Source organism: Sus scrofa, chromosome 2 (assembly GCF_054392235.1).
Source record: "Sus scrofa isolate SSC_HxYL_T2T_F1_AM1 chromosome 2, Sscrofa_HxYL_maternal_Yorkshire_Landrace_v2.0, whole genome shotgun sequence".
Lineage (NCBI taxonomy): Eukaryota > Metazoa > Chordata > Mammalia > Artiodactyla > Suidae > Sus > Sus scrofa.
This window is the reverse complement of record NC_139384.1, coordinates 11737041-11806780: the sequence shown is the minus strand read 5'-3', so window position 1 is coordinate 11806780 and position 69740 is coordinate 11737041. Positions and strand designations below refer to the sequence as shown.

The window sequence follows — 69740 nt, the reverse complement described above, 5'->3', positions numbered from 1 at the left end:
ACACACCCAATGCCTAGGTGATCAGTAGATGCTCAATAAATTCTTTTTTTGGTTGTTGTTGTCCTATGTTTTTTTAAGGATGCACCTACGGCAAATGGAAGTTCCCAGGCTAGGGGTCAAATTGGAGCCGCAGCTGCTGGCCTACGCCACAGCCACGTGGGATTCTTAACCCACTTAGCTGGGCCAGGGATTGAACCTGCATTCTCATGGATACTAGTCAAGTTTGTTACTGCCGAGCCACAGCAGGAACTCTGATGCTCAATAAATTCTTGTCAAACAAGTGAATGCATTAATTATATTCTGTTAGGGGAGAAGGTAGAGGAGGGTGCAGTGGTCTCTATGGAAAGTAAAGGGCTCTCTATGTGAAGAATATCAGGTCTCTGATGTCAGTGCTGGTGCCACAAAAGAAACTCATCAAAGAGGATGCAGCATTACTGAGGGTTTATATTTCCTGGGTAAGAAGAGATCTGGCATTTCCTGATCTAGCCTTCGAGTAGCAAGGAACTGTGCAGAAGCAAAGGCAGAATAAAGCAGACAATGCAAGAGAATGTTTATCTACAACCAAAGCTCACAGTATTGTCATTTTTATCTCATCAAGATGACTCTGGAGGAGGAGCAAACTGCGGAGAGAAGAGTGGAGAGATTTCTCATTGGCTCATCCATGCCTTGGATGAAGACACAAAAGGCAAGAATAATTTTTTAATTTGAATGCTCCTAAAAAGAGAGTGCATTATAATACAACCCTAGCTATGTTGAGATCAAAATCAACTTGCCCAGTATAAAAGGCAAAAGGTAAATAGAAATGAAGACATTGGGGCTGAGAAATGCTGAGCAATCAAATATAAGACTTAATTTTGAGCTTCCTAGCAGCTAAGGCAAAAAGGGAAACATGAATTATGTTGCTGTCGTGGACAAGTAGGAGACATATATGTGTTCTTTAAGAGAGAAATGTACATGTCTGGGTGAGGGTGTGGAGCAAGCATTGAGAACTCGGGTGAGTCTTTGTCTAAGGTATGTTGAACAGCCATCATATAAACAACGGGATTGTTTATTGCACTGGAATTCACTGTAGAGTTTGTGTTCCAGATGTCTTCACCCTGAGAGCCTTGTATTTTTAAACTTATTTGAAAAGTTTGACTGAGATTCTGAAGGAAATTTTGAGGGATATTAAGGGCAGCGTGCTTGAGGGATGTGGTTTCCTTGAGTGATGGTCTAATGCACAATGATAACTTTGGGAAACATGTTTGTTAAATTTGTAGGTTTAACAATGGGGAGAAATTGATTATGGGTTGGAGTAAAAAACTGTAATTCTCCATAAGATCTCTGTGGGCTAGAATGATGAGTTAAATCTAAAAGGCTGACTTACTTTGGCTGCACCCAAGTCATATGGAAGTTCCTGGAACAGGGATCGAATCTGAGCTGCAGCTGCAACCGTAACCTATGCCAGGTCCTTAACCCACTGCACCAGGCCAGGGATTGAACCCAAGCCATTGCAGAGACAGTGTCAGATCATTAACCCGCTGTGCCACAGCGGGAACTCTCTCAAGTGACAGTTATTGATCAGAAGGAAATTATTGCTGTAATTGTGCAGATCTGGGTTTTGGTGTATGAAAAGATACCTTTAATGTTAAAATGACTTTGAGAAATTGCATTTATCTAGCCAAACGCTGTCTTGTTTAGTCTTCTCTGTAATATTTAAATACTTAAGTTTTCAGAAGAAAACCATTAAGGAAAACTCTTCGTGTTTGCATAAGGTGGGGGTGAGAAACCATTTACTTTTTGATGAAAGCCTCTGAACTGTGCAAAAAGTCATTGTAGGATATCTGAAATAAAAGATTTAATTGAGTAAAAAATATATATTTATCTCAAAAAAAAAAGGCTGACTTAAAAGAGATGAGGGTAAAGAAAAAAGAGAAGGGAAGGACAGTAGGAAGAAAGGGAAGGAGAAAGAAGGAAGGAAAGAAAGGTATATACATATCAGCAAGCTGAGCCCCAGTCAAGAGTGTGGCATGTTTGGAAATGAACAAGAACATACATAAATATCTAGATTTAGCACAATCTTGGACCACATCATTGACCAGTATGCAGATTTTGTGGCCCTCTTTAGTTTTCTTTAAAAATTTTATTTTTATTTTTAAACTTTTTATTATAGTTGATTTTCAGGATTGTGTCAGTTTCTGCTATACAGCAGCAACACATTCTTTTTCTCATGCTATCTTCAGTCATGGTCTATCCCAGGAGATTGGATGTAGTTCCCTATACTGTGCAGTAGGATCTCATCCATTCCAGATGCAATAGTCCCCCTCCCTCTTAGCATATTTAGATGTTAATCCTTGTTCTGACAATTATTGGTTGTATAACTAAGGAGGTGCTGTGTAACTTCAGTTTCCTTAAATTCCTCTCACATGGGAATTTAAAAAAACCAATAACATTTTTTAGAATTTAAAAATAAACACATATGCTTCATAAAAGCCTTGAAAAAGGGAGAAAAGCATTAGAAAATAGTAAGCTCCCAAATTTCTCTAAAACACCTTTGAGAATTTTTTTGCTTTTAGACTTGTAACACGACTGGTGTCGTGCTTTGCGTGCAGTATTGCCTCTTCATTTTCTTCATTTAATATTATTATGATAAGCACTCTCTCACTTTATTAAACCTTGTAGTTATAACAATTTTTTATTTATAACAATTTTAATAGCAATTTGAATATACCTCAAGTGACTGGAATGTCACTTTTTGTTAAGAATTTGTTTTACTTCCCTATAAAAATTGTTATCAGGGGTTCTTTTTGTGGCATAATGGGTTAAGGATCCCACATTGTCAGAGTTCCCTTCATGGCTCAGTGATTAATGAATCCGACTAGGAACCATGAGGTTATGGGTTCAATCCCTGGCCTTGCTCAGTGGATTAAGGATCGGGCGTTGCTGTGAACTGTGGTGTAGGTTGCAGATGCAGCTTGGATCCCGAGTTGCTGTGGCTCTGGCGTAGGCCGGTGGCTACAGCTCTGATTAGACCCCTAGCCTGGGAACCTCCATATGCTGCGGGAGCAGCCCAAGAAATGGCAAAAAGACAAAAAAAAAAAAAAAAAAAAAAAAAAAAGGATCCCACATTGTCACTGCAGTGGCTTGGGTTTGATTCCTGGCCCAGGAACTTCCCCAGATCGTGGGCTTGGCTAAAATAAATATTATCAAAGCATACTGCACATATCTTTATGTATCTGGCTCTAAACTCAAGATTATTCCCTCAGGACAGACCCTTCAATGTGAGAGTAGTGATTCAATGCATGTAACATTTTGAAACTTTCTTAAAAATTGCTGATTTTCTTTCTAGAAAGGATGCACTCTTTGAGCATTAGAAGTATTAAATGGAAGATTATTATTTCTACTTCAAAAGTACTGGGTAACAATTTTTGGCATTGATAGAACCTCAATAGCTCTCCAGTGTTCATGTCAACACAGAGTTACAGCGTACCTGGTATGAACTAGGTCCCGGGCATTAGTAAAGAATGGAACTGTATCAGTCCCTGCCCTCATGGAGCCTGAAGTCCGTGGAGGGGACAGAGATATACAAGGGAACTCAGAGGCAAACACTCATTAAAGGAGTCCTGAGATCCCTGGTTATAGATAATCATTCTCTTTTTTGTGCTTGACTTGTCCCCTTAGTGTTTAATTCATGAAGGTTAAATATTTGGGGTGGAGGGTGTGTTGAGCATCTTTACTTACTCTGAGCAGGGAGAGAGGCAGGTGTGGGCGCCAGTGCTGCTTCCAGATGAGGAATTATACAATACTCTTAGAAACTTCCAGATGAAAATTTTCCGACCGTGATTCTACTCATTTTCCAACCCTCACCCCACACAAAGGTGTGTCCAACAGAAGGCCACACAGAGGCAGAAGCATTTAGAAAAGGAAAGAAAAACTTGAGGCACAGCATGCTGGGAGCCAGACTTTGAAAGGGCTGGCTTGCTAGAATCAAAACCACAATAATTATCCAAAGGAAAACAATGGCAAATCAGCAAGAATACTAAGGGTGCATTATCCTGCTCATGGTGGAAAACAACAATGTCCTCACATGACTGTCATATTCATAAAAGTCATGATATAGCTTCAGACATCAGCACAGTACAAATACATTCTTTTGGAGGGAATGTAACGAGGTGATCCTGTTAGTTTTGGTTTAACTCAGGGTGCCCGTCGTCCCCACTCCCCACTGATCTGACCCTTACCGTGGCATGTGACACACCGAATCCTTGGCAGCAAGGCCAAGTGTCTGTTTTTGTTTCTACAGTAGATGTGATATGATGTGTGTATGTGGGGGAGTGGGGGTTGGGGAGTGTTGTTTAGGATACCATATAAACTTGCCCTGAAATTCTTTCCTATGATGATGGGCAGCAAAAAGGAAATTGGATAGAGAAATTCTAAAATAAATATAAAATACAGGATTCTTTTCCTTTATGCATCTAACAATCATCTATTAAAACCGTCTCCATGCTAGTCCTTGTGGACAGGACCTGGCATTTCATGTTGGGGCCATTTACAGAAGTGAGGGCAGAATTAAGGGCACCTTTATAAGAGAGGGTGGGACACTTAAGGGCTAGCAATGGTGGGGCATTGTTTACAGCCTTGGGCCTGAAGTGACAGGTGAGTGGAGCCCAGCAAAAACTGGAGCCATGGAAGATGGGCTCCCCACCAGAGCTGTGGTCATGGAACCACGACGGTGGGGGGAGAGGGTGTGTGTGTGTGGGGGGGGGGGGAATAAATACCTTACAGCCCTTTATGCTGCTCTTGATTCTCCTGCAAGTACCTTTCACTGGCCAAATCCAACCAGAAGCCACAGGGTAAGTGAGACTGCGTGATCCAGTCTTCAGTGATCACCTCCCATGGAGCAGAGCAGGGTGAAGAGTGAATGCTGGAGGAGGAACCTAGAATAACCAACAAAACCTTCCCTTTGCAAATCACTAAGAGGAAGAGCAGTCTTCAAAAGGGATGGAAACCCAATGTCCAGAAAACAGGAGGAGCATTTGGGTAGAAGAGCATCACAGAGGCCTTGGGTGAGGAAGGTCACAGAAAGGGGAGTACCTAACCGCCTCAAATGCAACACAGATCAAGTAAAAAAAAAAAAAAAAAAAGGCAGCTATTAGATTCAGCAATTTGGAAGCCGTTGGTGACCTTCCTTAGAGGGGTCTCTGGGCATAAGATGGAAACCAGATTGTGCTAAAGAAAGAATAGGAAATGGTTAAAATAGAAGGGAGACAGGGAGGCTTTAGAGGATGGTAAAAGATGGAGGAAAGTTGCCTTTTACTACAGGAGGTAAAGTTGCTGGAGATGGGGGAGCAGAGTCAGATACTGGAGGTGGAATTACTTCCAGGAGAATATAATACTCACTGCACTATGGAAACAAGAAATGACTTGTACATCAAGATCCCAGGCCTTGACATAGTATCCATGAGGATGCAGGTTCAATCTCTGGCCTCAATCAGTGGGTTAAGGATCTGGCATTGCTGCAAGCTGTGGCGTGGCTCACAGATGTGGCTCGAATCTGAAGTTGCTATGGCTGTGGCGTAGGCTGAAGCTGCAGCTCCAATTTGACCCCTGCCCAGGAACTTACATACGTCACAGGTGTGGCCATAAAAAGAAAAAAAAAGATTTCAGGAGTTCCTTGGGGGCTCAGTGGGTTAAGGATCTGGCATTGTCACTGCTATGGCTTGGGTCATTGCTATGGCACAGGTTCCATCCCTGGATCGGGGAACTTCCACCTGCTGTATGTGTGGCCAAAAAGAAAAATAATGTTCAGTGGGGAGTTACCACTGGGTGATTGCAACAAAGCTGTTGTAGAATCGAGTTGCTGAATTGGATTGGAAGTCATGATGGTTGGAGTTGAGGAAGGAAGGGAGAGGGCAGGAGTTAAGTGGGTCATCCAGCAGGAGCGCTGCATCCTGACGTTTATCTATCTTCAGGGTGAGCAGCGCCGATGCCATTAGCAGGTCTGATTCACCGAATAATGGAGGAGGCGAATCAGACTGAGATGATCCACTTCCACTTCCGCCCCTTCTCCAAACTCCCCGAGGTGCAGATGCTGATTTTCGTGACCTTCCTGATTATGTACCTGGTCAGCATCAGCGGCAACAGCTCCATTGCTCTCATCATCTGGATCTACCGTTCCCTCCACACCCCCATGTACTTCTTCCTGGCCAGCCTGGCCGTCCTGGAGATCTGCTACTCTTCTACCATTGCCCCTCTGACTCTGGCCAGCATCCTGTCCACGGAGAAAACCCTCATCTCCCTGCCTGGCTGTGGTGCCCAGATGTTCTTCTTCATATTCCTGGGCAGTGCGGACTGCGTGCTGCTGGCCATCATGGCCTATGACAGGTTTGTGGCCATCTGCCACCCTTTGCATTACACCCTCATGATGAGCTGGCGGTTGTGTGCCCGACTGGCCCTGGGCTCCCTGGCGCTGGGCTTCATCTTGGCCATGCAGCTGACTGTGCTCATCTTCCGACTCCCCTTCTGCAGCAGCAAGGAAGTCGGCATGTTCTATTGTGATGTCCTTCCCATCATGAGGTTGGCCTGTGCAGATACCCGGGTCCACGAGGCCACTTTGTTTGTGGTTGGTGTCACTGTCCTCACCATACCCTTCCTGCTCATCGCCCTCTCCTATGTCTTCATCGTGGCCGCCATCCTCAAGATCCGCTCTGCAGAGGGGAGGCACAAGGCCTTCTCCACCTGCTCCTCCCACCTGACCGTGGTCCTGCTCCAGTACGGAGGTGGGAGCCTCATCTACCTGTGCCCCAGCTCCAGCTACTCTCCAGAGAGGGGCCAGGTCGTGTCTGTGGTTTACACGTTCATCACCCCCATGCTGAACCCCTTGATCTACAGTCTGAGGAACAGAGAGCTTAAGGATGCTCTGAAAAGAGCAACGATGAGGTTCCTGCCGTCCTAAACACAGCAAATGCCCTGGATGTTCCTCTGCAACATTGCCGGCTGGAGACAAGTAGAGAGATATGCTCTCTGAAAGATGGGGAGAAAATGGGGCTAAAAGGTGATTTTTTTTTTTTTAAATGGGCCGTACCTGTGGCATATGGAGGTTCCCAGGCTAGGGGTTGAATCGGAGCTTCAGCTACTTGCCTACACCACAGCTACTGCAACATAGGATCCACATCACATCTGCCACCTATACCACAGCTCCTGGCAACACTGGATCCTTAACCCACTGAGCAGGTCCAGGGATCGAACCCCACGTCCTCATGGATACTAGTCGGTTTCGTTACTGCTGAGCCATGATGGGAACTCCAAGAGGTCATTGGTTCTACACTTTACTGCTTCCTAGTTGTGCTACTTTTAAGTCATTTTCCTTTTCTCAGTCTCAGATTCCTCATCTCTGAAATGGAGATTATGGAAGTTCCTGTGTGGTGCAGCAGGTTAAGAGGCACAAACTCAGCATAAATTATGGAAGTTCCTGTGGTGCAGCAGTTCTGCTGCCGCAGCTGTGGCACAGATCGTTACTGTGGTTTGGATTTGGTCCTTGGCCTGGGAATTTCCACAGGCTGCAGGCCAAGGATCGAACCAAAAATAAATAAATAAATAAAATGGGGATTAAAAGGCCCACTAGATGGGAGTTCCCTGATAACCTAGTGGTTAAGGACACAGCGCTGTCACTGCTATAGCTTGGGTTACTGATGTGGCTTAGGTGTGATTCCTGGCCTGGGAACTTCCACGTGCTGTGGGTGTGGCCAAAAAAAAAAATGCCCATAAGACCTAAATTCTGGGATACTTATGAGGATCAAAAGATACATTGAGTGAAAATACTTTGTGACTTTCAAAAGGAGATAGCGCAGTGCATGTCCCTATTACTATCCTCACTATAACATGGACGTTCCCAGGCCGGGGATTGGACCCGAGCCACCACAGTGATAATGCTGGATCCTTAACCTGCTCTGCCACCAGGGAACTCCCTCAGGTTCTTGGCAGACCCAGGCATTGCCCAAGAATAAGATAGAAACTGAACCAGGACCATCCCAACCATTCTCTCCTGGTTCCCATCACGTAAATGCTGAGTTTGTGTCTCTTTGAATTATTTATCTTTCATCCTAAATTCTCTTGTGGGGAAAAGTGATGGGAAAAGCACTAGAGTTTTAAAGGTTTGGTAGTTTCTCTTACCTTTATACCTGGAGCTAACCTGTCTCCATCTCAAGCTCTGACTCCATATTAATCTGCTTCCAAATCACTATCCCCTTATCTCCATTTTCTATCTTTTCTTCTCTCATTTCCTCTCTCTTGTACACGCATGTGCACATGTGCACACACACACACACACATGCATGCACATTCATTTATAGTCTCCCTTCCTGTATAGCCCTGGTTGATATGACCTGAATATTAGCTTTCCTTCCAAAATCATATGTTGAAATACTAATGCTCCATGTGATTGTATGAAAAGATGGGGTCTTTGGGAGTCGTTTAGGTCATGAGTGTAGAGTCCTCAGGTATGGGATTAGCGCTCTTATAAAAGAGACCCCATAGAACCCCCTAGCCCCTCCCGCCACGTGAGGGCACAACAAGAAGTTTGTGACCTGGAATAGGGCTTATACCCAACCATGCTGGTACCCTGGTCTCCGACTTCCAACACCCAGAATTAAGGGAAATAAATTTCTGCTGTTTCTAAGCCACCCAATCTGTGGTATTGTGTTACAGCCGGCACTGTACTCACTTAGACTAAAACTCAACTAAGCATGCGTATTATGGAAAAATTGCTTTGTCAGTTAAGACTCTTGCTATAGAAAAGAGGCAGTATGGGTTTAAATCTGGGCTCAGGTAAAGCAAAGGTAATTTTGTGAAGATGAACACTGACTGGATACAGTGAGGAGGGGAGAGGGCTCAGGCATACGGCTCTGAGCAGTCCAAGAAGGATGATCATTCTTAGATGATAGGGTGTCTCAAGGCAACGGTGGCAGAACATAGATGCCTTCCTATCTTTTGTGGGGTAGAGGAGGCTCATTCATTCTTATGCCCATTGATTATTGAGGGATGTTTAAAAAACATTTTTTAGCCACACCCACAGCATATGGAGGTTCCCAGGCTAGGGGTTGAATCAGAGCTGCAGTTGCCAGCCTGCACCACAGCCACAGCAACACAGGATCCTTAACCCATTAAGCAAGGCCAGGGATCAAACCTGCATCCTCGTGGATACCGGATGGGTTGGTTACTGCTGAGCCATGATGAAAACTCCTCTCTTTTCTTTCTTTCTGACATCAATCACAGGCCTAAAGGGCAGAAACCATAACCAGAATGCATGTTACATGAAACTGAAATGTCACCTTATTCTTTTGAAAGACAAGAATCCAAAAGGATGTTCTTTGGTTCACTTACAGAGGCTTGCTGCCTGAGACACAGGGAGACTAAGTAGCTTGTTCAAGGTCACACAGCCAGTAAACACAAAACTGAGATTTGACCTGGGCACAAAACCACTCTGTCTTCCAGCATGCTATCCCTGTCCTATAAAAGCTTGGGAAAATCACTTCATTTTTCTGTACTTAATTCAATTTCATAATAAAATGGAGACAATAACATCTACTCTGTCTCCTCGAGCTAGTGTGAGATCTCCAAGGGGAAAAAAAAACCCCACAAAACAAACTGTAAAAGGACATAAAAGATTCAGTACAGTCATTCAAGCATCCACACGGAGAAACACATTTGATGGCTTATTCTGGGGGGGGGGGAATGGGGGCACCTGTGGCATGCAGAAGTTCCTAGGTCAGGGATCGAACCTACACCACAGCAGTGACAACCCTAGATCCTTAACCTGTTTAGCCACCAGGGAACTCCTATGTCTATTTATTGTCTTTTTAGGGCCGCACCTGCAGCATATGGAGGATCCCAGGCTAGGGGTTGAATCAGAGCTACAGCTGCCGACCTATGCCACAGCCACAGCAATGCAGGATCTGAGCCGTGACTGTGACCTACACCACAGTTCATGGCAACACTGGATCCTCAACCCACTGAGCAAGGCCAGGGATTGAACATGTGGCCTCATGGATGCTAGTCAGATTCATTTCCTCTGAGCCATGCCAGAAATTCCAATGGCTTGTTTTTTTAATTGTAAAGAGTTTAAGGACATAAGTATGCAGTGGCCTTTCACCTAAGGTTTGCCTCTGTTGGTCCTGTTCCTCTTCACAGGTGTTAGAGGAAATAAGCAAGTCTTGTGCAGCTTGGGGGTAACAGCAGCCTTCCCACCATGAGGCTTCCACACTGAGTCTTCCCTATCCAGGCTCTTTAGAGGAGAACCACACGCTCAAGGGTTCCAGGGATTGAGGAGTTTGTATCAACATAAAAACAAATTAAGGGAGTTCCTGTCATGGCTCAGTGGAAATGAATCTGACTAGTATCCATGAGGGTGCAGGTTCAATCCCCGGCCTTGCTCAGTGGGTTAAGGATCCGGTGTTGCTGTGAGCTGCAGTGTAGGTGGCAGACACAGCTCAGATCCTGCATGCCTGTGGCTGTGGTGTAGGCTAGCAGCTATAGCTCCAATTTGACCTCTAGCCTGGAAACTTCCATATGCCATGGGTGTGGACCTAAAAAGCAGAAAAGAAATTAATACAGTGCAAATTGTTTATATTGTTAAACCATTGTCATAGATATGTGGTATAGGGAGATGCATGTTAGGAAAACATCTGAACAATATGATATAGCACATCTTTATAAATATAACACATTATTATTATTATCATTATTATATTATTTTGCTTTTTAGGGGCCCACTGAGTGAGGCCAGGTATGGAACCTACTTTCTCATGGATACTAGTTGGATTCATTTCTGCTGTGCCACAACAGGAACTCCTAAATACCTTATTTTCAAAAAATTTATTTTATTGAGGTATAGTTGACTTACAATCCTGTGTTAATTTCTGCTGTACAGCAAAGCGATTCATTTATACATATATAGATTCTTTTTCATATTCTTTTCCATTATAGTTTATCACAGGATATTGAATAGGGCTTCCTGTACTATACCTTGTTGGACCTTGTTGTTACCCATTCTATATATACTAGTTTGCATCTGCTAACGTCAAACTCCCATGCCATGCCCCCCACCCTGCCCTTTGGTAACCACAAGTCTGTTCTCTATGTCTGCAAAACACATTATTTTATTTTATTTTTGGCTGTGTCTATGGCATGCAGAAGTCCTGGGCCAGGGATCAAACCTGAGCCACTGCAGTGACAATGCTGAATCCTTAACCACTAGGCCACCAGGGAACTCCTATAACACATTGTTTTGAATAGAGTTCAGTGATACAGACTTCATCTTTCAAGACACATGGAGTTGCAATTGTATTTAGTTTTACAGTCCAGGAGGCATCTTCTTTCTTCCTTCAGGAGAGGAGAGGAAAATCCTTAGGGAGTGTGAGTGTTGTCAACTATTCTTTGATTTATTCAAATGTTTGCAGTGCCCAACCTCATGGCAGCCCTGGAGGGTAAATAATGTAATACCTTGCTGTTCTCGTAGGCAACAGGGTGTAAGACAACAGAGGGTTTGCTTTTAAAATAGATCTGAACAAACCCAGTTGGGGGTGGGTGGGCAGAGGACCAAGAAGAGCACCTGTGGCATCTGGAGGTTCCCAGACTAGGGGTCCAATCAGAGTGTAGCCGCTGGTTTATGCCAGAGCCACAGCAACGCAGGATCCAAGCTGAGTCTGCAACCCACATCATAGCTCGTGGAAATGCTGGATCCTTAACCCATGGAGCGAGCCCAGGGATTAAACTGGCCACCTCATGGTTCCTAGTCAGATTGGTTAACCGCTGAGCCATAACGGGAATGCCAAGGCCTCGCTCTTAAAGACAGAGTAGGGGTTTTCCAGATAGGAAATGGAAAAAAGGCAGATTGGGCAGAGCGAGGTGGGAAATCCTGGGCACATTAGGTTCAGAGAAGAGGTAGGTGTTTGGTGAGGCCGCTGGTGGGACTGTGTGTTTTAGGGAGTAACAGTATATGGGGCTGGGGTCAGACTGGGCAAGGGCTTCAACGCTGTTCTAGGAAGAGTCTGGACACCCTACTCTGGTAATGAGAAGCCACTAATGAGTTTTAATCAGAAGGAAGACGTGACGGAGCCGTATTACAAGAAGATTCATTTTATACATTTGGTGAACACTACGTGAGTGCCTAGTATGTTTTTGGCCTGATGCTTGGGTCTGGATTCACATCATTTGAAGGGGGAGATGAGGTTGCTGATCTCCCAGAGCTCATGGAAGGTGCCAGAGGTAATTATATGGGGTGATACAGGCCACAACTAAGGGCAGGGTGTCAGGGGAGCATGTTTGAGGGATGCTCAACTCAAGCCTGGGATGGATCAGGGTTGTCCAGATCAGATATGGGGAGAAGAGGGCTTTAAGAAGGTGACATAGCATAATGCTGGCATTGATTTGGGATCTGAACTGTGTTCCGGGCAGCTACAGAGACGGCTCCCAGTCTTCGTTCCCTGGTGCAATCCCCTTGCCTCAAGTGTGGGCTGAACCTAGTGTTTCATCTTTTATCAACAGGACGTGGCAAAAGTGAAGTCACAGCTGAGATCAGGGTACAAAAACACATTGACTTTTCTCTCACTCTTTCTTTCTCCATCCCTTTCACCCACTTGGTCTGATGGAATTCAGCTGCCATGCTGTGAGCGGCCCTGGGAAGATGCCCCCTGGGTGAGGATCTGAGCAAGGCCTCTGGCCAACAGCCCTTGAAGTGAATCCTGCTGGTCACCAGGTGAGTGACTTTGGAAGCAGATCCTTCCCCAGTCAAGCCATGAGATGAGAGGTAGCCCCCAGCCAACACCTTAATTGCAGTCTCAAGGTAGATGCACCCAGCTGAGCTGCACCTGGATTCCTGAGTCACAGAAACCATAGGATAACATTGTTTCAAGCTGTTAGGTTTTAGGGCAATTTGTTATGCAGCCATAGATAACCAATACAAACTAAGTTGGGAAGTTTATTCGCCATCCTGGTTAGCCTCCATCCTCCCTGTAGTGGGGAAGAATTGCGTGGGGGAACAGAAAGGATATTTTCCTTCAATAGTCTAGCTCCCCTTATCTTTTACTACTGATCACCATACCCTGGAGACACTGCCTCCAGGTACAAGAGCCAGAAAGTGGTCTCACCTGTTCCACAGCAGGCCATGAGGGTCAAGGTGGGGTAAGACTCAGTCCTTTTCTCCAGTGGGAAAGAAACAGGCTTAGAGGAAAGAGAGAGCAAGAGGAGTGGAGTCCCCAGGATCCCAGGATCCTCTCTTTGGTTGGTTAGTAAAGTTGAAATTAAGTGTTGGCCACTTTATCTAGAGTCAAAAGGCCAACACTTGAATTTTTCTTGCTGTATTTGGATAATGGGGAAACAGCTGTGCTAGACTCATTGGAGAACAAGTATCACACTGGAGCAGAAACATGAAAATACATCAGAGAGGGAGTTCCCATCATGGCTCAGCGAAAATAAATCCGACTAGGGTCCACGAGGATGCGGGTTCGATCCTTAATGAAGTGGGTTAAGGATCCGGTGTTGCTGTGAGCTGTGGTGTAGGTTGCAGTTTGAGCTCGGATCTCACGTTGCTGTGGCTGTGGTTTAGGTTGGCAGACGCAGCTCCGGTTTGACCCCTAGCCTTGGAACTTCCATATGCCGAGGGTGTGGATCTAATAAGCAAAAAGAAAAAAAAAAATCAGAGAGAAGGGGCACTCCTAAGCCTGGAATCTTAAGTCACTGTCCTGCTACATGGAGACCCTAGAGTCTATGTGGGCTCAATGTCAGCATCTTCCTCACCAGTCCGTGGACTCCCCTGGCCCAGGTCCTTTGTCCCTCAGTAACTTGACTTTCTTCAAGTTCTTGTATGCAACTAGCTGTTGGAATTCAGTCTTCTGACTGTCATGGAAGAGTACATATTAATACAAAAGGAAAAATTAGGATTCATATTTAATAGGAATCTTATTTATTTCTTTTTTTTTGCCACACCTGTGGCAAGTGGAAATTCCCAGGCTAGAGATCAAACCCAGGTCACAGCAGCGATTGAGCCATTGCAGTGACAATACTGGTGGATCTTTACACCACTGTGCCTAATAAGAGTTTTAAAAAAGGCTTGAAAGAGTTCCCACTGTGGCTCAGCAGGTTAAGGACCCGGTGTTGTCTCTTTGGGGATGTGGGTTTGATCCCTAGCCTGGCTCAGTGGGTTAAGGATCTGGCGTTGCTGTAAGCCTCAGAAGGGGCTTTGATCTGGTGTTGCCATGGCTGTGGTACAGGCTGCAGCTCGGATTTGACCCCTGAGACCCCTGGCCCTGGAACTTCCATATGCTGCAGGTGTGGCTGTAAAAAGAACAACAACAACAACAACAAAAGCTTGACGTCTGTGATCACTACCTTCAAATACAATGTCATAAGAAAACAATTCTGCTAATGCTTCCCTTCCTGGGCTCCTAGACTCCAGCTGCAGATAAGAGGGATCCTGTTTTCAATGTGTAAATAGTTTAACAGAAATCAAATGGTCATTTCTATTATGGCCATATAGGCTAACCAAAAGGTCATTTTTTTTTCTTCATGGAAACGTCCTCTCATGGGGAACCAAATTTCTTTTTTGTTTCCTTAGTTTTATTGAAATATAATTGACATATAACATTGCATTAGTTTAAGGTGTGCAGCATAATGATTGATACATGTATATTTTTGCAAAACGATTACCACAATATATTCATCACCTCACATAGTTACAGTTTTTTTTGTTATGAGAACATTTAAGATCTAGTCTCCTAGCAACTCCAATATTACTAACTACAGTCACCATTACACCTTCAGAACTTGTTATTTTTAAACTGGAGGTTTGTACCTTTTGACCCCCCTCACCCATGTTTCTCCATCTTCTCTACCTCAGGGCAATCATCTGTTCTCTGTATCTATGAGTTTGAGGAAACCAAATTTCTTTCTTTTTTTTTCTTTCTTTTTTTTTTTTTTTTTTTTTGGTCTTTTTGCCGTTTCTAGGGCCGCTCCCTTGGCATATGGAGGTTCCCAGGCTAGGGGTCAAATCGGAGCTGTAGCCACCGGCCTGCGCCAGAGCCACAGCAACGCAGGATCCAAGCCTCGTCTGCAACCTACACCACAGCTCACGGCAACGCCGGATCCTTAACCCACTGAGCAAGGCCAGGGATCAAACCCGCAACCTCATGGTTCCTAGTCGGATTCGTTAATCACTGCGCCACGACGGGAACTCCCAACAAATAACTTTTAAACAACAGTTGGAACTGTTCAACCAGAGAAAATTCTTCCTCGAGTGTCTGAAAAACACCATGAAAAAATTAAACTGGGTTCCGGCAGAGGCTGAATGGCCATCCTTGATAATTCCCTCTGGTCCCTTCTGGAATTATAAGGTAGAGTTGTTCACATATGTCTCCTCAGAAGACTCTCTCTTCCTGAAGAGCGGGAACTTAGCTGTTCCCACTGACAAAAATTTGATCAAGGAGGCAGGATGAGATTTCTGACTTGCCTGCCTTTTCCACGTGTGACCACCAGGGGGCGCAGAGGCCTTCCCCTTAGCAGGGAGGGTACATTCACCTAGCGAAAGCCTGGGGTAGAAGGTAGTGTACCGACTAGAGGGAGGATTAAGGCTGAGACTGGCAGGGTTCGTACAGTCCAACCGCTTACAGACCGTATCTTTATGGGAGGGGATGAAGTCAGCACGAGGCACCCACTAAGATCGCAGAAGAGGGCAAAGTTCTGTTAGAATTACGGAACCATTTACAGCCCTTTCATCTGGATGCATGGCGCCGACTCTCTCCCTGATTTGAGAACCGAATGTTCGGACTGTCAGTCCCATTTACTGAGCTCCACTCAAAATCTACTGGACATGTCACTTGTTCCCGAGAAGGAAGACAAATTGGGAAGAGGGAAGAGACAGTGGAGGTGTGGGGGAGGGGAGGAGATAAAGAGGGAGGGGCAGTGCGAAGAACCCGCCCACTTTTCCGGAAGGTACTACCCACCTGGGGGGATCTCTACCAGGTAGGAGATAATGCTTAAGCTTTCCAATACAAACATTTTACAACTCTGCTCCATAGGTGACGGCCCAGCCATTGCTCCTTTGTTACACTGGCCTCACAGCAAACTGAAGTGGATAATATCTGATTCACAGATAGAGAAACAGAGTCCCACAGAAAATAACTTTCCGGAGGTATACACATTGTTAGTGGCAGGTGTTCTGACTTCATCACTGAACTGCTTCCATTTCTCTGAGGGGTCGTCTTTACCAAGATGTTAAGAATCCATAGTCTTCGTCCCAGCCTGTCCCATCCCACCTTAGCTCCAGTTATTTCCACTAAGAACACCCTCTTTCAACTCCAACACCAGCCCCCCGGACCGTGCACACTCCTTTACTTGATATGCTCTTCCTCCAGACAGAATTAGTGGCTCTCTCTTCCACCTACTATAGCACGAATCACATTGCCTTAGAATTCTCCAGGTTTATGGGATGTTGTCGCGGCCTAGCAATGAATGAGCCTGTTGAGGGCTGGATCCTAGCACGGAGCCTGTAGGGAATGGCTGTCGAATGGAAAGGCTGGACCTGAGGTCAGACAGACACACTCGCAGCGAGATCTCCCCGTGCTGGTCCCTCCGAGGACCTGGAGCCATGGGAAGTGGAGTGAGGGTCGCGGAGGGTGGCCTGGCGGCGGGGCACGGGCCCTTTAAGGAGGAGCGCGGGGCGCGGCCCAGGTAAGGGGCGGGTCCGCCCGGCGGATCAGCGCTGCGCGCCGGCGCCGGCCCGGGAGCCGGATTTGGAGTTCGCGGCGCCGGCGGGGCCGAACGGGGCGGCGCGGCGGAGCTTCCCGTGGCCTCGGACGCTCATTTTTTTTCCGCGGCCACCGCTCCCCTCCGCCTGCGCCCCCTGCCCCTTTGCCCCGGCCGGGGCCCGGCCGCCACTTCCGGCCGCTCACCTGGGGACGCGCTCACCTGCCTCCCGGCGCCTGGGCACCAGGATGAAGGACCGGCTGGAGCAGCTGAAGGCAGTGAGTCCCGTCGCACCCAGGAACCAGGCGGGGCGGGGGCTGCCGGGGTGGAGCTGCGCGGGTGGGCTTCCCGCGCTCCCCCAAATCGAGGTTGGGGTGGGGGGCGGGCGCCAGGCCTACCCTCCCCAAGCTGTAGCGGCAATCTGCGCGGGTTCCGCACCCACCCCTCCTCTCTGGGGTCATGTGCCTGGTGATTCATCGCTAGTCTGCGCTGTCCTTGGTTACCTCCAGCTCCCTCCGCCGCCCCCCTCCCAAGCAGGATAGCATCGGTCTAGAGCTGGGATCCGCGGGGGGTGGGAGGTGATTGGGTCCAGCGGGGGGGGCAGAGGGGGTTCCCTGTGAGGCCAAAGGTCACTCACCACCTGCCTGATGCTGCCTGGCACTGTGCCCAGGACCTGCCTCCTCCCGTGCTCCTTCCAGATTCTCCCGTGGGGGCGCTGAACCGGCTGCCCTAGCCCCCAGTGAGCAGCTCTGAGGTCCTGGGTGATCTCCCAAGCTGTGATATCGTCACGTGCCGGATGGGTCCATCGCCAAGCCCTCCAGCTGTCTATAATTATTAATTTCCCTCGCATCCTCGAGACAGTTGAGGTCAGGGCATAGGCTCTGAAGGTAGACCGACCGTTTCCAGCTCTGCTGCACAAAAGCGGTAAACCTTAAGCTATTCACTCTTGAGGCTGTATCCTTATCTGTCAAAGGGAGATTGATCATACCTTAAGAGACTTGTTACGAGATTAAATGACATGGGGCTTAGAGACGTGTTAAAGCATGGGTTTTTAAGTCCAATAATCATTGACTCTTTGAACACATAATTATGGAGGGTATTCTGTGAGGGCAGGCCCAGTGCTAAACCCTGGGGATTGCCGTGACTCAGGCTCGGTCTTAATGGAATTTAAAATCTAGCCCTTGATACAAAGTAGTCCATCTACTTGGGAGCTTGTCAGAAGTGCAGAAGCTTAGGCCTCAGTCTGGACCTAGGGACTCAGAAGCTGATTATGCATAAATCTCCCCAGGGGACTCACAAACACATTGAAGTTTGGGGAGCAGGGGACCAGGTAGAACTGGGGTTGCCTCCTAGCTCCACTGCTTACTAGCTGTCCCTTAACGGGTGAGCTGAAGTTTTGACATCTGTAAAACGGTAGCAGTGAGGACTAAACCTAGGAGAGTGTGCTGAGCCCTTTGTGTGGTTCATGGCACTCATAGGACTGATAAGTGGTAAATCTTACGCTAGTACCTGTAAAAGCTCTTCCGAAGAAGAAAGCCATGTAGTGGGTTGAGGGACTGCTGGGCTGATGTAACAGTTGTTGTCCTTTCTCCTTCCTTGTCTTGGGTGAGACCTTTCTGACTTTCACCTGCTCTGGGTAGTAGGGCTTCAGAGGAGGCAGGGCCATAGGGAAGTGAGAGAGCCAGAGGGAGAGTCACTGCCTTCTTGCTCTTTGTCATCAGAGCCTCAAGACCTCTCCTTTACTGACAGGGCAGAAGTCACTGCCCCCAGTTTTTAAAGAGGTGGGAACTAGAGCTTAGCCTTGGAGGAAGTGAGGCCCCAGGTCCTAGAGCTGGTGAGGGCACAGCCTGGGGAGGAACCCTGGCTCCTGATTCCTCCACGGAGCCCTTTTCCTGGAACATGTCAGCCAGGGCGGCAGAAAGGAACGAAGAGCATGGGTTTGAAGATCTTCCTGTACAGCCCGGCCAGCAATCACGAAACAATGCAAAACTGGCGCCGGCCTATGTTAGGAAGTCCGTTTCCAGAGGAAGACACCCCACGGCCCTTTCAAGAAGAGCTGTTGTCAACAGCAGAGAGATGGAACAGAGCTTTGAGTTCCAGGTCTAAATTCAGCTCACCAGGGGACCCAAGCAAGTCCTCTCACTTCTCCGAGCCTCACTGTTACTCTCTGTAGAATGGAACTGGTGCTAAATGTTTCTCCCTTACCTTCTGGGGATGTGGTGAAACTGCGATTATAGACAGTGCCATGTGATGAGAGTACTGTTCTGAGGTCCCAGGTGCTGGTCTAGCCTTGTGGTGCTGGGAGGTGGGTGGTGACACTGTGCCAGGAGGACCGGGGCTTCAGGTTCAAAGGGTTCTTCTTGTGGCTCTGCCATTTATGAGCCAAGTTCCTCAGTGTCTCTTTACCTCCCTGCTCCTTTAATCCCCTTTGTAAAACAGGAGTTGATCTCAGAAGCCCCTTCTGGCGTATTGACATTTTCCTTAGGGCTTGTTAGGGCTTAGATGGATTTGGGTTTCTAGCCCACCTTTCCTGACCAGCCCCTCCTTTCCCTGGGAGAGCAACCGACAACCCCCCCCCCCCGGCTCCGCCCCCCAGCAGCAAGATGGCCATCTTCTTGCTCCCATTCCTGTTGTCAATGTTTGCTAACCTGCACAAAACCAATTTCACCCTCAGCTGCCTGTGCACTCTCTGTGGGGATCTTTCTAAACCTTGGGGGAGGCGAGATGATAACTGCCACCAGATAACCAGGGCTGGGGGCTGTGTGTGTGTTGGGGGGGGGATTAGCTTTGCCCCACATAGAGGGAAGGAGGAGATGGGAAGATATGAAGCAGAGAGGTAGGCAGAGACCTCCCGAGGAAGCCTTTTTGATAGTCAGCTGTCCGAGGATGAGCCAGCTTGGCGGGACTGCTTGTGAGCCCTCCAGCAGGGGAGGGAGGCAGGAAGCTGCTTGGGGCCTTGAATGTTGTAGGAATCTGACCGTTTCTTGAGGGAGGGGAAGCAAATGAGATTTAAGGCCTCCATCCACCCTGAGGACGTGTGTTTCTGAAAATGTTTCATTATGGGGTTCCCCCTGTGGCTCTGCGGGTTAAGAGCCCGACATAGTGTCCTTGAGAATGCGGGTTTGATCTCTGGCCTTGCTTGGTGGGTTAAGGGTATGACATTGCCTTGAGCTGCAGTGTAGGTCACAGACTCAGCTTGGATCTGGCGTTGCTGTGGCTGTGGTGCAGGTGGGCAGCTGCACCTCTGATTCAGTCTCTAGCCTGGGAACTTTCATATGCCATGAGTGTGGCCCTAAAAAGAAAAAAACAAAAAACAAAACAGAAAGAAAAAGGCTTCGTTGTGAACCCAAGCCTGTCCCAGGCCCTGGGAAGCTCTGGAGTCTCTAGGACTGTGGTCTCAGAGTCGCACCTGTAAAGTGGATCCTCACAGGGTGGTGAGGGTGAAAGGAGATAATCCATGATAATCACTCCACGTAGTAAATGCTGGCCACCCAAACCAGTCGGGAACAGCATCCACAATGAAGGGGATACCTTCCTGAGGCCACCGTCATAATAGCTAACTCACCTGATCTCTTGCCCTGCACTTCCTGGCTGACCGTCCCAGCAGCCTGCCCCTCCGGAGACGTGGGCCCGGCTGGCCAGGAACCTGCAGTGCCCATCCCCAGCGGATCTCATGGGGCAGTTCCTGCTGATGTCTCACCAGCTGAGCTTTGGATCCCCTGAATCCAGACAATGCCTGTCCAGGAACGTCTTGCCTGGTCTTCTTTTCATTCAGCAGTTTACTGAGCACCTCCTGCATCCTAGGCCCTCTGATAGGGCCTTGTGGGTAATGCTGATGAACACTTATTCCTGGGCCTTGAGGAAGGGGGGGGGGGGCCTCAGTCAGGGAGACACACAAGAAACAGATGACGTCATCCTTGGGACAGAAGTAACTGCAAGAAGACCCTGTTGGCTGGCCCCTGGTGATGGAGCATTAGGGCCTGGGGGCTTGTCCCAGAAAAAGTGGGTTTGAGGTCCCTCTTCAAGTCCTTGCTAATGTGCAGATCCAGTCTCTTCAGAGCCATGGGGGGGGGGGGTCTCCTAAGAAGAAAGGCAAAGGTTCTGCATTTTCTCACCCACCCTCCCATTGGTGAGGGCTTCGTGTGGGCACTGGGATTGGTGCTTTTTGACCTCTGTGTGCCTGGCATCCCACTGGGTATCACCGTAGGCAGAATTATTATACAAAGTCCTGGTCAGATAGGGAAAACAAAGGGATCTATTCCATAAAAAGAGAACCCCCAGAATCCAAGGTGGATAATGCTGTTAGAGAAGCAGTGACGCATGGGATGGAGGAAGTGAAGGTCAAGGACTTTGGACCCCCGTGGAGGTTGATCTACAGAGTTTACTGGCCTCTCCACAGCCGGCGCCAATAGGGACGTGCTAACGAAATCCACCACCTGAGGCGCCAAAGACCAGAATGACTTTTCACTCTGTTCTGTGTCATGCTGCATCCTACACGACTTGTCCTTGGCCTCCTTCCCCATTTGAAGTTCCCCTATTTGAGCTCTTCAGGAGCACAGTTGTAGAATAACCGTCAGAAACATGGAACTACCCTTCACCTTTAAGGCTTAATTCATTCACTGAATATGCTGTCCTTCCCTTTAAGGCTTACTTCCTTCAATGAATGTTTAATGAGCCCTGCTGGTGCTTTGGATCCTCACCAGATCTTAACACCCTGCCCTTGAAACTCTCTTCACCGAGATTCCATCTTTTGGTGATAAGATTTCTAACTGGTCCCTGGTTTCTTCCCCACCTCCTTTGTCTCCCTGGCTGGAGTCATTCCTGGGAGAGCTGTTTTGCTGCGAGCAGACCAGAGGCTGAGGGGCCTAGCAGAGATGCGAGTGACAGGGATTGAGTAGGGATTACACACCCATCAGCCAGAGAGAAAATGCTCGGCTGAGAGAAGGGGATTAGTTTTATTTTTATTCCTGTGGGTGTGGGGAGGGCCAGGGGCCTGGCAGGAGCCAGGGGAGAAAAGCTTGTTCCTGTTCAAGTCGTCCTCTCTCACCTTCAGGGCTTCTTTCCCCTTTTGTCAAAATTCCTGCTCAGTCTCCAAAACCCACTCTTTACAGATAACACTGCCTAAATGCAGCCTAGAATATGCCCCCCTCTGTCTCAGCCCTCTTCGTGGACTGCATGTTGCTTTGCATGAGATACTTTTCTTCTATTACGTCAGTATTTTTTTCTCTACCGTGGAGTGCCCTTGCAACCACCTTCCAACTATTTTTTTATGAGTTGGACTCCTCTGTCTCCTAGGTCTTTTAGATCAATGGTTCTGTTACTTGTCACCATGTCAACTACAGTAACACTGATCCATTACTGAGCAGCTCCTTACTGTTGGAAAGGATTTGAGTTCAGTGCCTTACATACCTGTCACCTGGTGGTCTGTATTATTTCCATTTTAGAGGTAAGGGAATTGAGGCTCAGATTGGATTGAGATCCCCTGCTGGAAAGTGGTGGGCTCAAGAATTGAACAAGTCTGTCTGTTGTTGTTTTTTGTTTTTTTTTTTTTCTTTTTAGGGCCACCCTTGTGACAAATGGAAGTTCCTAGGATAGGGCTGAATTGGAGTTGCAGCTGCCGGCCTATGCCACAGGCACAGCAACACCAGATTCGAGCAGTGTCTGTGACCTACACTGAGTCTCATAGCAACACCAGATCCTTAACCCACATGAGCGGGATCAGGGATTGAACCTTCATCCTCATGGATACTAGTCGGGGTCCTAACCTGATGAGCCACAACGGGAACTCCTGTCTTGCTTGTTTGTATCATCCTACACTGTATTTGTTCATTTCCCCAACTGCACTGTATGTCCCTTGGTGTAGTGGCAGCTAGGAGGTTCTCCTGAGGCCCCGGGCCCTGACACTCTGCATGGTGGTTCTCTAGTCAACACTTGTCCATTGACCAATCAACAACACCTTGGCCCTTACACATCCCTATTCATCATTTGGTCTTACTCTTCTTGTTCCATCCCTTCCGGGTTGGTGAAACTTTACCTACTCAAAGTGTAGCACTTAGGGAACCCTGAAACTTGCTAATGATGCCAGAGACTATGGGTTCCATCCTTGAGGACAAGGATGGCTAAGTTCCAAGGCCCCACCTGTACCTAAATCCCTGGCCCAGCACCTCATGGAAGGCTGCCACCTTTCAGAAAGACCATGAAGGAGAAGTTGTGGATACCATGGGGACAGTCCAGCTCCCTGGAAAATCTTCTACAACCCCAGGTTCAGCTCCAGTGTCATGGCTGCAGGGAAGCTTCTAGATCTGAACTGACAGCACTTACCAGGCCTTCCCTAGGCTTCCACAGACAGGTTTTTTTGTTTTTTTGTTTTTTGTCTTTTTAGGGCTTCACTGGAGGCATATGGAGGTTCCCAGGCTGGGGGTGGAATCAGAGCTACAGTTGCTGGCCTACGCCACAGCCATAGCAATGTCAGATCTGAGTCATGTCTGTGACCTACACCACAGCTCATGGCAACGCTGGACCCTTAACCCACTGAACGAGGCCAGGGATCGAACCTGCAACCTCATGGTTCCTATCTAGTCGGATTTGTTTCTGCTGCACCATGACGGGAACTGCCTCCACAGACTCTTTACGTTTGTTGATATATAAAGGCAGTCACGTAGCGTGATTTCAGAAACTGCCTGCCTGTTACGCCCTGCTCTCTGAGAAAGGAGAGACCACAGAGGCCTCATTCCTCCTGTATTTTCACTTGCCAGCCCACAGCCCAGAAAGCGGTAAACCATACTGTCCAGCAGATGAATGAGGATATTCAGCAAATGAACCTGCCAGGGCATTCTGGGGTCCCCTGGAGGCTTGCCTCCAGCCTTTTGTATTACGCCCCTTTGCAACTTCCTCCCCCCACCAGGGAGAAGGAAGTTGCAAAGGGGTCAGCTTCTTTTCTGGCTTTGCGCCCTTTCCAAGATAGGAGACTCGAGTGAGGTCCAGCCCCCACCTAAAGAGGTTAGTGGAGCCTATACTGTCTGGGTATGTTTAGCTGCCTGGGGTAGGGCAGTGAGGTATGGCAGCAGGATTGCTTTTTTTAGAAATCAACTTTTTATTCTAGACTAATTTTAGATTTACAGAAAGGTTGCAAAGACAGTACAGAGAGTTCCTGTCTACTCAGTTTCCTTCATTTTTTAACATCTTGCCACTATGATGGTACATTTGTCAAAACAGAAACAGACACTGGGATGCTGCTATTCACTAAGCTCCAGACTTTATTTATTTGTCTTTTTGCCTTTTCTAGGGCCGCTCCCTCGGCATATGGAGGTTCCCAGGCTAGGGGTCTAATCGGAGCTGTAGCTGCCGGCCTACACCAGAGACATAGCAATGCGGGATCCAAGCCGCGTCTGCAACCCACACCACAGTTCACAGGGCAACGCCGGATCCTTAACCCACTGAGCGAGGCCAGGGATCGAACCTGCAACCTCAAGGTTCCTAGTCGGATTCGTCAACCACTGACCATGACGGGAACTCCTCCAGACTTTATTTAGATGCCACTCGTTTTCCTCCGGATGCCCCTCTTTCTAACCTAGGATCCTACCCAGGGTATTACCTTGTGTTTAGTCATCATGCTTCCTTAGCGTCCTCTGAGCCATGATGATTTCTTAGTCTTTCTTTGTTTTATGTGAACTTTCTGGTGCAGCATCTGTGTTAATGCTTTGGACGTGCTTTTCTGCGGCCCAATTCTGCATGCTACAGCGGGGGTGGCCGTTGCTGTTCAGAGGCATAGCTCCTTGGTGGTTGAGAACAAGGGTCTGCAGCCAGCTGCCCGGCTCTCCTCCCGGCTCTGGCACTCCCTGTCTGCATGGTCTTGGGGAGGTTGCTTGGCATCTTTAGGCTTTAGTTTTCTCAGCTGTGAGGTGGGGAACCTCCAGAAGATCCTTGTTGAGGTTAAATGCCTCCGTACCTATAAAGCACATGTCTTAGGAGACTCCGCAGCGCAGGTGGGCTGCTCAGCAAACCTTAGGCATTGTAACTATTAGTGACATGTTCTAGGAGATGGGGAGAGGGAGGGGCTTGTGGGTCAGAGGAGACCTCTGAGGATGGAACAGAGAAGACACTATGCGTTCCTTCCTCCTCTCTCTGTATCCTTGGGAACTGGGTGCTGTGGGGAGTTGAGGGGTGGTGGGGTTGGGGGAGGAGGAAGTCAGGAAGGAGTGAGGAGGAAGCAGCAGAAAGTGATCTTTGAATTTCCTTGAATGTTCCTGGGGCGAGAAGGAGAGCAGGAAAAAGTCCTGGTCTTCTCACCCCAAGTGGCCTTCCTGTAGGTATCCTTGGGGTGAGTCCATGCAGCTTGGACATTTCCCCAAGGAGTCTCCTCTGCATCCATTCTCTAATAGGCTGCCCTCTTCCCCACGCTCCTCCTTGAATAGGTGAAGTTGGGTGCCCCTTCTCCTCCTGGGAGTACAAGTCCTTGTACCAAGCTGTCATCACTCACCACATGGTGTTATTATAACCCATGTGTCTCTCTGCCCCCCCCGCCCCTCGAGACTGAGAGGCCCAGGGAGCCGAGGATGCTGAGTTTGGTCTGTGGTCTGTGTTTCTCCAGCATGTGTTTCTCCACGTGGGCTGTTTAGTATGTTTAAGATGAGTGAGTGGACGAATGGATCTGTTACTCTGGATGGGACCTTGTCGAGAGGAGAATGTTGTGGGTGAGGTGGTTGATTATGAGGCCCCAAGATCCTTCTTTCAGTTAATTCACTGTGAGCAATGGGCTGGACCAAGGAGGATTCCAGCCCTGGTTTTGTTCCTTATTAGCCATGTGATTGCTGGGGAGATTAACCTCCCTAACCACAGAGTACTCATCAGTGTAGATAACATCTACCCGCAGAGCCGTTTTGTTTTCTTTTTCTTCCTTCCTTTCTTTAGCTGAATTTCCAAAAAAAAAAAAAAAAAAAAGTAATAGAGTAGTTCCCAACGTGGCAGTAGTTAACGAATCCGATTGGGAACCTTGAGGTTTCGGGTTCGATCCCTGACCTCACTCAGTGGGTTAAGGATCTGGCGTTGCTGTAAGCTGTGGTGTAGGTCGCAGATGTGGCTCGGATCCCGCGTGGCTGTGGCTGTGGCTGTGGCTGTGGCTGTGGCTGTGGCTGGAGGCTATGGCTCTGATTAGACCCCTAGCCTGGGAACCTCCATATGCCCCGCGGGAGTGGCCCTAGAAAAAGCAAAAAGACAGGAAAAAAAAAAAAAAAAAAAAAAAAAAGATGAGTTTCCATCCTTTTTCACTGCTCTGTCCCTAGACCTAGCTTAAGTCCTGAGAAGCAAAAGTGGATAGAAATTAACATGGCCTGTGGGGATGAAACTTATGACTTTTGTTTTCCAGCAAATGGAATGCACGATCTTTTCAAGAATACACAAAAGATTAAAAAAAAAAAATCAGCTGTGTATTAAGATCTGAAGAGGTCAAATTCTGCAAAATATTAAGTCTACGTGGGGCCCTGTTCCGGGAATGATGTAATACAGTAAGAAATTAACCATAGCCCTCCCCAGGTTTACTTGTTTTAAAACCACCTTTGTAAATAATTCTTGGGTTCAAAAGAAACCAAAATGGAAATGACACAGTATTTGGAAATAAATGAAAATGGGAGTAGTACATGTCAGAAGTTTTGAGAAGTAGCAGAAGAAAAATTCAGAGGGAGCTGTATTTCATTAAATGCGTATTTGGTGGAGAAATGACTTCATTCAAATAAATGAACCACATTTCAGTTCATTTTAAGGGACCTGCTGTTACCTTTTGAAAACTGGCATTGGAGTTGCATCTTTAGCAGAAACTCGTTTTGGAGAAAACCGATTGTGTCTGCATGGCACGGTCTTGGTGATGCTGGAAAGATGAGACCAGAACCCGGGTTCTTGTTCACGGCAGTCGAAGAATGAACTCCGAGGACACACAGGCAGCAAGCAAGCAAAGTTTTTATTAAAGGAAAGCAGACAGCTCCCAGGGAGAGGGGAGAGAAGCGGGGTGAGAGGGGAGGGGGGAGAAGAGTCCCCCTTTCTCTATTGTCCCCTTAAAGGTGGGGAGAGGCACCAAAGTGGGATCCAGAAAGATGTGGTTTTCTCTCATTGGCCTTATTCAATTACCTATATCAGTCCTTGTCCAATAGGGCTTTTGGGGTTGGAAATGTCCTGAAAGTTCTATGTTTTTTTTTTTTTTGGTCCTTTTATTTTACCATTCCTCTCATTCCTTTTTTATCAGTTGAGGAGTGGGCTAGAGATTCGCACTTTCTATAGTAAACAAAGTCTGTGGGGAATGCACATTTCTTATAATAAAACAAGGCCTGTGGAGATGTTACTCCCTGGAGCCCTTTAGCCACAAATGTTAATCAATGGCCACGTCAAAGACTGCATCGAAGCCCATTCCCCTCCACTGACTCCCTGCGTTAATATTCTGCCTCACTGGAACTTTAGTATGTACCCAGCATTGCTCTAAACACCTCACATGCATTCACTCATTTAATCCTCACAAGAGTTCTGAGAGCAGATCATTCATGCTACGAATAAGGAAACAGCCTCAGAGAGGTTAAGTCACTTGTTTAAGGTCACGCAGCAACTTGAGCAGCAGAACTGGGCTTCACCTCGGGCTGTCAGATGTACCTGTGCATACATGCACATTCATAGGACTGTATGTACCAGTATCTTTTCCATTCACACGTATAGATTAGTCCATTTAGCTTTCCTGACACTGCAGCATCCCCTGAAATGAGGGTGTGTTTTTGAGCCAGTGCAGAAAGGGCATCTTAAAGTACAGTGTAGGGGTTAAGCACTGTACACTGTGGGAGCCCGGGGCTCCCACAGACCTGCTTTTGTGTCCTAATGCTGCCACTTACTAGCCTTATCACCTGAGCCACGTTATTTAACCTCATTAAGCAGTAGTCTCAACTGTCAATGGGGAAAGTCTTATTTGTTCCTCCTAGGGTTGCCATGAGAATTAAATAATATACTTAAAACAGCAAGAGTGCCTGCAACAAAATAACACCTATCATCTGGTGGCATCATTGTTACAGCGGAACACATGGAGTGGGGTCAACAGGGACTCTGGCTCTTGTCCAGTTGCCCACTGACTCATTGGCCTTGGGCTAATCTGGTCATGAGTTTATTCCTCATTGTCTTCATTTCTAAATGGGGCCAGTTCTTGCTTCAAACTGTTCAGCCAGCACAGTGTCTTGAAAGTAAAAATGTGAGGCTCACCCAGGGGATAGTAATCGGTTGATTTCCTCTTTTTTTTTTTTTTTTTTTTTTTGTCTTTTTGGGCCTGATTTCCTCTTGATTCATCTGGCAAGCGTGTTGGGGAAGAAGCAGTTCAGTGGAAAGGGGAACTGTTCCCTCTGGGAGGGTTTCACTGGGAGAGACGAAGGCATAGGAGGGAGAAGGGGCATCAGAGAAGGTCCCTCTGACTCTGTAAATGAGGACCAGAGAGCGCTTAGTGCCTATTGAGAGCTGACACTCAGAATTTCTGGCCCTTTTAATTGGAGAAGAGAGACTGGAAAAACCAGATGTTGGAGTGTGCACGGCACGTGTATTTTTGTGTTTGGAACCCTTGAAAGTGATGGTATTTGTCCTTGGGAACCCACAGCCCTCATCCTGGAAGGAAGCTGGTGGGGGAAGTGGGCAGAAGGGACCGCACAAAGTCACATGTGCCTGTCTCTTTGAATTGAATTTATTGGGGGGAAGATCTGGATTTATAAGGAAGAGAGTCTCCCAAGCAAAGAGATGTTTAAATACGGTGAGGAGGAGGGGAGGCAGGGCAGGAATCTGCTGGGATCCCCCCCACCCCACCCCCACCCCCCGCATCTCTGTGAGAAAGAAAGACCAGAAGCTCCTTCATAGTGCAGACTGCTGGTTCCTTCCTTTCTGTTATTTCCCTCGCCCCAAAACTTTCCCAAGGGTTCCTGGGTGTCCTCTCTTTTCCTGGGACCCTCTCATCTTCCTGGTGTCTGATAGCTGTGGCAGGGAAGGCATCAGAGAGCCAGTAAATGGTCACCTTTTCATTTGAGATGGCTCACTCTTCCTTCTTTCCTTCCTTTGTTTGTCCTTTCTTTTTGCCTTGCTGCTTGGATTTGTAATGATCCTTAAGGAATTGCTGATGATTAAAACGTACAGTGTAGCTGGTGTTGTAACATGGAAAGGAGCAGGGGACTCCTTCTTTCTCTCTCTCTCTCTCTTTTTTCTTTTTTGGCTGCCCCTTGGCACATGGAGTTTTCCGGCCAGGGACCAGATCTGAGCTGCAGTTGTGACCTCTGCTGCAGCTGTGGCAACACCAGATCCTTAACCCACTGTGCCAGGCTGGGGATCCAACCTGCGTTCCAGCGCTCCAGAGATGCCCCAGTTCCACTGCACCACAGAACCACAGCAGGAACTCCTTTCTCTTTTCTTTAGAAGGCATCCATTCACTTACTTTGGTGGTTTTCCAGCGAGCTAGCTAAGCTCTCTTGCTTTCTCCTCCCTCCCTCCCTCCCTCTCTCTCTCTCCCTTCCTTCCTTTTCCCTCTCCACAAGATGCCTTATCCTGAAAATGGCAGTCTTCAGTCTCGGTGTAGAGCAGATAGAAGTAAAGCTGTGCAGGTTGAAGAGGGGGTACAGACCCCCCTACTGGACTTCCCTCTCCCCAAGTTCTCTGGGCAGTCTCTGAGGCACCTCTGAGGTCTCCTTGGGTTCCACAAAGCCATACTGGGAAGCTAAACTCCTTACTTGGTGAGAAAACCAAGGCTTAGTGCAGATGATGCTGGCTGGTCCCAAGGCCGGCAGCGCCTCTCAGCCAGGGCTAGAGCAGGGTGCGCTGTGATTAGGGTGCAGTGGAATAAACAAGGGTTTGGGACAGACAACCTGAGTTTGGGCCCCAACTGCAAACCAGTAGCCATGAGACCTTGAATAATTTAGAACTTCTCTGCCCTGTAGGTTTTCAGCAGCACAATTTGGAAGGGGTTCCTTGACATGGAGTATGTGAAACAGGGTGTTGCAACCACCCAACACCTGCTGGGGGCTTTGTGGGTGGCAAATATTTTTATTACAGGAGCTGAGGAAGAGGGATCTGCCATCAAACAGACTGAGGATGAATGGATGAGGCAGTCGAGAGGCAGGCAGTGAGGTTGAGTGAGTTGAACTTCAGGTTGAGTTGAACCCTGGGCTCCTAAACTCTTTCCACTCTGTCCGGAGAGGGAGTCCTAGCCCTGGCTGTCTTCACCGAGTGTTGGGGCGCATGTGAGCAGTGGGGGTGGGAATAGAGCCCAGGTTTGAGCTCAGTGCTGCCGAAGTCATTGGTGATATCTCCCAGTTCCTGGCAGGAGACGCAGCAGGAGGTCAGGGGGAGAGGAAGTGGGTGGCGGGGCTCGTGGTTTTCATGCACTTTTTTTTTTTTTTTTTAACTGCAGCTGATATTGCAGCTACTGTAACGTTCCTATTACCACATGCCTTGATGCTTTGATAACCAGGCTGAAGTTCTCTTCTTGGCTGTGCTCAGTCACGTGGGCTGAAGATTAAAGTGCACTGTGTGCTTTCTTGCCCTCGGGGTCCCTGAGGCCTCTTGGTCTCTAAGCGCACGGGTGTGTCAGAGGGGAAGTCCCCCTCCAGTCCCCCCCCACCCCGCTTCCAGCCCTGGGATCTGGTAGATTCCCTTCTGGTGAAGCCTGGGAGTAGGTCCAGTGTCACATGACTCAAAAAACCTGGGATGATGGCCTCTTTCTTGAATTTTCTGATCTGGACTAAACTTTGTTGCTGCTTTTGATGTTATTCTATATTCTTGGAAGCAGCATGCTACAGGGGGAAAATGGGAAGATGGAAATCAGGACATCTGATTTCCATCTTACCTGGCTGTTCCGGTAACTCATTATTCAGTCTTGGACTTTGGCTGACTCATCTCTTAAGTGACAGAATTTGATGAGGGTTGCATTCAGCTCTGAAAGTCCTATATCTTTTTTTTTTTGTTTGTTTCTTTCCTGTGTAGAGGTACTTCGATCCAGATTAAAGCTGTAGAGGGGACGACATGGCTAGATCTTATATACGGTTGTTTTATTGAGATGTTGCCATGTGCTATTCCTTGTGTTAAGGAACTTAAAACTGTTACCTTGTTTAATCCTCACAAAAGCCCTGGTGGACACTGTTGTTCCTGTTTTGTAGATAAGGAAATGTTGAACTTCGTGTTTAAAGCTCTGTGTCCAGCAGGAGACAGAGCCTGGTGGTCCTGATGCTGCAGAACTGATCTTCTTGACTCAGCCTTTGTGTGAGCACTTCCTGTGGAGGGGACCTCACACTTTCAGACATCACATCTTTATGACTAGGTGATGGGGAAACTGACACTTATCAGGCCCAGTTTTGTGCCTTGTGCTGTGCTGGAAGCTTTCTGTGTGTGAGCTTTTCCAGTCCTTGTGCAAGTCATAGGGTATGTGGTGTTACTACAGGTAAAAACTCAGAGCGGTGCGGGACTTGATGGAGGTCTCGCAGCCAGTAATTCGTAATAACAGGTTTTGGACTTTGGTTGTAGGTGACCCAAGACTTCTTTTTTCTTAGTTCACATGTCCTCTCTCTCACTGGAGGTGGACCTGGCTGCCCTGCTAGAGTCTGCTCAGAGTCAAGAGGCGGCCGTCTTGGATGGGAGGAATCCCTATACAAATTGCAGGGGTCTCAAAGAGTATGTCGTGCGGGGAGGTCCTGCTCTATAGCACAGGGAACTATATCCAATCACTTGTGAAGGAACATGTGAGAAAAAGAATGTATATGTATGTATGTATAACTGGGTCACTTTGCTGTACAGCAGAAATTGACAGAACATCGTAAATCAACTATAATAAAAAATTTTAAGAAAAAAAAAAAAAGTGTATGTCTTGATGGAGGGCTAGGTCCTTGCCCCCAATGTCCAGGAGACAGATGTTCCCAGCTTCCCGAAACCTCTCTCAGTCCATCCCACAATGGCAGGCATATCCCACTTCCTTAGCACGTGTGCCTTTTGAAGAAAGCTGAGTAGACACACACGTGTGTGTGTGAGTTATATGTGTACACACACATCTGGGGGTGTCTCAGTGGGGGTCTCTACAAGACCTCCAAAGAGAGGAAGCTCACCACATGCCTGTTAGCTCACCTTCCTGCAGGAAGACTGGGTTCCTGTTTTCTAGCGAGAGATCTCAGAGATCCTTTGTGGGAGATGGAGCTCTCTGGTCCTGCCTAGAGGCCCAAGTTTTGATAATAGTTGATGAAAGGAGCACTTGGGGAGTTCCCATGTGGCTTAGCTGTTAAGTAGCCAGCATTGTCACTTCTGTGTCTTGGGTTGCTGCTGTGGATTGGGTTCGATCCCTGGCCCAGGAAGTTCTGCATACTGTGGTTGCGGCCAAAAAAAGAAAGAAGCATTTTGTCTCAAACTTTAGAAGCTGCTGGGTGGATTCAGGCTGCTTGCAGGAGCTAGTTATTTATTCAACTAAAATTGGTTTACTTTATACCATACACATAGTGTATGGTAAGTGCTCAGTATACAGGCAGAATAAGTTGATTAATGACAAGTACAAGTAATTTAAATAACAAGTGACAAAAGCTGATTCTGCCTAAATGAATAAAACTCTTAGACAAATACTGTTGGGCTCGTGGAAAGAGTACCAGGGGGAGGTCTGTAGAAGTTGCTCTAAGCCAAGTGGGGGCCAGGGAGGATAGGAACAAGGGAGGTAGCCCTGGGAACCTAGCGGTATCTGTTGGGTGCTGCTATAGGTTGACTGGGCTCTGTTCATTTCACAATTTAGAGTCCTCAGGGAGGGCGTTCCCATTGTTGCTCAGCAGTAATGAACCCCGCTAGTATCCATGAGGATGCAGTTTCAATCCCTGGCCTTGCTCCATGGGTAAAGGATCTGGCATTGTTGTGAGCTCTGATATAGGTCACAGATGTGACTCAGATCCCGTGTGGCTGTGGCTGGGAGCTACAGCTCTGATTAGATCCCTAGCCTGGGAACTTCTGTATGCCCCAGGTGCAGCCCTTAAAAAGACAAAAAAAAAAAAAAAAAAAAAAAAAAGAATCCTCGGGGAGGCTGAGGCGTGGTTGACAAGCTTCCCAGAATCATGTGGGGAAGTTGAGGGGTATCTCTCCAAAGGAAGGTGTTCTGGGCAGCACGCCAAGCATCACCTGCAGTAGTTAAAGCAATCTTGACCTCCAGGAGTTTATGGTTGGTTGGGAAGGATAGGGAGGTGAAGGGATAATTAATAGTAGGCTGGGATGGATGCTATAGAAAGTTCACACAAAACACATTGGGAGCTTAGGGAGGCTTTAAATTTTGCTTGGTGGTTGGTGAGCATCAAGTCAGGTAGATGGAGAAGTGTGTTAGTGAGTTTTAAAGGCTCAGTAAAAAGTTGCTAGCTGGACAAATGCATTTTAGGAAGAAGTCCTTGCATGGTGTGTCTAGGAAGCACAAGGAGTTCCAAGTTCCTGATCCATGTTTTTCGCATCCTGGAGGGAAACACATGGGTGGGGCTGGATCTTAAAGGGCCCCATGTGCTCTGTTAGGCATTGGGACTTTTAATCCTGGGAGGTGAACTGTCATTGAATGACTTGAAGTAACAAAAGGACAGGATCAGTCCTAAGCTGTAGGAAGATGATTGTGGGGGCTGCAGCAGGGTCCTCAAATTCAACTCCTTTGAATGTGGCTATTAAGCTTGGGTCGATGATGGTTGGTTCCAGGTGAGCCAGGGAATGAGATGATGGGGGCACCAGTCAAAAGAGGCTCCGCAGTGGAGTTCCTGCTGTGGTGTCTCTGCAGCACCAGGATACAGGTTCGATCCCCAGCCTGGCATAGTGGGTTAAAGGATCCATCATTGCTGCAGCTGCGACTCAGATCTGATCCCTGGCCTGGGAGCTCCATGTGCCATGGGTGGCCAAAAAAGAAAAAAAAAAAAAAAAAAAAAAGAGAGAGAGACTTTGCATATAATGGGAGAGTCCCAAATTTCAATGGGAATTCCCAGTAACTCCATCTTCTAGTAGGGAAAGGAAAGAGGCCCCTGGTGCCTGTGGAGGTCCTGTTTTGAGAGTGACATGTCTTGCTTGGCTTAGAAGGTTGTCAGGCACTGAAGGGTGTGAAGGAGAGCTGTCCAGGGTGTAACCCACACTGCCGCCCCCACCCCCCAACGACCAGCACTCCCTCTGTGCTTAGAAAGATGGGCCGTGTGCAGTGCAGCAGTCCTCTGGAAGCCCTTTCTTTTGTTTGTTTGTTTGTTTGTTTTTTCTTTTTTAAGGCTGCACCCATGGCATATGGAAGTGCCCAGGCTAGGGGTTGAATCAGAGCTATAGCTGCCGGCCTATGTCACAGCCACAGCAAGGCAAGATCCAAGCCACGTCTGCAACATACACCACAGCTCAAACAGCTCATGGCAACACTGGATCCTTAACCCACTGAGGGAGGCCAGGGATCGAACCCACAACCTCGTGGTTCCTAGTCAGATTCGTTTCCTCTGCATCAGGATGGGAACTCTGAAAGCCCTTTCTCTAAATGGCCATTTTGTGGTTTGCAGAGGTAGTTGTATGCGATTAAGAAAGCTGGGGTCCCCAGGGGTTGCTGGGCGTGGGGGGGAAGAGCTTCCTTTTCCCTAGAAACATGAGCTCTGACAGCACACAGTCCTGTTTCCTTTGCGATAGGTGGTTTCTATAAACAGGAAAATGTTTGCTCCTACTGTGAGGATTTGAAGCTAGTGCTTTGGAGCAGGTGGGGCTAGGATTGATTTGGATATGGATCCCTGGTAGGGTGGGTCATGCATCTGAACATTGTGGAGAAGGGCTTAGGAACTTGGGGTCCAAATCCAGAGGATGGGCTAGAATCTGCTGTGTGACTTTGGTCAAGTTCCTTAACCTCTCTGTCTTAGGTTCTCCAACAGGAATGAGTTACAGTAACGTCACCAATACCACCAACCACCAAAACATAACATTTATTGAGTACTTACTGTATGCCAGGCACTGTGCAAACATGTTTTATATTCATTATCTCATTTATTCCATAAACCAACCTATGACGTAAGTAGTGTTATTATTAGCACTATGCAGATAAGAAAATTTAGGCACAGCGAGGTTAGTGACTGTGCCCTTTGCTCCCTTCCTCTCCACCCTCCCCCATCCCCTGGCAAAATATTAGTAAGTGTGGAGCTAGAATTTGAATGCAGACAGTGTGACATCAGAGTTTGATGTATCACAGAGCTGCTCTGAGTTTTAAAGGAGAGTGTGTATGTAAAACGCTTACCATAGATACAGCTCCTGGTCCTGAGTGAGCACTCAGCATTGTTATCTCTGGTGTTTTTGGTCTCACCCTTCTCTGTTTTGTCTCTCACAGAAGCAGCTGACACAGGATGATGATGCTGATGAGGTCGAGATTGCTGTTGACAACACAGCTTTCATGGATGAGTTCTTTTCTGAGGTAGGTGCCCTTCTGGTGGTTTCTTCTGAATGTATGTACGGAAACACCAACTTCCTTAGCCAAGAATAAAAACCCACAGATTGTTCAGGGGTAGCAGAGGGAAGTCAGTCTCTTGCTTGGGTGGGTTGACCAGACCAGGAGGTTATAAGGAGAGTCTCTTCAGTGCTGGGGAGGGTTTGGATTTTTCAATCATGCTGAGAAAGTCAGCAGAAGGTAAATGACATATAATTAAAGAGATGCTGTTAAAGTGTTATACTACATGAAACATTTTAATGATAGCCTTTCTTGCCGAAATTAACATAATTTAAATATAGAACCAGCCCTTAGGGGACCACAGCCACAAATGTAAAAAAAAAAAAAAAAAACAAACCAAAAAACCCCAGTGTTCGCATTTTAGCTCTGTGGTTTAAGAACCTGACATAGCGTCTGTGAGGATGTGGGTTCGATATCCCTGGCTTCACGCAGTCGATTAAGGATCGGAATAAGTCGCAGATGTGGCTCAGATCTAGTGTTGCTGTGGAGTAGGCCTCAGCTGCAACTTCGATTTGACCCCTAGCCCGGGAACTTCCATATCCTGCAGGTGGGGCTGTAAAAAGAAAGACAAAACCCCAAACACTGTGTTTTTTAGGCCTGTGATTCAGATCAGATTTTTTTTTTTCCCTTTAAATATCCAGTCCCTTTGACTTGGTTCTGGTGATAACTGAGAAACCAAAAACCCACCAGATTGTTTTTTATTTTTTGTTTGAAATTTAACCGAGGCAAAAAATGGGTGGCTCATGTCTACAGATTCACAGGCTTTGAATAGAGAGTGCTGTTGGGAAGGGGCTGTGGTCAACAGTGGATGCTGGAAAGCTTGGGTGGGGGGCGGGAGTTGTGTATCACCAACAGAAACACGGGCTTTGGAGCCAGGTAAATGCAGGTTCCAGCCTCAGCCCTGCTTCTGACAGCTGTTGATCTTGTGAATGTTCCTGAACAGGCTTGGTTTCCTTGTCTGTATACTGGGATTGACACTATTAATTCCCCACCGGGCTCTTGTGAGGGTTAAGTTGGGTGATGTTCCTAGAACATTCTGTGGGGCCTCTGACATGTCTGTGCTCAGTGAATGATGCTTCAGCCAAACTAAACCGAACCTCAGAGTCCAGGCACTGGAGTTCCTGCCACCATCCTCTGATTTCTTTAGTGAAGCTTTTATTGTGTATTCAAAGGTGTCATATTCCTTTTGCAGGGCAGGTGTGGGTACATCCTCTAGAGTGTGGACGTGGAAAAGCCGCCCTCCAGTTCCTCTCTAAGTGGAGTGGAGCAGGATCTGATGGCGCTGTGAGAGTCATAAGCAGGTGCAAGAGTGAGCTTGAGTGCAGCTGGCCTGCCTGGGAAGTTGGCCGTCAGTGCAGCACAGATCCGTGCCCTCTCCGTGGGTGGGTCTGTCCCTTTGGTCAAGGAGTCATAATGAGATCAAACAATGCTTGTGTTTTGCGAGTCCAGCGTTATTCTAGGTGTGGACTGTGGAAGGGAAAGGTCTTCCTGTTCAGTGCTGGGGGTGGACTTGAGATGGGGAATGTTGCCGTAGCTCATCCCTCTGATCTTGTCTTGGAGAAGCAGATACATGAGTTTCTCTCCTAAGCTAAGGATTCTTGGAGTTCTCATTGTGGTGCCGTGGAAATGAATCCGACTAGTGTCCATGAAGATGCGGGCTCAATCCTTGGCCTCACTCAGGGGGGTTAAGGATCCAGTGTTGCCATGAGTTATGGTGTAGGTCCCAGATGTGGCTGTGGCTGGCAGCTGCAGCTCCAATTTGACCCCTCACCTGGGAACTTCCATATGCCGTGGTATGGCCCTAAAAAGACCAAAAAAAAAAAAAAAGATTCTTCTCCAGTAACAATATCCTGCCCCCTCCTCTTAACCCAGAAAGAGGGGCCCTGAGAGGCAATATTCCTGGCGAGGTGGGAAGGTGGGTGGTGGGCGGTGGCCTGGGAGACGTAGTCCGAGTCTCTTCTCAGGCCCGTAATAGCAGTTGACCAGGGGCAGGTTACTTAATGCAGCTGGGTTTTGTTTGTTTTTTTTTTTTTTTTTTTGCTATTTCTTTGGGCCACTCCCGCGACATATGGAGGTTCCCAGGCTAGGGGTCGAATTGGAGCTGTAGCCACCGGCCTACGCCAGAGCCACAGCAACGCAGGATCCGAGCCATGTCTGCAACCTACACCACAGCTCACAGCAACGCCTGATCCTTAACCCACTGAGCGAGGGCAGGGACCGAACCCGCCACCTCATGGTTCCTAGTCGGATTCGTTAACCACTGCGCCACGACGGGAACTCCCCTGCAGCTGGGTTTTGAATCCTGCTCTGGAGATGAGGAATGGCAGCCCTCACCTTTCAAGGCCATGGTGAGGATCACGTGCGATCCCAGGAGGGCTGTACACCTGGAAAGCGTTATCTGACCACAACAGCGCCAGATGGATGGTAGTTATTTCGGAGACCTAACAAGGACTTGAGGGCTGCTGCTTTCCTTACTGCTTTCTCTTCATTAAATGCTTTTCTATCATTTAAAAGAAAAAAAAAAAAAAGCCTATCACATTTGGGGAGAGAAGAGGACAGCATGGTGGGTGGAAAAAGCATGATTTTTGGACTTAATTCCTTATCTGCCGCTAACTGTGTGATCTTGGGCATGTGCCTTAATTTCTCTAGGTCTCTGTGGGTTTATCTATGAGATGGGGAGAAAAATATTCACCTCACAGTTTTGTTGGGGATTAAAGAAGCCAACACTCAGTGCTTAGAGGGGGCTTAGGAAGTGTTACTTTCCTTTTTTCTCATCTGAAAGAGCAGAGGGAGGATTAGTATGGAGGAGACAGAGGCCAGAGGGAGCGGGTCATGGAAAGGGAGCCTGTAGGTGCTGGCTGCCCATGGATCCTGGTCTCAGTCTCAGCTCTGCCCTTTACTAGTGGTTTAAAAGCTCCAAGCAAATGGTATAACCGGTTGTTTAACTGCCCTAAACCCCAATTTCCTCTAAAGTGGAAAGAGCAGTACCTGCTGGTTATTAGAAAGTATACAGATGTACCCAGCGTGGTGTCTGACACATGGCAAGTATATCTCCAGTGATAAACTATAGTTCTCTTCACCAGTCTCTTCCCCAGTCTATTTGTGAATAAGTGGTTTTGTTCATAAACAGATAAACTGCACAGTTTAATTTTCGAGAATGTGGTCTGGCAGTGTCCTTGCAAGTGGGTTAAAGTGTATCATTTCAGATGATGGAGATTTGGGGAAGTGAGACGGTGTCCCCTTCTAGGTGTTGGAGGCACACACCCTGCCCATCCTGCGGGAGAGAGCTGAGTAGATTTCTTGGGAATGCACTCTCTTGTTTAAAAAAAAAAAAAAAGCAAAAGACTCAGTGCCTTTTGGACTGCTTCCAGCAAGTCGGTCAGCCCTGGTTGTTTGCCGAGGGCCGATGGTGTGAATCACAGCTTGGTCAGAGAGGCGTTTGCGAGGTGCAGGTGAAGTCACAAGACCAGGATGTTTTCAGAATGCGCTTTGCCCTGTAAAACTTAAGCGGTTTCTCCAGCTTCCCAGTTGTTGCAGAAAAGAATTGGCCCATGGGTGTTCAGGCCTCCTTGTCTGATTAAGCCAGGGTCTAGTCAATGATAAACCCCAGGTTATTGTCTAATTTGCAGTTAATCTGTTTTCCTTGATCTCTTTGTTCAGTTGGCAGAGAGAACAAAGTTGAAGAGGAGAAGTTCCTCTTGTAGCTCAGCGGTAACGAACCCAGCTAGTATCCATGAAGACGTGGGTTCGATCCCTGGCTTTGCTCAGTGGGTTAAGGATCCTGCATTGTCATGAGTTGTTGCAGTCTTGACTCAGATTGCGTGTGGCTATGGCTGTGGCTGTGGCTGGCAGCCACAGTTCCTTTTTGACCCCTAGCCTGGGAACTTCCATATGCCACGGGTACGGCCCCAGAAAGCCAACAAACTAACAAACACACAAAAAACATCCCAAAAAACAAACAAAAAAAGCAAAGTTGAAGAGGAAATAGGACCTACCTGAGAAGGCAGGGTTGAGAGATGGAGCCTGTTCTGGTTGTGTGGTTGTCTGTTGCTATAGCAAGTCACCCTAACAGTTAGTGGTGTAAGATCACCCCTTGGTAATCCTTGTGGATCCTGTGGGTTAGGGATTCAGACACGGCCCAGTGGAGGTGGGTTGTTTTGGCTCTACAATTTCTGGGGCCTTCGCTGGGAAGACTTGGACAGCCAGAGTCTGGAATCTCAGAGACTTCTTTATTCAAACGTCTGTGCCTGGGACTAGGGTGACTCAAAGGAGGGTTTGTACATGACTTCTTTCTGTGGCTTGGGCTTCTAGCGTGACTGACTCAGGGACATGGGGTTTGCTAGAGGAGGCTCAGGGCTCCAGGGCAAGTGTCGCAGCTACAGAAGTCGTACAGTACATCCCTTACATCCCTTATGCCACGCTCTGTTGTTGAAGCTGTCACAAGCCGGCCAGGTTCCAGAGGACAGTATGTAAACACCACCGCTCATTGAGGAGCATCAGGAGTTTGTGCCATGTTTTGAAACAACCCTAAGACATTACCCTGCACCAGCATCCCAGGCAGTGAGATAGGTGGCAGTTTAGAAAAGTTCAAAAATCCTTTTATCAGGGAGGAAAACTACCCCAGTCCTCCACGCTGACCTCCCTTGTGGTCCATTGGCTGGCAGTGGATCACATGGTCATGGCCCTTCTTGCTGGAAGGGAGACCAGGAAAGCGAGAACTTAGCAAAGGGACAGGATGGTTAGGATTGCCTTTGGACTGATCTTGATTCATCCTCTGGGTCTGGCAACATGGCAAATTCATAAGAAAGGGCAGGGGCAGGCACGGATGGCTATTTGGATGGTGGTGTATGAGATGCAAAAAGGCTTCTGTGATCAGGTATGTTTGAGAAACCCTCAATACTCTTGTCCTCCCATGGAGATTGAACCATGAACTTACTAAAGATCCCAGAAATCCTATGATAAAGAAACCTGGTTAACCTGCCTCTCTTGACATTTATTTTTTCATAGAACCCTTTCTGACATAGAACTTCCATTAACAGAATGAATGAATACATTTCGGAGAAGGCTTTTATACAGTTTTCTTTCTTGGCTGGGCTTAAAAAAATGTCTGAGACCCAATCTCGCAGTGGTGTGGGAAGCAAGCTTGTCTCTTGAGTTACTTGGATTCATTTATCTATTCGTTAAGGAAACTTGTGCCGAGGGACCCCACGTGCTTGGCCCAGTGATGGGGATCCAGGTGGCTGCGGGGGACGAGGTGGGCAGAGCAATGGCTGGTTAGAGGAACTGGGAGGTGAGCAGCCTTGTGGTTTCTGTTAAAAAGGAAGAGCCTCAGAGTGGATGTAACTTGGACATCTAGGCGTTAAGTCGAAGCTAGCCGGTTAAATACTCTCCAGCTCTTTCTTGAAGTAGCATCTTCGGATGACTAGGTGAGCTGGTAGGTCCTGCTGTTCTGGGCTCTTTTCGATCACCAGGCATGAAGCCTTTGCTGGTCATTTGCCTGTTTTTTGCTCTCAGGTCCATTCCCCACCCTTCCTGTGCTCTGCTCTGTATTGCGAGGAACTCATTGCCCAAGTTCCCTTGCCAACTGGCTTTTGGTGTGTTTGACCCAGGGGAGGCGGGGGAGATGAGGCCACAGCCTCCCTCCCTAGATGTATCTCTTCCGTGGCTTCAACTTGCACTCCACAGACCCCGCCTCCATGGTTCCTATCCTGCCAGTCAGTTCCAACACGGCCTGGCTCCCACGAGAGGAGCACTGGTGACACCGCTTTCCTTCTTTGACCCTCCAGCCTGCTGCTGCAAATTTCGAGTGCCTCACCATCCTCTGGCTTTTCAATTCTTGCATCTCTGTAAAGAGTCCCCTCTATTTTATTACTTTGATTAAAATAACTAGGTAGGTTTTTATTTTCCTGACTATATTCTGAGTGATGCAAAGCCCAAATACACTTCATCGGTTGGAGATTATTGTCTAAGAATACTAGTTTTCATGGGTCAATATAATGCTGAGATTCTTTCTGTCTGTCTTGCTTGCTGTCTTCCTTCCTTCCTTCCTTTTTAGGGCCGCACCCATGGCATACTGAAGTTCCCAGGCTGGGGCTCCAATCAGAGCTGCAGCAGCCAGCCTACGCCACAGCAACCCCAGATCCAAGCTGTGTCTGTGCCCTACACCACAGCTCATGGCAGTGCTGGATCCTTAACCCACTGAGCAAGGCCAGGGATTGAACCCTCCTCCTCATGGATACTAGTCAGGTTCGTTACCTCTGGGCCACGATGGAAACTCTGAACTTGAATTTTTAGATTCGGCACCTGCCAATTTCCAACCAGTCCTGCCCCTCAGTCTTTGGTTATCTGGCGAATGCACAAAAGGAAATTAGTTTGCATGTACCTACTGCCATGAAATACCCAGAAAGTCACTTTTGAGAAAAACTAATATTTCCAAGAAAAAACAGAGACACAAACTTCAAGGAAAAAAAAAAAAAAAAAGCTCTGTGATTGGCCAGTTGCCCATCCTGAAGTCCTGAAGGAGTTTGATGAACTGACTAAATTACTCAGTTACTAAATCAGAGTCCCTGAGATACTCGCAAATGAGGAGGTTGATGAGGACAGAGGGAAAAGGGCAGCGGCAGTGGGGGGGGGGGGGTGGAGGTTGGGGGGAGGGGAGACCTCTGACGTGGAAGGTCCCGCAGGTGGGTTGAGGACGGTGCCTGGGCCCAGTTCTGCCTGTCTAGCTCTGTGAGCCATTTACTGTCGGGTCTCCAAGTGTCTGGAGTGACTCTGAGCTTGGGGTCCAACAGCTTCATGCCACCAACTTCCTACCTCGTCTTATTATCACTGATCAAACTTGGGGTCCGCAGGTTCTTTATGAAATAATGTTTCGGGATGTGTCTTCCAAAACATCCTGTCCATTGAACATACAAAACCTCAGGCCTCCAGCTTTGCCCAAAGATGGCAATTAGTACAGTTGTTAAACTCATTTTAAAATGGTGAGTACAGAGAGTTCCCGTCGTGGCGCAGCGGAAATGAATCCGACTAGGAACCATGAGGTTTCAGGTTCGATCCCTGGCCTCGCTCAGTGGGTTAAGGATCTGGTGTTGCCCTGAGCTGTGGTGTAGTTTGCAGATGCAGCTCGGATTTGGCGTTGCTATGGCTCTGGTGTAGGCCGGCGGCTACAGCTCTGATTAGACCCCTATCCTGGGAACCTCCATGTGCTGTGGGTGCGGCCCTCAAAAGACCAAAGACGAAAATAAATAAATAAAAAATAAGATGGTGAGAACATTTTATTCTAGAAAGCCTTTTTTCTTGTTTCTGTTTTGTACATTGTATTTGCTCTGGCAAGATAGTCATGTGATGGAAGTGAAAACATGGGGCGATGCAGTGACATTTTATGAGCTATAAGAGGAACCAGTGTTTGATGTGAGAGAGAAAGAGAGAGGGAAGGGTAAGGTGGCCATTTCTGGGTCCCCCGAGGGCCTCATTATGAGGTGGTTATAGCCCAAAGCCACTGGCATTCACAGGTGATAACATAGGCGTTATTTATTTATTTATTTATTTTTACTGGTCAGGTGGGCTTGGGATGCTGCTAAAAGTGAGCGTATGGGGAAGCCAAAAACATTATCTTAACTCTAATGGAAAAATGGTCCCAGTTGGACCCTGGAGGGCACTGTTTGAGTGCTGTTCCTTCCACCACCTCTGTGACCTTTTTAACCCTTCATTTCCTTATTGGAAAAATGGTCCCAATGCAGTGTTGTGATTTGTTTGGCCAGCATTTAAAATGCTTCACAAATGTCTGGGTAGGTCCTTGTATTTGTCCTTACACTCTGCTGATATGATTGCATTGAGATGTTATTCCATATCTTCAAGCAAGCGATTCTCTTGTCAAACTATGGTGCGTTCAAGCCAATTTATTTGTAGAAGGCGGAGTCCATGTCCCAGTGGCAAAAATACTTATTGGAGGGGTAGAGAACTCAAGTTTTACTTCTCGACTTTCTTTGCAATTGGGAGAGCCATGACTAGGTTTTTGAAAACAAGTGAATTATTCACTGGAAGAAAGAGCATCTTGAGTTGTATTTTCATTGCATCTTGGGTGTTAAGATCTTACTGTTTGGCGTTTTACCAGATTTCTGTTGTTGACTGTGGCAGCGCTGATGTGCCCCTCATTGTGGAAGTGTGGCAGGTGATATGGGGGGGGGTTCTTAGGTCCCTGGCATGGGCTGCCTCCTGCAGTTGTGCCGTGACCACCTCAGCAGGGGCCGTGGGGTAGGGGCGCCCGGTGTCTTTTGAGAGGGAGCTGAGGCTGCACTTAACGCTCAGCAGAGTCCTGGATGGTGTGCTATCTGGGAGTGAGGTGCGGCTGGAAGTCCTTTCTGATGCACACTGTACAGTCAGGAACCTCAGGAATGGCAGAAATGGTCCATGGCTCCAGCCCCTGGGTCCTGATCATCTGAGGCCGTCAGCCAGTGAGAGGCATTTGCCCAGAACTGGAGCTGGCCCGTCTCCCCAGGTGGTCACTGCTTCCTCCCTCTTTCTCTTCCTCTGTTTCTCTCTTCCTCTTCCTCTCATTCTTCTCTCTCTGTTTCTCACCCTCTAGGTCTGTTCTCTCCCTCTCTTTTCTTTCCCTCTTTCCTTTTCCCCTCTCTCCCATCCTCACTCTCTGAGGTTCCCAGTTTTAGAGGAGCTGAGCATCAGCCTGAGAAGGTTTCATGACCCTTCCCTCTGGTTCCCTCATGGGTCTTTCTGGCCGGAATCCTCTCAGTCAAGGTGAGCAAGTGTATTCCTCTCAGGGAGCGATGAGGACGGATCTTCAGTGACTGCTCTGACTACGGAGAGGGTCGTCACTGGGCTCAGGGGTCCTCAGAAGACCTTTCTCGCCACCGTCTTCTTCCACAAACCCAGAAGGCGGGCAGAAAGTTCTGCTACCTTTCATTCTGGACATGATCATAGCTGTATTCTCCCTCTTGTCTTTCTAATTTTAGATCGAGGAAACTCGACTCAACATTGACAAGATCTCAGAGCATGTGGAGGAAGCTAAGAAACTCTACAGCATCATTCTCTCTGCGCCCATTCCAGAGCCAAGTGGGTGTTGACTCAGGGCTGAATCACCCACTGTGACCCTTGGCCACTGGGGCTGGGCCTCGGCCGGCAGGGGAGGGGATGTGTTACCTCACACTGACGTCCGGACCACGTCATCGCCCACCCCCCCTCACCCACTTCTGACTCACACTGCCCTGACCGCCATCAGCGCTTCTCTTCATGGTTCCCCTCAACCCGTTTTGCCAAACTTTCCTCTGCTTCCCAACCATCTGTTTCATGACTGGCAATGACTCTGCTGCTCAAATACCTCATCTCTGCCCCACTGCTGCTCTTGTGCCATTTCCTCCACCTGAAATGCCCCCCCCCCTATTTTTCCATGAACTGTTTTTATTCTCTAAGTCTGAGGTAGGGGGTGCCTGGAAAAAAAATGCCTGTTAAAAATAAGCCCTCTATGATCCTAATGAGGATGCCTGGGGAGCCCACCGGGATGTGCGCTGCTCTGGGTGGAGGGCGCTGAAAAAGCACCCCATCTCTTCCATTGATTGTTGTAGCTGACTAAACAATCAGTCTTTTCTACCTGCCTGATTCCACCTGCCTTTTTTTTTTATCCAGAAACCAAGGATGACCTGGAGCAGCTCACGACTGAGATCAAGAAAAGGGCCAACAACGTCCGGAACAAACTGAAGAGTAAGAAGGCAGCAGGGGGTTCAGGCAGCTCCCCCCTCCCACCCCCATCCATCTCACGGCCTCTGGGTCCGACTCTTCCCGATGGGAGTGACACTCTTTGTGCCATCTTTTTTTTTTTTTTTTTTTTTTGTCTTTTGTCTTTTTGTTGTTGTTGTTGTTGCTATCTCTTGGGCCGCTTCCGCGGCATATGGAGGTTCCCAGGCTAGGGGTTGAATCGGAGCTGTAGCCACTGTCCTACGCCAGAGCCACAGCAACGCGGGATCCGAGCCGCGTCTGCAACCTACACCACAGCTCACGGCAACGCCGGATCGTTAACCCACTGAGCAAGGGCAGGAACCGAACCCGCGACCTCATGGTTCCTAGTCGGATTCGTTAACCACTGCGCCACGACGGGAACTCCTGTGCCATCTTTGTTCGTGGTCTGGGCACTGTCCCTGGAATAGACCTATTCTAGCCCCAGAAATTCTGTCTGCTCTTGGGTCATGACTGTGGCTGGAGAAGTCCGGAGTGGAAGTTTGGAGGCGGGAATGAAAGTGTGCTGAATATTTGTGTGACTTGGTCCTTAAACTTAGTCCGTCAACTTTTTTCCTCCTGGTCCCGATTCTTCGGCTCCTACAGACACATGAATAGTGGTGTTGGTTATCTATGGATGCCGGAGAGGTTGTTTACAGATATTTCTTGGGGACCAGGTGTCTCACCCTCCATTTCCACCACCCCCACCCCTTGGCTTAGGGCATTCCTCAGTGAAGCCACTCTCATAGAGTTGGTTCCCCTGGGGCCCAGAAGTCATAAGTCATTTGCATTCTTGCCCCATTGTGTTTGGTGACGAGTGCTTGCTGTTGGTCAGAGTATGAAAGTGGCATTGCTCAGCCTAAGTAATCAGTTCTCAGCCAAAGCAGACGGCGCTACCTGTTTTCACGGGGGTGGAGGTGGAGGTCGCTAGTGGCAGCTTCCATCTGTAGCACTGATCATGTGCCAAGCCCTCAGTGGGCATCCTCCTTTCATTTCCACATCAGAATCGCCAGAGAGGGGCACTGCTCTTTATTCCATCTTACAGATGAGAGAATGGGAACACAGGTTAAGTGGCTTTTCCAGAGGTAGACGGCTAGTAGGTGGCGGGGCAAGGATTTGAGCCCATGTCTCTTGATGACAGAGACCCGAGTGGCTGACCCCTGAGCTGAGATGTAGCTGAGGAAGGCGTGTGCCTGGGAAAGGCGTGGAGTGTGCGTCTGGTGGCTCACGAGGGAGCTGGCCTTCCGAGACGGGGCCTGCCTGCTGTCATGTCTCCTGGCCCAGGTGTGAGAATGAGAGTCAGGGTTGCATTGTGCAGCGCGTGTCCTGGCAGAGAGCAGCAGATGCCTTGCTAGAACGCCCTTCTCTCCCACCCAGGCATGGAGAGGCATATCGAAGAAGACGAGGTCCGGTCGTCAGCAGACCTTCGGATTCGGAAATCCCAGGTGAGAGTTTCCCTGGTCTAACGATCATCTAGTCCGATCTTTTTTTTATTTATTTTTTCCTAGCTTTTTAATCTATTTATTTTTATTTATAAAACTTTTTATTGAGGAGTTTCCGTTGGGGCGCAGTGGAAACGCATCTGACTAGTATCTATGAGGAGGTAGGTTTGATCCCTGGCCTCGCTCAGTGGGTTAAGGATCCCGTGTTGCCATGAGTTTTGGTGTAGGTTGCAGATGTGGTGCAGATCTCACGTTGCTGTGTCCCTGGTGTAGGCTGGTGGCTACAGCTCCGATTTGACCCCTAACCTTAGAACCTCCATATGCTGCGGGAGTGGCCCAAGAAATGGCAAAAAAGACCAAAAAAAAAAAAAAAAAGAGGCTCTTCAGACTTAATGGGGTGGGGGGGCAGTTGAGTGTTTTAAATTAGTGGGGTAGGTGTTCTCATCATGGCTCAGAGAAACAAATTCAGCCGCTAGCCTGGGAACCTCCATATGCTGCAAGTGTGACCCTAAAAATACCAAAAAAAAAAAAAAGGTAGTAAGGTGTGGTTGGTTGGGGTGAGTATCCTGGGAGATATGTATATATTTCTCAGATTCTTTTTCATTATAGGTTATTATAAGATATTGAATATAGTTCCCCTGCTGTACAGTAAATCCTTGTTGTTTATTTCATATACAGCAGTGTGTATCTGTTAATCCCAGACTCTTAATTTATCCCCCTCCCTTTCCCTTTGGTAATTATAAGTTTGTTTTCTATATCTGTGAATCTGTTCATTTGTATTATTTTTTAGAATCCACCTATAAGTGATATCATATAATATTTGTCTTTGTCTGACTTACTTAGTATGATAATCTCTAGTTCCATCCATGTTGTTGCAAATGGTATTATTTCATTTTCATTCCTTTTCATGGCTGAGTAGTGTTTCATGGTATGTATACATACCACTTCTTCACCTGTTCATCTGTTACTTCCCTGTCTTGGTTATTATAAATAGCATTGCTCTGAACATAGGCATGCATGTATCCTTTTGAATTAGTTTTGTCCAGATAGATGCCCACGAATGGGATGGCTGGGTTATATGGTAGTTGTATATTTAGTTTTTAAAGGAACCTCCATACTGTTTTCCGTAGTGGCTGCATGAATTTACATTCCCACCATCATGTAGGGGGGTTCTCTTTTCTAGCAGTGGAGTCTTAAAAAAAAACAAAAAAACAAAACAGCTCTTGTTTGGAATTCAGTTTGAAGAGCTGGTAGAGGAGAGCTGCCCAGGTTGAAGTAGGGGACGGGGTCGAGTCTGGCCCTGGTGGCCCCTCTCACACTCTCCTCTATGGAGGCCTCTGAGGCTCCCAGAGGCAGCTTAGGGTTGAGCGTGCCTCCCTGGTTTACAGCTGAGGAAACTAAAGTGTTCCTTCCGAAGATTGTTGGTCATCATTTGTCCTGTTTGGTGGTCATCAGACACATGATCCTTGTCCTTGAAGAAATAGCACGATGTTCAAGTGGCACAAGGAAACTTGACACAAGACCCCCAGGAAAGCCATGTAGAAAGACATGCTGAAACGCACATGCCCTCAGCCTCAGATGAGCTCGGGGAGAGCTGGGGTGCCCAGAGGCGGCTGGGCCATGGATGGGCAAGAGTGCCACTGTGGGAGTTCCCCTTGTGGCTCAGTGGGTTAAGAACCCAACATAGTGTGCATGAGGTTGTGGGTTTGATCTTTGGCCACAACAAAAAAGTAAAAAGAGTGCCACCATGTACAGGCCCAGGAAGAGATTCTCCTTAGAGGCATGGGGGCAAAAGTGGTGTGTGTGTGGGGGTGTGTGTGTGTATGTGTGTGTGTGTGTGTGTGTGTGTGTGTGTGTGTGTGTGTTGGAAGTGGTAGGGGTGGGGGGGCAGACATGAAGAGAACAGTCTGACTAGAGTAAAAAGTTTGTCTTGGAATAGTGAATATTGAGTTTCAGTAGAGAACACAGCGCCATATTCCAAAGGCCTGTGACTACCGTCTAGGGCGTTGCATTTGACTGAGTAGCCTGCATGTAACTTCAGGTTGCAGTCTATTAGGAAGATAGTCTGGTATCCATATGAAAGCGGATTGGCATGGGGAAGAGGCAAGAGGTGGGTGGGTCTCTAGTTGGGTTTTTGCAGTGGTTTTGGTCTGAATTTGCACGGTGATCATGGGATTGAAAGCACTGTAGATATGGATGATTTTTGCAAAGGAAAAACGAGTAGGGCTTGATGCTGAGAGGTGGGCAAAGAATCAAAATGATAAAGATAGGAGTTTAGGCCCCAGGGCCGTTGAGTGAATGCCTTGAGTTGGATGCAAGAAAAGTTGGGGAGATGAGTCTGCGTATGAGCCCAAGGACCTTTGGATGTAGGAGGTGAGTCCGCAGCTTTAGAGAGCAGGGCCTCTGAGATTCACAAAGAGGTCTCCTTTGGTCTCACAGTTACTTCACGAGTTCATCAAGGCAGGTAAACAAATACTGAACGCATGCTTTGGAAGGGTCAGCCGGCTCTCCCAGTGGTGTAAGGTTAGAAAACCAAAAAGTTGAGTCTCACAGTTCCCATCGTGACCCAGCAGGTTAAGAACCCGTGAGGATGCAGGTTTGATCCCTGGCCGCGCTCAGTGAGTTAAGGATCTGGCTTTTGCCACAAGCTGTGGTGTTGGTCCCAGATGCAGCTTGGATCCCCTGTGGCTGTGGCTGTGCCATAGGCTGGCAGCTCCTGTTTCACTCAGAGCTGGGGAACTTCCGTATGCTGAGGGTGCAGCTATGACAAGCCCGGTGCTGCCATAGAGGAGGCTGTGTGGGGGTGGGGTTCTGTAAGTCGTGGACCTTCTGTCTCCCTCTCCCCCCGGGGGCTCACGGCCTTTGACCTTGTCCCCACAGCACTCCGTCCTCTCCCGCAAGTTTGTGGAGGTGATGACCAAATACAACGAGGCGCAGGTGGACTTCCGTGAACGCAGCAAAGGGCGGATCCAGCGGCAGCTGGAGATCAGTGCGTGTTTGAAGTTTGGCCTGTGCCCCTTCCCCTTTCCTGCCACGCACTTGTCCGTCCCAGATTGTGAGGCTGGAGGAGAGGGAGCAGCTCCGTGGGTGGCCTCTGCCTTCTGTTTTGTGCCCAAGCCGAAGAGAGGCCTTACAGCACTGGCACATCCTGGACGTGGTGTCTCAGGCTGGAGGGTGGCTCCAGGTCATCAGGCACCAGTGTTCGGTTGCCATGGGAACCGGCGTTTCCTCCTACATGGAGGGAAACATCTGCTACCCAGCTGCCCTCTTCTGAGCTCACGACATCTCTTGCTGCCTGTTGACAGCAAAGAAGGATGCTAGTTGCCGTGAGGAATCAAGAAATCAATAAAGCCGACCCTTTAGGAATCAGCTGTGTGGAGGGCAGGGCGGGATGTGGTTTGGGTGCAGGAATTGTATAAACAAAGGCGCAGCCAGGACAGAGCACATGTGGTCAGGAGGGGCGGCTGTCCCGGGCCTGGGGACGGGGCGCATTTGGGCAGCAGGGTGAGATCAGGACGGATGGAGGGGGGGGGGTCACCCAGGCAGCATGGGCTCCTCCTCCTGAGGACCTTGTTCTCTGTGGCGTAGTCAAGGGGCCAGTACGCATTCTGAGCTGGAGGGAATGTGATCAGACTTGTGCTTCAGGAAGGGAATTGCTGATCCTGTTAGGGATGGACTGGGTTAGGGGAGAACTCAGGAGAAAGGCGAGTCGGGAGGCCCTTGGAGTGTTGCAAAGGCCTTGGTCTTTATGATGAGGTTGGTGTGATTCCCACTTGGGGGGAACTTTTGAAATGGTGTGCTCTGCTTCTTTTGTTATAAAGCTGGCAAGAAGACAACGGATGAGGAGCTGGAGGAGATGCTGGAGAGTGGGAACCCTGCCATCTTCACCTCGGGGGTGAGTGATGCAGGGCAGGGGGCGGGGAGGAGGGAGCCCTGCTGGGGTGGGGGCTGAAGGTCTCTGTGTGGACCGTCGTAGATCATCGACTCTCAGATTTCCAAGCAAGCCCTCAGCGAGATCGAGGGGCGGCACAAGGACATTGTGAGGCTGGAGAGCAGCATCAAGGAGCTTCACGACATGTTCATGGACATTGCCATGCTGGTGGAGAACCAGGTAATGCCCGGGGTACCAGCATAGGCAGGGAGGGCGGAAGCCCTGGGTCTCCTGCAAAGCCTGAGGAGGGGCCTCCTGGAAAACCGGGTGGGGCTGGAGAATCATTAGGAATTTGCAGTGGAATCAGAGAATTCCAGTGTGGCCGGGAAAGGAATGAACTTGGGTGCTGACACTTCCAACAATCACAACTTTGTCCTTCGAGCCTGTTACTTTGGCTCGGAAATCACTTCTACTTAATATGGGGTTTGCTGTGCTCTGCCAAGTACCTGGTTTCCTCCAGCCTCAGGATTGCTGTTTTTTTTTTTTTTTTTTTTTTTTTTAAGTTAGAAATACAGGTTCTTAATGATGCCTTAAAACAACCTCCTGATAGGAACTATTTCACTGGTGACATGGATACATAGGGTCTTTTCCCAGGTTCACAATGAGAAGTTAGGTTTAACAGGTTTTTATGCTTTGCTTTTTTTTTTTTTTTTTTTTTTTTTTGTCTTTTTGCCTTTTCTAGGGCCACTCCCGTGGCATATGGGGGTTCCCAGGCTAGAGGTCTAATCGGAGCTGTTGCCGCTGGCCTACGCCAGAGCCACAGCAACACGGGATCCGAGCTGCATCTGCGAGCTACACCACAGCTCACGGCAACACCAGATCCTTAACCCACTGAGCAAGGCCAGGGATCGAACCTGCAACCTCATGGTTCCTAGTCGGATTTGTTAACCACTGTGCCACAACTGGAACTCCCTGTTTTGCCATTTTTGTTTCTTCTCCTGTATGTGTTTTTCCAAAATTTTGGATGCTTTTTGCTAAGGAACAAGAGCAGACCACACGGTAAATGAAGAAAGAGCAAAAGAATATTTGCAGGAAAACTGGAAACACTTCCAGTGCTTAGGTTGCTGGCCTGTTTGGTTCTGGTTCAGGGATGGAAGGCTCTGTCCCCTGCATGGTGGTGTCAGTCGCATGGCTCCTGGTTCTTATGATGCAGTTAAATACGCCACGGTGCTGTGGTTTGGTGGCACTATTTCCAGGCTCTGCCACCTGGAAAGGCTGGAAAGCTGTTTTCTTTGTAGAAGGAAACCCAACTGAAGCCTGAGCACTACCTGGCTGGTTTTGACATCAATTCCCTGGTCTGGGCTCTGGGGCCTTTCCTCCACTCCCTCTGGCCTCAGAGACCACTTCTCCATCCCTCCATTCCCACTCTTCTTTTTTCTCCCCACACTGCCTTGCCGAGGGACTGGTTTGAGATTCGAGTGGTGGTAAGTGCCTTTCCCTGTTTAAAGACTCCCATAAAGCCATGGGTTGGGTTCGGAAGGTCTGGGTCAGTGAAGGGAATTCCCAGCCTAAGATGCGAAGAAAATCAGTTGGAGAAACCAACTCTCCGGTCAGGAAGTAATAGCTGAGAAATGGTTGGGAATCTTATTAAGAGACCTCTGTCTCTTAACCAGATAACTGGTAAAAACCAATGTTTGTCAGTTGTGGGGCCTGGAATTATCTTAGAGAAACCACAGCTGTTCCCACCTCAGTTATTTATTGAGCATCTGCTGTGTGCTGGGCACTATTCTCTAGAAGTGAACACACTCAGTTCAGGCTGAATGAACTTGGTTCAGGTCTGAATCACCAGGAAGAGGTCAGCATCTTGGTAATGCCCTAAGAACATGAGATATACTTTTCTTGGCTTCTTTCCTTACATAGTTCATGTTAAAAAAAAGAACATACCAAGCCTCTAGACAGTGTGCCCCAGCTGCCCGGGGCTGTGCTGTCTCGGAGAAGTAATTGAGTGAATGTTTCTGGGACAACTCCCACGGCCTGGGCATCACAGGTAGTCAAGGGTCACGGGGAAGATGTGATAGTTGGTCCTGTGGAAGGCTGCACAGTGAAGTTTCCAGATGCTCCTCTTGGCGCTGAAAAGAAGGAGAACTGCTTTCTCACCTGAGTAGGACCATCCTCAGGTGGGTTTCCCAGGTGTGACGAGTGTCTGTTCTTTGCAGGGTGAGATGTTAGATAACATAGAGTTGAATGTCATGCACACAGTGGACCACGTGGAGAAGGCTCGGGAGGAAACGAAAAGAGCCGTGAAGTACCAGGGTCAGGCCCGCAAGGTGAGACTCTGGCGCTGCCTTTGGAGAAGAGGATCCATTGTGTGTGCTGTCTCTTGCTCTCTCTCTCTCTCTCTCTCTCTCCTCCCCACCCTGCTCCTCTCTCTCCCCATCTCTCTTCCTGCTTCTGCCACCTCTCGTATCCGGGGGAAGGGAGCCATGATTGACCGTATTGAGAACAACATGGACCAGTCAGTGGGCTTCGTGGAGCGGGCCGTGGCGGATACCAAAAAGGCTGTCAAGTATCAGAGTGAAGCTCGGAGGGTGAGCCCTTGGTCTCGGCTGGACCAACAGCTTGTCCTCTCTCTGGTCGTTCCCTACCAGTGTCCCTGAGTCCACACCTTCCCTCTGTCCTGGCCTCATCCAAAAGCCCCCGTCAGCCTTCCCTAGAGAATAGCTGCCCTTCCTTCCCGGGTGTGCCTCGTATGGATCTGGCTCTCAGGCGCCCTACCCAGGACCCCACACTGGAAGGCAGCGCTATGGGGTGGAGGCGTCACTGGCCCGTGTTGCTGCTCAGCCCCGGCACAGAGCTGGTGATCCTTTCACATGTTACACTTGACTCCTCTGCTCTTCAGCAACCTCTTCATTGCCTTCCACTCCAGTGCCCAAGCCCTGCCCATCTGTCTCTTTCTCTACTGTGAACCCAGGGGGTGCCATTGCTATGTAAACATTATCTCATGTCTTAGGAGCACCTGTCATTTCTATTTTATAGATAAAACAGTTGGGCATCAGAGGTTAAGTAATAGGCTTCAGGCCACCTAGTAAGCATAGGAACCGGGATTCAGATGCAGATTCCAATCCAGCTTTTTCCGTCACACCATCCTGTCTCTGCAGCCCCCTCCCACCTCTAGTTCTGGTGCCCCCGTGTCTTGAGGACTTCTCAGCTCCTCTACCCAGTGACTGTGGGAGCCAGCTCTGGTGGTGATTGCCTTTTGAGTCTGATCTCTTTTGCCTGTTTCTCTTGGGCTCTGATATTTTTGTGCTTCTGTCTTTCTTTGTCTTCTGACTTGACCTGTGGTTGGGGCAGGTATCTAGGGAGCTGGGAGGTTATTTTACGCGATGAATGCAGGCTGGTTCACAACAGGACTGCGGTCATGCATTCTGATCTCCTGTCAGTCCTTGTGTACTTTGGAGGAGAGATGGATAGAAGTTTGAAATTAGGACTTTCTCAAAAATGTCTTTACATTCCTTGAAAAGGAAAAACTGGTCACTGTATATCTGGACCTGTTGCAGCTCGGCAACCCCGTGATCATTGCTCTTACATCTGTCCACAAAAGCAAGGCAGCAGTGTGAGCCGAGAGTGATGGAAACTCCATTTTTTCACCTGCTGGCATTGCTAATCTTGACGTAATTGAAGGAACATAAACTGTCCGAATGGACTGTTTTTATGTAGAGATACTGGCTTTTTACTTGGATGGCTAAGATGCCTCCTAGGAAGAGGCGAGAGAACCTGGGTTTGGGATGACTTATGGCTTTTCGGTTGTTTGCAATAATGACTTGTTTTTTGTTTCTTTTATCCCTCTCTCCAGAAATTGATAATTATCATTGTGGTAGTGGTTGTGTTGCTGGGCATTTTAGCATTGATTATCGGACTTTCCGTGGGGCTGAAGTGAGGGCGGCCTGCGAGGCTGCTGCACTGAAATGTAAGTAAGTAGAAGGTTCCTGGGGACTCTGGATTCGCTCCCTCCTGAGAAGGCAGCCTGGGGTCTCACAGGCGGCTTCTTCCCCCCGTGGTCACCCTTGGGCACACTGCGCTCACTAAAGCTTTCAGCACTCGTGCGTTTTTCAGCTCCGTAACATCTATTCTCGGGTCCTGGCTGCGGCGTGTGGGCGGAGTCTCGGTGGTTCCTCTCCCGTGGGTTCTGTCCTCACTCTGTCTTGTAATGGGCTTCATCATTGGTCCTCGTTCTCTGAGCACCTCACTTCCACTCCTCTTCCCCAGCAAGCCTGCTCCTAAGTTGGGTACACTCTATGCCTGGGATCTGGGCTTTGTCTTCTGAGTGCTTGCTGGCTTTGGGGGATGCTGAGCTTTGCCTTCCTTTTCTGATCAGTGTAAATGAAGCTCTGATGGGGGTGGGTAGGGTTTTGTTTGTGGATTACGGGTTGGATCTTGAACCACCAGAGTAGCTAACATTTTAGAGGCTTGAGCTGTACATACATCATTGAATCCTCACAACACCTTAGAGACAGGCCCTATTATCATCCCCATTTTACAGATGAAAATGCTCAGGCTTGCAGAGAAGTAACAGGGTCAGGTTTGAACACACAGCTAATAGTGGATCTAGGGATGTTCTTTCTACATCTTAGCTTCTCTTTGTGAAACAAGATAGCCATTTATCTTGTCTCCAAAGTCTAGAGAGGCTTAGAGAATAATGACTTTAAAATTTAGGTTATGGGAGTTCCCTGGTGGCTCAGTAGGTTAAAGATCTGGCATTTTCACTGCTGTAGCTCTGGTTACAGCTGTGACACGGGTTCGATCCCTTGCCCAGAGACTTCACAGGCCATGGACATGGCCAAAAAAATTTTTAAGATATGAATTTCTTTAAAAAAGAATAGAGCTGACCACTGCATCAGGATTTCATGTATGCAGCAGTAGCATGGTGGGAACCGTCTAGTTATTGGGACTGTGAAGTCTCCTGTGACTTCTTAAGTATTATTCTTCTGAATAAAACATAGTATGTATTGTTAAAAAAAAAAAAGACCTGTAAAATACAGAAAAGGTGAACAGAATGAACTTTTAATATTATTGCTGATAACCTTCTGGCATGTGCACACACTCAGACTGGGTTAACATCATTCAGACGATGTTACCTGTGTTTGGTTCCCAGTTACAAAATCATAAGCATCATTCCACCTCACTAACATCTCTCTGTAAATCTCACTTTTCAACACACAAAATTGGGAATATACTCTCAATTATTTAACGTGTCCCCAGTGTTGGAGGGTGGTTATTTTGCTATGACTAACAGCGTGACCAACTTATATTTTCTGATTTCTGTTTTCTCTTTATTACAATTTCATAGAAGTTGGGTCACTGAGGTAATAGGTATAAAGACTTGAAGCCATAACTCTACCTTCACTTTATTTTTGCCTTTTCTGCTTCCTCCTCCCCCTGTCACCTAGAGGGTCTGAAAGTCAAGATTATTATCACCCTACACATTTTAACTTCTTCTTGAGACGTAAGTGGCAGTAAGGTGATTGATTTCTCATAGGTAATTAATTGGTAGGTTCTTTTTTTCCCCCTGGCATTTAATTGATGGTCTCTCCCCACCCCCTGGCATTTGGGCTCTAGTCCTTGATTTTTTTTTTTTTTTCCTCCTTGTAGAGTTTTATTCTGACTCTTAATTATCCCATTGGAAAAAATGTTAACGTTAAGAAAAGGTCTAAGAGGAGTTCCCCGGTGGTGCTGTCACTGCTGTGGCTTGGGTTGCTGCTGTGGCGTGGGTTTGATCCCTGGCCTGGGAACTTATGTATGCTCTGGGCACAACCAGAAAAAAAAAAAAAAAAAGAAAAGGTCTAATAGTCAATATCTATCCATATCCTTGGATAAAAGATATCTTCAGTCATGGTGTAGTGCCTCTCACCATTTCTAATTCCAGGAATTCAGGATGTGGATGAATCATTCTTTAAAATAAAGAGGCTGGTTAATTCATTGTTTTTAGTTGACTGACCTGGTCTTTAAGATGCTAAGTCATCAAGCCCATGTTGGGTCACTTCCACAGTGTCTTTCTTATTCCCTAAAGGGGTCCAGCCTGACTGATACCTAGGTCTGGACTCAGCTCTCCCACCAAGTGACCTGAGGGAGAGACGTTTCCGCACAGGGTGGGGGAAGGAAGAGATCCTGGTTTATGCTCCCTGGTGGTGCACCAGCTACTGCTCCAGGATGCCCTACAGCATCCCCATCTTCAATGGGGAAGCTCTGCGAAGCTCGGCAAGGTTAGAAACTTGCCCAAAGTCTGTGCAGCTCACAAGGCAGAGCAGCCGTAACAAGACCCCTGAACTTTTTCGTATCCTTTTGCTGTGCCTTTCTGCCTTCTGAGACAAGTGGTGGATAGGGGAGTAAGGAGGAGATGATTCAGGTACCAGAAAGCTCCTGACACTTGTATTCGAGAGGTGCGGATGGGGGGGGGTCCCACAGGGAGAACAGGTGTTTTCCATCAGCGATTGTGCCTCCTCACTGCCGAGTCCTCCCAAGGGAACATGACAGCCCACAGGAGGGGCTGTGACAGGTCCGGAGATTGTCCTCTTTCCCCCCTCTTGTAACAGGGCATTCTGTTTCTGGAGCAGTGGGGGTACCTACTTCCAGGTCCTGTCATGGGTATGCCTGTTGGATTTCTCAGGGTCCCTGCTGACTTTTCCATTGTTCTCTTTTTGCAGTTATTTCTGAGCTTTCCTCTCCACCTTCTAGCCGTGTGGCTGAGTCTTCCTGCTCTTCACCATCACCCTGGGCACTGACAGCTCCTCCTCCCCCGCCTCTTTTAGAGCCTGATTTCACTCCAGCCTTGTGGGGCCACCCTTGTTGTCTTCAGTTGGGAACGGAGTGTGCATGGCTTTCCTGAGAGAGAGAGTGGGACCCGTTCCTTTGTTTCCTTGTAACCATCCTCGACCCAGCAGACCATCTAGCCCTGGAGGAATCTGAGCTACCGATACAACCCTTCTCCTGCCCCACTGGCTCTGAAGCACCCTCTCCTGGACTATATGGACCAACCCAGCTTCTCTTTCTTCCCTCTGATGTGTCAAATCATGCCTTGCACCTTGGAGAGCCTATCTGGGACCTCCCCCAGGTGCTGAATTTTCTACCTCATGGAGTATTCTTCTCCCCAGAATTGCAATTTTTTTTTTTTTTTTTAAAAGAGGATATCTTTAACAAAGCAAAAGGCTTCTTCCAAGTTGGGCACCAGTCAGGCTTGGTCCTGAGTCTTCTACCTGACAGGACCCCAGTCTTCACGACTTGTTGACCCTGTCCTGAAAATAGGAGGGGCTGGCAGATGTCGTTTTAGTCTTAGAAGCTTACTTGTTTGTAATTAAGCTCTTACTGTGTTCAGCTAGACGGCCAACTTCCATCTCCACGTTGTATGGCCGAATGTTTACTCAAAGGGGCGCCACCGTCATGAAGTCATCTGACTTTACTGCTTGAAGGGCTGGGAATATTGTTTCCATGTGTCCATCTTGGGAACTGGCTGTTGACTGTTAGAATGACGCTTCGTGAAGGCATCGCCTTGAGGCCCCAAATAACCAGGCATTTAACATGAGTCCAGAGACAAGGTGCTTGAGTCTCAGGCTCTGGAAATGTTTCTGACTGGTGCAAGTAATTCAGTCAGTTCACGTGCTCCAAATGGTACATTTATAATTGTGTGTGTGAGACATGTACACATATGCATGTGTCTCTCAGGAAGTAGGAAACTGGCAATAGAAGGTATTATAACCTAAACAAACTAATTTGAGCTGAAAAATAGGGAAGAGACATTCACTTACCTGCCAATGAATGAGTAGAAGTATGATCTTCCCGCGTCACGGAGAAACCCACTGTTTTCTGCACGAGCTCTAGGAGAGTCATAGGGGGCTGGGGTGATCCCCTTTAGGTTTTTCTGCTTAGCAGACAGAAGGTGTGACAATCTTGGCGGCTCTCCCCACGTGCTGCCTGGGTTTGGCTTGTCCTGAGAACATCCCGCAGCAATTTGCTGTCATTCCTGTGACCTTTGGGATGTCCTATCTCCAGAACTGAGTCACCTGGGGGAGGCCCAGGACTACCCAGCAGCTCTACCAGGTTGAAGAGCTTGGCAGATTCTTTGTTGCCACCCCTTCCCCACCTGCCCCCCCATCACAGAGCAAACAACAGCCAGGAAACTTTCAAGTGTAGAGACTGCGCTCAGCTGGTGGTGAGCCCCTTAGATTCCCAGCTGGTCTTGGCTAACCTCCCTGGTTTATATTTCCTAGGACAGGGCGAGCACCCCCGTCCAGGCCCGGCCCCTGGGCTTCCTTTACAGAGGCTCCTCACTCCCATTCATTGTCCAGCGTTCAGACAGAGCCAAGGGGACCCCCTCTGGCCCATGGCTATGATGTCTGACCAGGGCCTGGCTCCAGGAAAGAGGGCAGACAAGCTCTACTCATAGCCCTTTGCTCTCCGGAGATCGAGGCCTGGGGCTTACAGTTTGGAATACAACAAGTGAAGGGTTTTTTGTCATTTGTATTTTTTTTTTAATGTAAACTTGATTATTTTATTGCTAATTTAAAAATAAATGACTTTATATTGATTGTGAAACAGCTCTGGCTCCATTTCCGGGTAAAACACTTAGTGACTGACTGCCACCCTATGGTGGTATTTGTTTAGGTTTCGGAATTTTTTTTTTTTTTTTTTTTTAAACCATAGGCTAACTCAGATGGATTGAACTTGTAAGTTTTGAAAATGGTTTAAGAATACAGAGTAGCAGTATTTGAATCTTAGGTTTCTAGTGCCCCCCTGCCGCTCCCCCAGCTCGGGTTTGCTCTCTTGAGAGTTTCTGGCCCCAGAGGGAACTCAGCCTGCTGTGATGGTATCTGGAGGGCAGAAGGACACACCAAGCACCTCTGAGATCGCTGTTGATCTGATTTCCGAGTCTCTCACGGAGAAGTAACGTTTCCATCAGCATTCCGGGTTCCAGAAGCCAGATCCATCTCCCTTTCCCTCCACATCCACTTCCACGCCCAGGCCCACCCCTGCCTCCCTTCCTGTGGAACGCTCTCTGCAGTGATGTTGCTTCTCACGGGCTTTTTCTTTCCTTGTCTGGGTGAGCAGAAGAAGATCATGATCATGATCTGCTGCGTGATCCTTGCGATCATCTTAGCTTCCACCATTGGGGGCATATTTGCCTGAAAATAGAAGGTGAGCCGTCTGCGGGAGGGAGGGTCAGGCCTGTTTTCACTTCCTTGACTCCTCTGTCGCCAGGTGCCCCAATCTGGGTGGGACTGGGTGTGGAAGTAGATAAAGGTTCACAGAGAGAAAAATGTGGTGAGTGAGTTGGTACTAGGTAGATGGGGAGACAGAAGCCAGCAGTCTGTCCACAACTAGGTCTAAGAGCAGAAGGTTTAGCCCTGGATGCTTGGTATAAGGATGTTGATTTCCTGCGGTGACACCTGGGCCTTGGCACATGGAGGAGAAAGAATCCCTTATTGCATTAGGATCACCCTGAGCTCTTTGAAGGAGGGCCACACAGTGAACCCAAAGTCAATAAACTTCCCTTACAGGTTAGGCCAGCTGTTTCCAGCCTCATGAGTGGTCCCTAACCCCTGTAGAAGGAGGGCTTTGTGCTCCTGGCCTGGCACATGCTGCTGTATAATCTATGACTTTTCCCCTCCGTTTCTGTTATCCCTTCAGCCCTCACAGATGGATCCTCACCTGGCATTTTTAACCCTTCTTCCACCTCTGTGGTGCCATCATATCTCCACTGCAGATTCCTCACCGGCTCTTCCTCTTTCCATTAAGAAACCTCTTATGACACAGAACCTCCACCATCTACTGGCTAAAAGTTGTGCAAAGGGAGATTCATGAAACTGTGGAACGGGGGCAGGCAGGGGTGCAGGAACAGCACTGTGTGGCTGGTTAGGGAGATGTTGGAGGACAAAGCATAATAGGTACTGTTTAGAGAATAAGCTCAGAGCCCGCACTGCCCTCACGGCTGTGAGGCAGGTACTGAAGCGCACACACCCGTTCATCAGCAGCATCCGGGCACTAGTTCCTTATGCTCATCTAGGTCTCACCTTAGACCAACCCCCCATCTCCTTTCTTCTTCAGTGTCTGTTAGGCTCTAAGGCAGAGTGTCCAGTGAGGCCCCCTGCCCCGTGCTTAGCACAGTGCCTGCCACTTCCAGCTGCTCAAGGATCTGTCAACTCACTTACCTGTAATTAAGCTCTGCTTTCTATGGATGAGTCATTGGATTTGACTCTGAAACCCTTTAAGGCATCAACAGAAAAGGATCTGTTAGTAGGAGGTGGCATAAAAAGGCCTGGGAAGGGGTTGATCCATCTATGCAAAAAGACACAGGCCCCCCCATTACTACTGCATCCACTTGAAGTCCTTTTTCTACGGGAGGTGGGAGAGAGTTCTGTCTCCAGCCTCTTGCTCTGCAGAGATGGGCTGCCCCAGGACTGTGGTTCAGTAACTAAATGTGGACCCCAAACAAAACTGTCTTATGCTGTAGCTGAACACACCCAACAGTCATCAGTACCAAGCTGTAAGGACCACAACCAGAAGAGGTGATGACATTCGGTTAGAAGGTGAAATAATGCAGTCACTTGCTTCACTTTTGGTTTTTGCTATCAGCTGAAACTGACTTTGTTGACCAGTAACATGTACAAGAAACTGTTGCAAACACTGTCCCCATTTCAAGGTCAGATGTGTTCTAATGCAATTTAGTGATTAGTTTTATTACAAGAGGTTCACTAAGATACATTAAAAATCACAGTGTACAGTTCTTGAGGACCACACAGTGGCATAAACTTGGTCCTTTTGGTAAATTACTTTGCCAGAGATCTTACTTTTTAAGAAAGTGGGATAGGACACCCTGACATTTTAGTCAGTGCCCTGTTTTCTACCCACTTTCAAAGCAAATCATGTACTATTTCTGTCTGTAGTTCCTTTAGTTTGAATACAGGATAGAAGCCACTGCTGGCGAGCACTGAAAAGCAGCTTGCTTTTGAAAAAAGCCAACAGGGAGCAGGACCCATGGGGCTTGACTCACACGGGGCCCTTGTTCATTCGGCAGTAAGGGCCTGAGTGCGTGTGGCGCCTGTGCTGTGCTAAGACCTTCAGGGACAAAGACAGAGCCAAACACTCCCCGCCCTCAGGATGTCAGGCCTAGGAAAGACCACACAATTCTGCTGTTGTTTTTATCAGTTCCTTTTGCTAAAAGGGAATGGTGTGTTCCTTGCCATACTGTCCAACAACCCCCCCTTCCAAGACTGGGAGAAGATGGGTCACTGGGCATAAATAAATATGTGGAATTAACTCATGTACTGTTGCTTTCTTTGCTTTCCTAGAAATATTAAGTTTGTAACTAGCAAAATGTCATAGAAACTAGCTTCTGAAGTGTGCATATATAAAAGGCATACAGATATCCAGTCCGACTTGCATCAGAGATGGGAGATGCAAACGTTTGCTTCAGCCTTGAAGACATACATCTTCTAGCTGGGGAGAACCAGGGCTTCTCAAAGTCCATCAGGCCTGGTCCTTAATCATTTAAGGGACTGAGTGACCAATGAGAGGTATATCTTTTTTGTCAAATTATTTATTTTTAGGGCCACACCCACGGCATATGGAGGTTCCCAGGCTAGGGGTCTAATTGGAACTACAGCTGCTGGCGTATGCCACAGCATCGCCAGATCTGAGCTGCATCTGTGACCTACATCACAGCTTATGGCAATACCGGATCCTTAACCCACTGAGCAAGGCCAGGGACTGAACCCACAACTTCATGGTTCCTAGTTGGATTCATTTCTGCTGCACCACGACGGGAACTCCGAGAGGTATATCTTGAGGTGATACTCAAACTTTAACATAAATATAATGTACTTTAATAATAAAAACGACAGATAATGTACAGTTTTTCAGAAAACATCTATCATATGCTGCTCCTTGGTTATGACATCAGAGCTACCCAGAGACTTTAAGGACTGGCTGAGAGGAATAAAGAGGTAGATTCCCTCTCTTAACAGCCTGATATCTGTCCTCGTCATGTCCTCACTACACACGCTCAGGAGTATAGAACTTGCCCCAGTACCGCCCCTTGTGGGTCAGGTCGTAGGGGCTCAGCACTTTCCGTATCCCCAGCATGTTGGCAGTGGCGATGCGCTCAAAGGTCCAGGGGTTTTGGTTGTTCCGTTCTCGTTCCTCTTGATCTTTCCGCATCTTTTCTAGAGTCTCACGGCTCACAGCCTTCGCGGGGAAGGGCAACTTGTGGGCAACCAGGTCGAGGAAACCCTGTACCTCTTTGAATTCACAACGCCCGCCCATCTCTACGATGAGGCGGCCGGCCTTCACAGGAGTCACGTAGTGATCGATGGCACCTTTGCCGCCCCCCATCCGCTGTCCCATGCCCTTGCGGGTGATGGGCTTGAAAGGGGCTGGTACCCGCCACAAGGCAAACATGTTCTTGGGGTCCATAGAGCGGTTGATTGTCAGGCGCATCATTTCAAAATGCCCCCAGTGGAGGTAACCGCCACCCAGCGCCTAAAGGTAAATGGAAGAAACAGAAACACATGGGATTGAGGCTGCCTTCGTGGCCTCTACTCTCGTGTCTCTCATGGTATCTGTGCCGTCACTGATACACATGAAAGTAAAACTGACCTAAGTTTCATAAGTGCCATGGAGGAAAAGCCTCAGTGGTAGATGGGAACAAGAGTGGACTTGCTTCACTGGACAGCCAGAGAAGACTCCTTTGAGGAGGTGACATTTATAGCTGAGGCCAGAATGGTACGAACCAGCCAAAGGAAAACAGATCTGAGTGTTTCAGGCACAGGTGAAGGTTTTGGTGCAGCAACTGGCTTGGTGAGTCTGCGCAGAAGCCGGTGAGGCTGGAGTAGAGGGAATGGAACGGACTGATATTGTGAGAGGATGGCAGGCTCTTGTGCAGGCTGCGGGAGGGGACTTTAAAACACCACTCTGGCTGCCTGATGGAAGATAAATCCTGGTCCACAGCCGTATGTGTAGCTACTGACATCAAGCCTTCACAGAAACTACCTGATGAGTAAGGAAACATACTACATACTGTCCCACATACTGAATCATGGGCAGTTTTATTTTGCCCAGAGGCTTAGATCTCACGGTCTGCTTATGGGGTATTATTATTATTATTATGATCATTAGGTGGCCTCTTCCTTCCCCTGTTTTTACATTATTTTCATTATTACATTATGTTATATATCATATAAAACAAAAACCATTTATAACTCAAACGTTTGTTGGGTACTGCATATCAGTTCAAAGAGCAACTGGTGGCAGTTCTAATAAAACCTGTGGAGGAAGAGACTAAGATGAACTCAATGAGTCTTTTTTAATCCCTGGTTTCAATCCTGTAGCCGCCTGACCCTGAACTCACCAAGATTGCAAAGCGGCCTTCTGTGAACTCAGTGGCTTCAGTGGAAGGTCCCCGTATGTCACTCAGGTTTTTACGTTCTCTTCTCACTTTCGGCACAAGTGGTACCCTTTCAACAAATCTAAGCTTCGGCTTTTCAGGAATGGCAACATCTAAAAGGAGAATAGACCAAGAATAAGTCAAACTACACATCTCGAGGGATTCATTTTCTTCCTAGAAGATGGATGACAATCAGGTCAAAGTCTTAAAGTTACCATTCAGCAATTCCAAAAATGTGTCAGATTATCTTGTGGACTCGTTCACTGACACTGGAATCTTTTGGCTATGACAGTGGTAGATACAAACATTTTTGAGCCTTGTAAGATAGCAAAGTTTTAATCTTCAAACAAAAACTCTTTTATTAAATGCCTCCTCTGTGCCTGATGCTAAAAAAAAGGAATAGAGATATGAGACTGTCACAAAATAACATTAGGTAACTTTTTTTTTTTTTTTGGTGACTGTACAAAGTGCTGGAATGAGCTGCTTTATGTGCATTATCTCATCTAATCTTTAAAACAACTTTAGAGCCTTGGTACTATTTTAGGACTTCCTTTTTAATTAAAAAAATTGTTAATTATCACAAAATGACCACCGTTAAACACACCCACATAATTTAGCCAGATCAAGAAACATTAGGCAGGTAGTATTTTTTTTTTAAATGGCTGCACCCATGGTATATGGAAGTTCTGGGCCAGGGACTGACTCTGAGCTGCAGCTGTGGCAATGCCAGATCTTTTGACCCACTGTGCTGGGCCAGGGATGGAACACACACTTCCATAGTGATCCAAGCCACTGCAGTTGGATTCTTAACCCACCATGCCATAGTGGGAACTCCAGGCAGATAGTATTTTTATTTTTATTTTATTTATTTGCTTTTTAGGGCCGCACCCATGGCACATGGAGTTTCCCAGGCTAGGGGTTGAATTGGAGCTACAGCTGCTGGCCTATACCACAGCCACAGGAATGAGAGATGTGAGCTGCATCTGTGACCTATACCACAGCTCACAGCAATGCCAGATTCTTAACCCACTGAGCAAGGCCAGGGATTCCCTGTGTCCTCATGGATGCTAGTCAGATTCGGTTCCGTTGAATCACGATGGGAACTCTTGGCAGGTAGTATTTTTAATCTCCATCTTATAAAAGTGGAACTTCAGGCTGAGAGAAGTTTAATAATTTGGTCTGGGCCATCCAGTTAAAACAGCAGGGCCAGACAGTACAAGACTTAAGAAAAAAAACTATCACACTGCCTCTTTGGATATCATGGAGGTAGAGGAAAGAACACTCCTACTGTACATGAAAATATCTAAGTTCTCCAGTTCTGCCACATTCTTACCGGGAATGTCCAACCTAGTACTCAATCAGTGCTTTTTACCTTATATATTCAGAGGCTTTTCATGTTGAGACCTGCACGATATGCAGCAGCTTGCTGGGTAAAGGCAGGTGGGCTGAAAGATAGGCCAGACATGCTCTGTCTTTATCATGTCTGGCAATTTGACAATATGGAAAAAAAAAAGTAACTTGTAAGTCATTTAAAGCATTGCTATAGTAAACAATCATGGCTCTTTGATGGAGTCAAGTATAAAACAAGAGACCTTAAAGCTACAGAAACTGCACCTGTTATTTCTATATGAGAACTACAGAAAAACTTAGTAATGCTTTCCCCTGCCTCCAAGCTCATATGTACTCCAGTGCTTGTAGTAGTTTCACAATTATATGTAGAAGATAAGGCCCGCAGAGAACCAGGCTCCTTTCATTTTCCTGAGATTTCCAATATATTAAAAACAAAAACAAAAACAAAAACAAAAAACCCAAACCCCCCAGAGTTTCCACAGTGGCAATGGTGGGTTAAAGAGCCACTCTGTGGCAGTGCAGGTTTGCTCCCAGCACAGTGGGCTAAGGATAACTGCAGCTCAGATTCAGTCTCTTGCCAGGGGAACTTCTATATGCCATGGGTGCAGCCGAGAGAGAAAAAGAGGAAAGAAAAGAAAGAGAAAGAGTCAGATTTACCAAATGGGGGGCTTACCTTAACTGTTATATTAACAATTGCCTTTTTTTTTTTTACAAATGCTTTTCTTTTAATGCTGTTAATGAATGATGTATGTAACCTCATTTGGAAAAAAAAACATCATAAGTCTAAATTTGAGGCCAATTAGCTCTAGCTGAGAGGTAGGCTGTGGGCCACTCACGAGTAAAATACTATTGGGGAGAAATTCCATTAAACGTTTGCTCCTTAAAAGCAGGGGCCTTTGCGGGGAGGGGGGGGGGTGTCTCTTTTGTTCTAGAAGCGTTTAGAACACTCCTGGAATGTAGCAGGCTCTTAATACATATTTACTGAATTGGTGACTGGGAGAGGGGGCACAAGAACACTATTTTTTTTTTTTTTGGCCACACCCACAGTATGTGGAAATTCGTGGGCCAGAGATCGAACCTGTGCCACAGCTGTAACCAGAGCCACAGCAGTGACAATGCCGGATCCTTAACCCGCTGAACCACGAGAGAACTCTGAACACTCCCCTTCTTCACCTACTCTCAGCTGGGTTCCATCACTAAAAAGGCTTACGAACTTGAAAACAGATAAGCTCTCACCTTCAAAAGTTGGCACCGGGAGCAGCGTCTTGAAGCCAGCAGTGGCGGACGGGGCTGCCCAAGAATCTACAAAGACAGATCAAGTTAAATGACCAAGGCCACAAAGCCAGGGCCCGGTACACTCTGGGTCAAAGATGCTTCGGACTGGGGTGTGTCTCGTGGGTTTGGGACGCGGATTCCATTAAAGTGGCTCACAGGCTCTGGTCCCCCAAAAGAGAACAACTGGGGACGCTGGGCGCCAACTCCAGGTTGCGCGAAGGCTGGGACCATTTTGCAAGAATCTTAGGCGAGAGAGGCGGCAGTGCCCTCCCGGTGCTCCAGTGCGTGAAAAGTCTTTGTACGAGAATACACGAATGGGGCGGAGGGTGCGGGCGGGAGGCAAGGCCTAGAGGGACCACGGGACTTCTGACCTGACAAAGGCGCTCGCAAGAGGGGCGCGCAGGCGCGAGCCAGCAGCCGCCACATGATAACACGCGTGCGACCACGCCAAGCTCCCCACGGCGACCGCGGCGGTCACTTCGACCCAGGGAACCAGAGCGGCGTTCTGCAACCGCGCCGGAAACGGCTCTGGCCGGAAGTTGCGTTCGCACCGGTCCACCCAGCAGAGAGTCCCGGGTGGAAACGGACGAAGATAGAGACTCTGGCCTTGGGTTCCGGCCTGGTGACTGGGGTCACGCCCGGGCTATCTCGGCTCTCCATCCAGTCAAGGGTCTCTCCCCAGATGGAGGCGGCAGGGTGGCGAGTTTCCTCCGCGGGGTATTAGCTGCGAAAGCAGGAGTTCATATGGCAGACTGAACAGCTCACTACCTTCCGCCACTTCTCTACCCGCAACCGTAACCTGGAAAATACCGTCATCATTGCCTTCACATTTACTGGGCGCTTGCAGTGTTTACGGCACCGACTACCTCATTCTTGCTTTCATGCCTCCCAACAAATCCGTGCGCTAAGTCATTACATCCACTTAGCAGATTCCATCCCGAGGGTCAAAGAATTTAACTTTCTCAGGGTCACACAGCAGGAAAACCGTACAATCAGAATTTGAGCACAGGCTTGTGACTCTAGAGACCCCAGTGAATGGACAATGTTACAACTCGATATCGAGTGGAAATGTAAAAAGGTATGATTATTCTGGGAGAATGTTGGGGAAATCATTTTTATGGGCCTGAAGCTTTTTAACATTTAGAATAAAAGAGGCTCTTTCCCCAAGCGTTTAGGACACAAATGGGATTACCAACTGAGGCTGAGGTCTCTTGTACTTAAATCAAGCTAAATCTGTGCGTGGTCTTTGTCCGGGGATTAATTTCATAAATGGCAGCAAATACAGCCTGTCATCTTGCACAGCTACTGGGAGAACTCTCCCTGTCTAGTTTTTTGCACTTCTTGATTATTTACACACTGAATCTGTATCAAAAGAGTAACTGGTTTTATTACAGCCAATTATTTTCTATACCAGAAGCAGTTCTTTAAGGGTTAAACTGCCACTTCTTCCTCAGCCTTTGTCAGATTCTGGGTAGCTCTTCTGTGTTCCTCCTCCCTTCCACCAAAGGTGGGAGATTCAGATGTGCTCAGGTATTTAAAAATCTCAAAGTGAATACTGTATAATAGTGTTTGGGATGGGGAGTAAAACTGTAGTATAATCAATTTTTGGTCTCTAATTCTTTTGGTGCCCTAAAATTTCTCCCTCATTGTTTATTTTAAAAGAACTAAAAATTAACTCTGAGTTCTACATTTAAATAGTAACTATAATTTCTATTTTTTTTCCTTATAAGAGTTAAGTACAATGGAGGATACAAATCTGAAAAACCAGTGACCCTGTTCTTTATGAATTCATGTAGATATGATATGTTGAGTTACAAATATCTACTGTTGAGATATGAGAAATATAAATAAAGGATTGTGAGAAATTGAAGGAGGGACCTGAGGTCTTCCCTGATCATGGAAAAAGGGGTTTCCCTCCTTTGATTTCTTACAGCGCTTTATTTACACTTCTCTTCTGATAGTTCAGTGTTAGTTATTTGTGGAAAGCTGAAGTTGAGGGATTAAATGATTTGCTATAGAGCTGGTATGATGCAAAGTAGGGATAAGAACCTTGATGAAATCAACTTTTATCAGAATGAGTTTGCTAACACCTCCCAAAATATAGTCTTCAGACTTTTCTGAGGACTTTGTGAAAAATATCTGGTATTTGTCTTTCTGTTTCTTATGTCACTTATTATGAGAATCTCTAGTTGCACCCATGTTGCTGCAAATGGCATGATTTTATACTTTTTTATGGCTGTGTAGTATTCCATTGTATATATGTTCCATATCCATTCATCTCTTGATGGACATTTAGGTTGTTTCCATGTCTTGGCTATTGTGAATAGTCCTGCAATGAACATAAGGGTGCATGTATCTTTTGAATTAGAGTTTTGTCTGGATATATGCCCAGGAGTGGGATTGCTGGATTATATGGTAGTTCTATATTTAGTTTTCAGAGGCACCTCCATACTGATTTCCATAGCAGTTGTACCAATTTGCATTCTCACCAGCAGTGTAGGAGGGTTCCCTTCTCTACACACCCTGTCCAGCATTTATTTGTAGACTTATTAATGATGGCCATTCTGACTTGTGTAAGAAAAGAATGTATATATATATATATATACATACATATGTATGATTGAGTCACGTTGTTGTGCAACAGAAATTGTCATAACATTATAAATCAACTATAACAAAAATGTAAATATCTTGTTCCTATTTAAGAAGAAACTCTAAAGGTGGGGTTCAGGAATTCCTCTTGTGAACTAGCCCCATGGGTGATGCTAATGCCTAATCAAGTTTAGCAATCGGTTCTCTGTGAGTAATTTGAAAATTTAAAAGTAGGGTATAGTTACAAGGCATTGTCTCTGAATTATCCAGGCCTATATCCATTGGGACTTATTTTTTTCCATCCATATAAAAATTATCTCGCATCTCAGTTTTTAATCTTCTCATTTTAAAATCAAGAGATAGCAGAAACCTGTAGCCAAGTCCCAGATATGTTTGTTGACTTAAATGGCACACACACACACGTATGTATATGTGTGTATGCACTCTCATTTTAATAAAAAGATTGTGTTTTTTTTATCAGATTCTAATCACAATATCATAATGTAATAAATGACCATTCAATCTCCTCACTTCAGGAAGCACACAGGACCTTCTCACAGGGCTAGTTAACATTAACTTTTTTAAAAAATTCAACCTAGCTTCCATATAGCGTAGAGCTTTTTTTTTTTTTTTTTGTCTTTTTAGGGCCACACCTGTGGCATATGGAAGTTCCCAGGCTAGGGGTCGAATTGGAGCTATAGCTGCTGGCCTACATCATAGCCACAGCAACACCAGATCCAAGCTGCATCTGTGACCTACACCACAGCTGATGGCAATGCCGGATCCTTAACCCGCTGAGCGAGGCCAGGGATTGAACCTGCAACCTCATGGTTCCTAGTCGGGTTCGTTTCCACTGCGCCACAACAGGAACTCCATAAAGGGCAATGGTACCATAGT

At 47.6% G+C, this 69740-nt stretch overlaps 3 protein-coding genes across 17 annotated transcripts; 2 read left to right on the top strand and 1 right to left on the bottom strand.

The window, feature by feature from the left end:
• The first annotated feature begins 4323 nt into the window (after positions 1–4323).
• Positions 4324–7060, top strand: LOC100521066 (olfactory receptor 10V1-like). The gene has a single exon (XM_003122719.4). The coding sequence runs from the start codon at positions 5966–5968 to the stop codon at positions 6932–6934; it is 969 nt and encodes a 322-aa protein (XP_003122767.3). The 5' UTR covers positions 4324–5965; the 3' UTR covers positions 6935–7060.
• A 9693-nt stretch (positions 7061–16753) lies between these two features.
• On the top strand, positions 16754–61505 carry STX3 (syntaxin 3). Of its 15 annotated transcripts, none has more exons than XM_021082987.2 (11): positions 16754–16994; positions 35039–35122; positions 44125–44224; positions 44795–44869; positions 46259–46326; positions 49204–49312; positions 50145–50218; positions 50300–50434; positions 52672–52782; positions 59294–59380; positions 59873–61505. In XM_021082987.2, the coding sequence occupies exons 1-10, from the start codon at positions 16965–16967 to the stop codon at positions 59369–59371; spliced, it is 864 nt and encodes a 287-aa protein (XP_020938646.1). In that variant the 5' UTR covers positions 16754–16964; the 3' UTR covers positions 59372–59380; positions 59873–61505. The 15 variants fall into 15 exon arrangements, 14 of the variants coding, with proteins under 14 accessions (XP_020938646.1, XP_020938641.1, XP_020938639.1 ...); XM_021082982.2 differs by lacking the exons at positions 52672–52782; positions 59294–59380; positions 59873–61505 and adding exons at positions 52411–52521; positions 54048–54161; positions 57001–58780; XM_021082980.2 differs by lacking the exons at positions 52672–52782; positions 59294–59380; positions 59873–61505 and adding exons at positions 52411–52521; positions 54048–54161; positions 56896–58780.
• Positions 61506–62044: 539 nt separating this feature from the next.
• On the bottom strand, positions 62045–66790 carry MRPL16 (mitochondrial ribosomal protein L16). Its single transcript, NM_001244967.1, has 4 exons — positions 66623–66790; positions 66213–66278; positions 63591–63739; positions 62045–62722 (listed from the first exon to the last, which is right to left on the bottom strand). The coding sequence occupies exons 1-4, from the start codon at positions 66675–66677 to the stop codon at positions 62237–62239; spliced, it is 756 nt and encodes a 251-aa protein (NP_001231896.1). The 5' UTR covers positions 66678–66790; the 3' UTR covers positions 62045–62236.
• Between the last annotated feature and the right edge of the window lie 2950 nt (positions 66791–69740).

What these genes read in the sequence shown, in the direction of transcription:
- MRPL16 (NM_001244967.1), bottom strand. Translation starts at nt 66,677, where the DNA reads ATGTGGCGGCTGCTGGCTCGCGCCTGCGCGCCCCTCTTGCGAGCGCCT. An exon ending in CTTGCGAGCGCCTTTGTCAG is followed by an intron (nt 66,279 to 66,622) that starts GTCAGAAGTCCC and finishes CTGTCTTTGTAG; the next exon opens with ATTCTTGGGCAGCCCCGTCC. An exon ending in AAGGCCGCTTTGCAATCTTG is followed by an intron (nt 62,723 to 63,590) that starts GTGAGTTCAGGG and finishes ATTTACCTTTAG; the next exon opens with GCGCTGGGTGGCGGTTACCT.
- STX3 (XM_085011031.1), top strand. Translation starts at nt 28,301, where the DNA reads ATGGTATTTGTCCTTGGGAACCCACAGCCCTCATCCTGGAAGGAAGCT. An exon ending in TGCGCCCATTCCAGAGCCAA is followed by an intron (nt 44,225 to 44,794) that starts GTGGGTGTTGAC and finishes TTTTTTATCCAG; the next exon opens with AAACCAAGGATGACCTGGAG. An exon ending in ACCAGGGTCAGGCCCGCAAG is followed by an intron (nt 52,522 to 54,047) that starts GTGAGACTCTGG and finishes CCCTCTCTCCAG; the next exon opens with AAATTGATAATTATCATTGT.
- LOC100521066 (XM_003122719.4), top strand. Translation starts at nt 5,966, where the DNA reads ATGCCATTAGCAGGTCTGATTCACCGAATAATGGAGGAGGCGAATCAG.